Raw genomic sequence first — 72,089 nt, forward strand, 5'->3', positions numbered from 1 at the left:
CTGAGTCACATCCCCAGTCCTTTCATTTATTTTAATTTTTATTTTGCGACAGCGTCTCATTAAGTCCTTAGGGTCTCACTAAATTGCTGAGTATGGCTTTGAACTCACAATCCTCCTGTCTCAGCCTCCAGAACTACTGGAATTACAGGCTTGTGCCACTGCACCTGGCTCCACTCAAATTTTAATTTGCATTTTTCAATGACTAGTGGTATAGCACATGTTTTATTGTACATATTTACCATCCCATCAGTTTATCTTCAGTGGTGAAGTGTCATTAAAATGTTCAAATTAATTAAAATCTTTTGTCCATTATCATTCCACATATATAGAGAAAATAATTTCTTCTGTGTTTACCTTATCTCTATCTTTAACAGTATATTTCACTGAGCAAAGCTTTTGTGTTTTACCTCAATTGATAACATTTTCTTTTGTGAATTATTTTTTTGATGTTTTAACAAAATAAAGTTAGTTTAACCTGAGTTCAGGGAGCTTTTCTCTTATATTTTCTTTTTTAAAATAAGCTTTTCATTGATACTTAGGACTATTATTAGTTTTTAATTAATTTTATGTGAGGTATGAAGCATAGGTCAAAATTTTATCAATTGTGTGTTGATAAATGCTCATTAGAGAACCATTTGTTGCAAAGACTGCCTTTTCTCCATTGAATTACCTTTGTATCTTTGACAAAATCAATTGACTGTATTTGTTTGACTAAATTTCTGGACTCTATTTTTCAATGTGTCTACTTTTGACCATGATTATATAAGTTTGATTACTCTAGCTTAATATATTTCTACTGAGAAACAGATATTTTAAATCTTTCAACTTTGTTCTTTTTTCAAAATTCTTTTGAACATCCTGGTGATTATGTTCCTTAAACAATGTATAATCAACCTGCAGATACCTATAAAAATAATTCCTTACACTGGGTTGGGATTTCATTAAACCTACAGAACAATTTGAGAAAAATGCATTTTAATTGTATTAAGCCTTCAAATTCATGAACATGATATCTTTCAATTTATTTATGCCTTTATTTATTTCTTTTATCAGTTTTGTGTACATTTCAGCATACAAATCACACATAAAAACCAGAAATCTAATTTTGGGAGCAACTTAAAAGGGGTAGCTTTATTAATTTCAGATTTCAAAATAATTATTAGTATGTAGAATGACAATTAATGTTACATATTGCTATTATCTTAATTGATAAAAATTGTCTTTGTATTCATAAAAGCTTTTTAGTATATTTTTGTGTGTGTGAAAACAAGCACATGTTTATAAATATGCAGAGTTTTTTTCAAATGTACGTATTTCACTAACTTCTTTGTTATGTTGTGTTGAATGGAAATTCAGGTGAAATCTTAAATCATAAATAATGAGTGACTCTGGATATTCACACCTTGTTTTTGTTAATAAAAGGAAAGAATTTAGTCTCTGTAAGTTTGAGGTCAACTCTGCTTTTCATTGATTCTGTTTGCAGTTTAGAGATGTTGCTTTTTATTTTCAACTTGCTGAGAAATTTTGTGATTAATATTGAATTATGTCTAATGCTTTTATTCATCTACTAATATAATTATTTATGGTTTTCTTCTTTATGCTGGAAATATTCCAGATTATGTTGATTTTTATAAATAGCTTTGTGAGCTATCAGTTGCTATAAAATTTATCATTCATTTAAGTATACAATTCAGTGATTACAGGAAATTTTATAAAGGTGTGCAGTCACTACAATCCAATTTCAGAACATTAATGACACCCAGAGTTACCTTTGTCCACATTCACGGTTATTCTCTTCCCTCTTTTCCAGCTTTAGATAACCTTCCACGGAGTTAATCAATCTGCGTATTTAATATTGTTGGTGTTCTTCAAGTCTTCCTGTTGATTTAGTTTATGGCATGGTGTCATTTGCACTAAAGAACTTGTAAAGAATATCTGCAAGCTTCTCATTTATAAGGTATTGCTATTTGAATATGGAATTTTTAGAATAGACAGTTTTTTTTTTTTTCTTTCTCATCTTGGAATGTGTTCTTTCTGTGTCTTCTCTCTACCATTATTTCTGATGTAAAACCACCTTCAGTGAAATTGATGGTGGCCACACACCATTATACTTGCTCTTTGGTGACATTTCAGGTTTTCCATTTTTTTTCAAAAATTTGAATGCAAATTAATAAGTCTAGATACATTGTATATATTCTATTTGAATTGTGTTAAACTTCTTAATTATGTAGTCTATTTTTCATGAAATTTGGAAAACTTTTGTACATTAGTTGTCAGATACATTTCTGCTGTGTTTCTTTCCCCTGTCTTCGGAGATATTCACTTCCACATATGTTTTGTACTTCTTGTGTTCTTCCAAAGGTCAATGTAGTTCTATGCACCTATTGTTTAACATTTGTTTTTATTGACATTGAGGTAATTTATTGCTAATTAAAAGTATATATCATATAGCACAGTGTTGTTCTAGGCATAGAAAAATATGTCAACAAAATGAAACTGAGAATGCAGAAATACATTCTCACTGAATACATAATAAAGATTACATTGCTGATTGATGAAAAGAGAATATTTTAGCCAATAAATGTTTTGCAAAAACTAATTTACTGGATAAAGGCAATTTAAAATGAAATTCCACACTAAAATCAATACTAGGTATATTAGAAATTTAAATATAAAAGGTAACACTAAAATTTTTAAAGGTTTTCATAGAAAAATACCTTTGTGATATCAGAGGAGTAAGGGATTTTTTTTGCAAGAGCAAGAAAAGCATAAGCCATCATGCAAACTTACAAATTGAGTTGCTTCTGTCTACTAAAATCTTCTGTTCATCAAAATATATGGTGGAAAAACATGCTATAGATAGATACAACATATTTGAAAGCATATAACCCACAGGTAATATCTAGGCTATATGAAGATATTCTATATATCAATAATAAAATACAAGCACAATGAAAAGAAATATACGATCAAGTCATATGTAAGAATATTTCTATAGCATTTTTCTCAATTACACTCAGCAAAATTTCAAAATTATGTTATGATTTCTTTATGTATGAAGGTAAAAACATTAAAAAAACTGCAAATAAATAAAATTAAACAAAAACCACTGACAGTAATAAGTGCTAATATGGATCTACAATACTAGAATCCCTTCTCCACTAACATGAGAAATGTAAATTGTTACAACCACTTTGAAGAATTATTTAGCAGTATTAATAATGTTGAATGCTCAGGCCTTCAAAATTCTTCTGCCAAGGGCTCACCTTATTTCAATTCATAGGTGAGTGTAAGAAGATAGGCAGTCATGTCAGAGTGAGTGAAAGAGCCTGGAAGGAAGGAAACTAGATATACTGAGCATAAGCACATCTTCTAATTGGCAAAAAGAGAGATATATTTTAAAAATATATATTTTGGCAAAAATATATACATATTGGAAGAGGTAAATAATGTATGAGACCTATTATCACTCTATAAACCTGTGAAGAATTACATTTAAAGAGACTATGAGATGTCAAGATCATCAAGCTAAGAATACAAATGTGGGCATTGAGATTTCATCTCACTCCAGTCAGAATGGCAACAATCAAAGAATACAATTAACAATAAAGGCTGTCGAGGATGTGGGGAAAGCGTACACGCATACATTGCTGGTGGGACTGCAAAGCAACTATGGAAAGCAGTATGGAGATTCACCAGAAAACTTGGAATGGAACCACCATATCCTTAGTTGTGATGCATTTTATAAATTGCTTTTCCATTTTCTACTTCACCATAAGCATTTCCCAAAGTTTTCATGAATGCATTTTTTTTACAAAGTTTTCATGAATGCATTTGAAATGGTCAAATAGTATTTCATTGTGCATATTGATAATAATGTACTTAACTAGTAGAGGTTATTCCACTCCTCAGTATATACCTAAAAAACAGCATTCTACTGACTTGAATATTCAGTTTATTGACTATACTACTGGCCATCTGACATATGCATACCAATTCTTCAACTTGCTACAACGTCTCAAGTTTGCTCCCCATATCTTTTAATGAATATACTTTATAGTACATATTTTAAATCGTTTTAACTCTCTGATAACCAGTTTTAAGAATCTCCACTTTTGTTACATGCAATAGACTGCTTGACAATAAAAAAAATGTGTTTAGACAGAAGATTTTAATAGGTTCTATTATGATTCTTAATTCCTATATGACTTAATCATTCCAGTTATATGAGTTCAAGGCTTTTTCTCTGAAAATAATTTGTTAGATTTCTACCATTTTTAAAGAAACCAGAATAAAGTGATTCTCAATGAATGTTCAGTCAGTCACTCTTCCCTTTTCTCCCATTTTATTTATTGTTTCCTCAAATATGACATTAAGGGAATTCACAATACAATTTTTGCATGCCTTTCCACTCTTCCAAGGTGTGAAGTAGGAACTATGTTTTTAATTCTGTAGCTCTGATTTCACAGAGAGTATTCATTCCAAGAAATTTTGTAGGAAACTTGTAATATTTAAAAAAAATTGATTAAAAACAAATAAATAATAGTGACAAAAATTCTGGTGCTTTAGAAGAAGGAAAGTGCATTAATCCAAGGTTGATACTGTAATTTTCCCACTAGCCTAATATGAGGTAAAGTTGTCCAGAGGTGTTAAAAGTATTAAAATGTTTAATGGAGAGTCCAATGATTTTAGTAAATGTATATTAATCATATTGAGAAATGTGCATATGTGATTTCTTCATTCTAAATGAAAATTTCTTTGTGAATGTGAGATTTTAATTTTTGCATTTGTAATTAGTCTGAGTGACATATTAATTGTTAAATTGTCACAGCTTTATACCGATAATATTTTCCCAGTTTTTTCACAAACTATATTGTAAGTAGACCTATTTCAATCCTAATAAGATTTGCATCCATTAGTATTTATGATTATGACCATTCAATATTATCTTCTTCTTAACAAAAAGATGAGTTTCTTTAACATATTATTCATTTACTTCTGAGGTCTCCTAGTTTAAAGCCGAACAAAAAGAAAATGACTAGATGAGTAAAGTTCATCTTATATTTCTATTAAAAAAATTATTTCATGCCCTTAGAAGAAATACATTTCAACACAATTTCCTATTCAACAAAAGAGAGTCAAAATTTGTAGCTGCATATTAATAACCCCTATAAAGTACACATAAAATATGCAATTTAAATTTTAGATATCATCTTTCACTTCTCAGAAAATCAGCTTTATTTCTAAGAACTTACTTGAAAACTGATCTAATTTTAAAGACAGATCAAAGGGACTTATGTACTTAATACTTGGGATATAAACTCACTGAAATAAAATTCATTAAATTCACTAAAGAATTTTTCTGATCTTAACCTGGTTACTGCTTTTTAGTGTTAAGAATAGTATACTCATTCAACAGACTTTAAAGAGCCCTCTGGATTTTGTACCAAACAGCATGTTACTATTAAAAGTTTATTTTCTCTTATGAGTTGTTTTCCAGAAGAGAAAAATACATATTTTCAAACAAATTTTCAATTTAAAAAACATTCAATCAAATGTTATATTGAATGTTATTGAATGTTATTAAATTCTGCCATAGTAAAATATACTTTCTTTTTTATGCTTTTATTATGCATTATAGTTATAATATTAGGGTTTATTTGATGTAATCCTACATGCATGGCACATAATTTGCTTCACTTCTGTCCTCAGCTCTTCCCCTTTCCCTCCTCTCTTCTCTCCTTTGTTCCCCATCCTCTACTCTACTGACCTTCCATATATATATACATATATATTTAATTAGTGTTTTACAGGTATACATAAAGGTGAAATTCACTGTGCTAAGTTCATATATGTAGATAGCACAATTTGGTCAATTTCATTCTACCGTTCCTTCCTGTTCCTTTCCTCCTTCCTCCTACTCAATTCTCTTCATCTACTCCACTGATCTTCCTTTTATTTTCATGTGATTACCCCCAATATCACTATTTTTCCTTATTTTGGTTTATTTTCATGTGAGAGAGAAAACATTCAACATTGACTTTCTGCATCTGGCTTATTTGACTAAGTTTTCCAGATCTGCCCATTTACCAGCAAATGCCATGACTTCACTTTTCTTTATGTCTGAGTAAAATCTCATTTTGCATATCTTCTACATTTTATTTATTCACGTATCTGTTGATGAGCACCTGGACTGGTTCCATAACTTGATGTTTAGGTCAACTATTTCTCCACTTAATTAAAAGATCTGACCAGAACAACTGTAGAGAAGGGAAAGTTTATTTAAGGACTCACAGCTCAGGGTTTCAGAGGTCTCAATCCGTAGACAGCAGACTCCATTCCTCTGGGCTCTCCTAGAGGACATCATAGTGTAATAGTATTGCAGAGGGAACCAGCTCACATGATGATCAGGAAGCAGAGAGAAAGAGAGAGAGAGAGAGAGAGAGAGAGAGAGACTCTACTTGCCAGATATAAATATATATCCCAATTCCCACCTTCTCCAGCCATACCCTACTACTTCAGTTATCACTCAGTTAATCCCTAGGGGGATTAATTCACTGATTAGATTAAGGCTATAACCCAATCATTTCTCCTCCAAACCTTCTTGCATTGTCTCACATGTGAGCTTTTGGGGGACACTTCACATCTAAACCATAACACTTGGGTATTGTGAATTGTGCTGCTATAAATATTGATGTGTCTGTATTTTCTAATTAGTTACCGTGTAAATATTTAAAATTTTTTCCAATTAGATCTACCAACAACATTAGATGGAAATAATGCCCAAACTGTCAATATTTTACATGCACACATACACAACTATATGCAATATTTTACATATAAATAATATATATAATTTTATTATTTATTTTTTATAATATTTAATAAATATTTAATTTTTATAATTATTTAATATTTATAATTTTATTATTTATTTTTCTCAGTCAAATGTAAACATAAGAGAAAGACAAGAGTTACATTTATTTTTGATTTCACCACTGCTTCTATGGTATTTAGATCAGACATCTATATTCACATTCAGTCAAAATGTAAAAGTGTATTGATTATTATTGTATGCCTGCCAATATATGTGTTTTAGTCAGCATTTTCATTGCTGTGACTAAAAAACCTGAAAAGAATTACTTTAGAGGCAGAAAAGTTTGAGAGCTCACAATTTCAGATATCTCAGTCCATAGGCAGTGGGCTCCAATCCTCAGGGCTTGAGGGGAGGTTGAACATCCTGGCTGAAGAGTGTGGTGGAGAGAAGCAGCTCAGTTGATGATCAGAAGCAGGAAGAGAGATTCCACTAGCTGGATACAGAATATATACCCCAAAGGCATGTCTCTAGGGACCCACCTCCTCTAGCCATATCCTCCCCACCTTCAGTTACCACCGGGTTAATATCACCAGGAATTAATTCACTGACTGGGTTAAGGCTCTTATAACCCAATCTTTTCTCCTCCAAACCTTCTTGCATTGCCTCACACAAGAGCTTCTGGGAGACAGGTCACATCCTAACCATAACAATAGATGAGAAAAAGCAAGATAACCTTGGCTGAAAGGTACACGTTGCCCTTTTATACCCCTCTACTTTATAAAGCAATTTTTTGCCATGTGATATTAGGGGTGAGTTAAAATCCATGCTCATCTCCTCATGTCCTGAACTCCCTTTTAAGCTCAGATTAATCTAGAGAAAATAACATCTGATACTTAAAAAAAAAACTGAAGTATGAACATAGACGAGATGAGACTGCAAAATCTTTCAGATTTCCACAGGATTGAGGGTTCATTTAATGACTCTTCATTGAATGGCAGAAATTTGAAGGAAAAAAACAGGAACGTCACTCTAGAAGGCAAGAGAAGGAAAGGGAAAAGTATGCTGAAAACTTGGTTTCTTCTTTTTTCTGCAAACTGTGGGCTAGATTCTGGAATTTTGATAATGCAATGGAGCAGGGAAAAATAATTACTGCATTTTCCTCCATCAAATTATAGCTATATAGTTGCGCTCTCCCAACAAAAAAAAAGAAGAGAAAAAAATTATTTATCCATTTATGTTTCCCAAATAAATCTACCAATTTAGATATACTGCAATTTCTACTATTGCTTTGACTTACTAAGCAGAAATTCCTAGATATCTTCTTCTAAACATTTGAAAATAAATTTTTTCATTGCATTATTGCAGATTATTATATCCTTGGTGTCTAAAAAGAAAAATATAAATGTAAACCAATGACCCCCCCAAAAGCAGTAGATACAATATAATGACTCAGGAACATATATAGGGCAAACCCATTTTCACAAACTTAACCAAGAAAATTGACCTTACTGTGGGAACAGGAGAGAGAAAGAACACATTAGAACTAACAACTGATAGTTTTTATATGAAATAGGTCTTAGATAATTTCATTTTTCTGTTAAATGAAATAGTTACCACAGGATGCTGGGGGACCTCGAGCCATCTATTTCATAGATTTTTGAATTAAATATGGCTCCTGGTACAATAAAAATCCCTTATTAGTTTTATCACTCACTTTCTTTTAACATCTGTTTAGTGTGAGTCATTTCCTGTGCCTTGTGTGAAAACTTAAGCAATTATGTGACTTTGGTAGTCATAGACATGTGTCATCCAAATCTCTTGCTGAGACAACAGCTTAATTTTCTAATGTCAGTAGTCATAATACTTTCGGATCCATCACTAAAGCCCATGGGCTGCTCATAATGAATGGATGACCACAGAAGCAGAACTGAGTCATTTTTGAAAGTATGGAACTCTGACATTTAATTCTGACTCAAAGAAAGCAACGTGTCCAGGGAAGTTTGTTTTTTGTTTGTTCGTTTGTCTGTTTGTTTTGTACTTGGGATTGAAAACAGAGTTGCTTAACCAATGAACCACATCCCTAGCCCAGTTTTAATTTTTTAAATTTTCAGACAGAGTCTCAAAGTTGCTTAGGGCCTCACTAAGTTGTTGAGACTGGTCTTGAACTGGCACTCCTGCCTCAGCCTCCTGAACCACTGGAATTACAGGGTGCACCACAGTGTCTGGCTAAGGGAACACTTTGTTCAAGATCTTTATAATTTCTACACTTCTCCCATTCTTTCTTATCCACCCTGTCTCCTTCAGGGAGACAGGCATAAGACCTGGTTTTGTGGCCAAAGTTTCTCCCTACACTCTCCCTACCCTCTCTAGTTCTTTCTCCCTCTCATTTTAAAAAGCAGGATTTGTTTTAATAAATAGGGTGCATAACTAAGCCCATTTTGATATCTGTATCCTTGAGGATTCAAATCAACATAATGACATTTTAAAAAGTACATACCTGATACTAATGAAGAAATTGGGATATTAAGTACCAAGTATGAATCAAAATTCATAATTTAAGCCCAAATTCTAAACTGAACTGACTTCATGGCAAACTTCCTCACTACCATCTCACTATCAGGAATAGAAACTTTTATTATTTATGATTATTATTATTTTTTTAAATATCTTTATTTATTTATTTATTGTGTGGTGCTGAGAATTGAACCCAGTGCCTAACACATGCTAGGCAAGTGCTGTTCCACCGAACCACAACTCCAGCCCCTATTAATTATTATTAAGGAATGCAGCTTGGAACATTCTCTTTCTTCCTCTGTCTCCCCACTCAGTAAACTCGTTAGGTAGTGGAGGGAATGTAGAGAAGGAATGAAAGGGAAAAGTTATTAAGAAGAAAAGAATTCAGTAAGGAAACGATTTTTATGGATTTCTATTCCATTTCCAACACAGGTCCAATTTTTCACAGCCCTGAAGAATCTTGCATCATCTGTTCCTTATTATTTTTTTCACACTTTTATTATTTGTTTTACCAGTAGAATTCATTTTACATAATCAAAAAATTATAGAATATTATTTGTTCTAATTCAGACCCCAGCGTTTCCCTTTTCCCTCCCCTTTTCACTCTGCCTGTTCCCTTCCTTCCACTCTACTGATCTTTCTTATATTTATATATTGTTTAATTAGCATCTTATGGATATAGATGGTGGTAATATTCAAAAGTCAACTAAAAGTGGATCAAAGACCTAGGAATTAGACCAGAATCCCTGAAACTTGCTAGAAGAAAAAGTAGACCCAATAGGCCAACCTGCAAGCTCAGGAACTGACTTCCTTCACAAGACTCCTAAAGCTCAAGAAATAAAACAAAGAATAAATAAAACAAAACAATCAATCACTGGGAGAGCATCACATTAAAACACTCCTTCAGAGCAAAGAACATAAAAGTGTGAAGATAGAGCTTAGAAAATGGGAGAAAATCTTTGTCACTTGGTCTTCAGATAGAGCATTAATAGCCAGGATATACAAAGAACTGAAAAAAAAAATTAACGCTAAAAAGAACAAATAACCTAATCAATAAATGGATGAAGGAACTAAACAGACACTTCTCAAATGAAGAAATACAAATGGTCAACAAATATATGAAAAAATGTTCAACATCAATAGTAATTAGAGAAATGCATATTAAGACTACACTGATATTTCATCTCAGTAGCAATAAATATTGGCAAGGATGTGCAGAAAAAGGTACACTCATACATTGTTCGTGGGACTGCAAATTAATACGACCACTCTGGAAAGCAGTGTGGATTCCTCAAAAGGCTAGGGATGAAATCACCATATGATTCAGGTATCCCACTCCTTGGTGTATATCCACCTTGTTCCTTTAAGTTGGGATTTTTCCATCCTCCTAATTAACTTTGGTGGTCAACACACATTTCACCTCTCAGGTGGTTTCTAATCACATTAGCTTTTGCTAGCTAGCTCTAGACAGACATTTAAAAAAAAAATCTTTTCTCTGTAGAGAATTCTCGGGAAATTACTTCAATTCCCTTCTAGATTTGAGGTGAATGGACAGCATATCCCATCTCTGAGTGATTATCACAGATGGCAAAAGCTCTTATCAAAGAGTTCTTGTCAGTAAATTGTAGCTCATTGCAAATTCTGCCTATTTTATACCTTCATTGCATTTAAGGTTCTAAAAGTTATAAAGAGAATTCTCCAATTGTTCCTATGAAAATTTTCAAGAGATGATTATTCCCTCATTTCCAAATTTAGCATTTATCATATTATAATTCTCTATATCTTTTTAGATTTCTGCTCAACTTGATCTTTTCATCTAGAGTTTAACTCATTCTTTGGTAGTTCTATTCCAAAGCAAGTTATTGGCTTGCTTAATAACCTTTATTTTGGAGACTGTCTTCTCTCTAAAATATGCATCTTTTATGCCCATGAATTATATAAATTCCTACTGAACAATTTTTATAGTCCTACTTTAAGGAAACATGGGTTAAAGTCATAATTTTCCTTAGACTTTTAGCTAATCAGTGCAGGACATTGTTTAATATATCATTAATATAAAGTGATATAAATATTTTAACAGAGAGAGGTCTCAGTCCTTGGAGGAGACCTGAGAGAAACAGGGAGCCTCTTCCACTGCTGCACATAAGCCATATCTATGAAGAAGTGTTGGTGTTGAGAGGTGCTTAAAAATCTGCTGACAATTTCCCCTTAGATGCATCATCTGGTAAGTGAGATGTAGGTAAGATGTTGATTTGTGAGTTAACTTGAAGATTTATGCTCTTACGTAAATTTAGAAAAATCATTTGTTTCAAAATATACCTTGACTATAATGAAAATAACTTGTGATTTAAATAATATCAGTTAATAAAAAGACAATAAGATTGAAATATTAATTTAAATAAAAAAAGGAAATAAGTTCATCGGGAATGGTAATAAACAATATACAAGAAAAAAAAAACACCAGAAAAGTGAAAGGAATATAACAATCATAATGTCAAGAGTCACTGAAAGAGGTGGCACAAAATAGTGTTCAAATGATCAGGCTTTGAAGACATGTTCTGTGGCTTCAAATAGGGTCCATATAGTTTACTTGATTTGTAATTCTAGAGAATTATTTTACATACCTGTTCTTTTGTTTCCTTTTCCATAAAATGTAGAAAATAGTAGATAGATCCACATGAAATTGTTACCTTTAACTATATTATTTTTACAGCTTCTTTGAGGTATAATTGACTTAAAGTAAAATGCACATATTTAAGGTGCAAAATTTGATGAGTTTTTATAAGCACATATATTCCTAAGAAACTTACCATAATCCAAAGGTGAACATAGTTGCCAATTTTCCTATGCTTTTTTGAACCCATTCTCCCTTCCTCCCAGTTCCAGGAAACTGTTCATTTATTACAACACTACAAATTAATTTGCTTTTTCCATATTTTTTCAAAGAACAAAATTATGACAATATATAATCTTTGTGTGGTTTTTTTCATTTAGCATAGTACTAAGGATTCAGATATACTTTTAGAGTGTCAAGGTTTTTACTGACGAGTATCACACAGTATTTCAAAATTATTTTATTCATTAAATTGTTAATGGAAATTTAGGTTGTTTTCTGTTTTAGGTGATTATGAACACAGATGACATAAACGTTTTATACAGAAAACAATAGAGAAAATTAATGAAGCAAATGATTATTTTTTAATATGACCTATAAACTTAGAAAAAAGATAACACTAATTTCCAGAATCAGGAGTGGAATTGACATACTACAGATCTCTCTCTCTCTCTCTCTCTCTCTCACACACACACACACACACAAACACACACATGCACACACACACTTCACAAGAATAATTAGGGAGTATTTTTAATGTCTAAACACCAAGAATTCTAGCTAATTAAATAGGATGAAAACATTCTTGAAAGACAAAACTGTTGAAGGTCATTCAAGAAAATGTGAACATAACAAATAGTCTGGAATTGTTCTTGTAATAATAAAACTATCCAAATAAAATTTTAAACCTAGATGACATTAGGGATTTAACAAATAAACAATATCAATTCTACATGAAAATATCTAGAAAACTGAAAAGAATACTAGATGGTGTATTTTATGAGAGCAATAGTACTGTGACGACTAAACTAGATGAAGATATTACAAAGATATTACATCATAAGAACAATGAACAATATATTCTCTGGAATTATTTAGCAAAAGTTAGTATGCCAAATCCTATAGTATATATTAAAGATTAATTCATCATGATCACATGGGAATTATCCCAGCATCATAAGATTGATTTGATATTAAAAATTAATGTAATTAATATAATTCACTATATTCACAGACTAAAGAAGAAAATACCACATGAATACACATAAAAAGCACTTACAAAAATTCAACCTTTTTTGTAATAAAATTTCTTGACCTGACGAAGTTCATTTCTGTAAAATATAAGCTCACATCAAACATAAGAGTGACAGAATGAATTCTTCCCCTGATATTGAGAATGGAGCACAGATTTCCACTTTTACTATTGAACTCATTCTGCTGAAGGTCTAAACCAATATGATGCACACAGAAATTAAGTAAAAAGAACAAATTGGAAAAGTAGAACTAAAACTTATTTGCAGTAAACATGATTTTCTAAATAGTTAGTACTAAGGAATCTACAAAAAGGCACACTTGGACAGTTTTAGACTCATAAAAAATCAATTTATATGTTTTATCCTAATAGTACTCTCCTTCAAAGAGTTTTGATGACTAATTGACTGATTGGGTATGTTGATATGCAGACAGTATTTTTCACAGTGTTTTTCCAGGAAGGAATCTGCAACTACTAACTAATGCATTTTTGAAGTAAATTAAATTTTTATATTGTTGCAAAAACTGGAAATAATAATGCATAATTAAAAAAAAAACACATGATAGGATTATATAAGAGAAAAACAAATATAAAAAATGTAATACTGTAGCAGGCTGAATGTTAGTTTAAAAAATATGATCTGTGAGTGATGAGTAAAAGCTTTGGCTCTGCATTTCCTGTAATTAAAGGTTGGAAGGAAACGTTACTCTCTTCGAGTGTCCATCACTATCCAAAGCATTTAGAACCATGCTTGTCTTCAAAGAAGCAGAGAGAAGATGCGGATTACAGGAAACTTGACGAGGAGGGTATTGGAATAGAGGGAAGGAGAGGACTGTTCCAAAGGCACCAAGTTTTATAAAAACAGAATTAATAGGCTTTGAGCTCAAAATAATGCATACTTCAGTAATGTCACCATAGTGACATTAGGATCTTTATAGTCAATAATAATATACTATATGTTTCAAAAACACTGGGAATCAATTTCAAATGTCTCACCATGAAAAATGAAAGATAAAGAAGGATATATTTTAATTATCTTGATGTATTATTTCACATTTTGTACATATATCAAAAGATTACATTTTACAACATTGCTTACAAATGTGATTTTTAATCAAAATTATATTAGTAATAAAAAGAAAAAAATTGAAAGACAAAAATGTGAATGAGAAGCACAAACAGTTTTTGTTATTGTTACCAAATGAAATATTTCTAGGTTTCATACTGAAGACAATATTATTTAATGACTGCAACCCAGACAATTTCATTATGACTCAAACAATGAGTATTTAAGGGTATTATAGGAGACTTATATAGTGTTTCCATTTCACAAAGATGATGTCTGTAAGCTATTTGTAGGTTAATGAATAATGAGTAGTAATGAGTAATAATTATACTTCATGCTACAACCAGGCACTGTTATATACAATTATTTACATATATTAATTCCCTTAATATTTACAACAAACTATGTTGTAGGTGCTATCATTGAATCATCTTGCAAATGAGGAAATTGGTGTACAGGGAGTTTGAATGATTTGTTGAGATCACAGAGCATATCAGTAGCAGAAAGAGAATTCAAAGATCAGCCTGTCTAGTTCCAAAGACCTCTCTCTATCCTAACAACTATACCTCACCTTTCCTTTTAATTCACAGTTTAGTAGTACAATATATTTTTAATGTAGATGTGAACGCATGACTCTAATACTTTAATATAGACTTATTTACTTAATTGGTTTATTCAGAAAGAATAAACTTACTCTTTTTAAAATTCCTTAGAAAACTTGGAATAGAACCACCCTTTGACCCAGTTGTCCCACTCCTTGGTATAAATCCAAAGGACTTAAAATTAGCATGCTATAGTGACACAGCCACATCAATGCTTATAACAGCTTGATTCACAATAACTAAGCTATGGAACCAAACTAGGTGCCCTTCAATAGATGAATGGATAAAGAAAATGTGGCATATATACATAATGGAATATTACTCAGTTATAAAGAAGAATGAAATTATGGCATTTGCCAGAAAATCAATGGAACTGGAGACTATCATGGTAATTGAAATAAGTCAATCCCAAAAAACTGAAAGCCAAATGTTCTCTCTGATATGTGGATGCTAACACAAAATGGGAGAATACAAATAGAAGTTCATTGGATTAGACAAAGGAGAATGAAGGGAAGGGAAGGGGTATGGGAATAGGAAATAGAGTACAATGAATCAGACACAACCTTCCTATGTTCATATATGAATGCATGACCAGTAACTCCACATTATGTACAACAACAAGAATGGAAAGTTATACTTCATGTATACAAAATATGTCAAAATATACTCTACTGTTGTGTGTATATAAAAAGAACAAAAGAATTTTAGAAAATGCTGCTCCTTTTAATTTTCTATTTTAAATCTAAGTAGATGAAGTTGATGATCCTGATGATATGATGACAAGATACTGCAATATTTAATGCAAAAGGTCTTTTGATAAATCTGCTAATAAATGTTTAAGTTTTATATATCCTTATTCATGCACTTACTAGCTTGGTAACATTAGATAAGACATATGACCTTTCAATTTTTTTTATTTTGTGGTTTTTGACACATAACAGTAACAAAAGAAAGTCATAAAATTTAAATGAGTCAAGATTCAATAAAAATAATAATAATTAGGATCTTGTCATTAGCAGACAGACTATGTTTCCTATTTGTATCCATTTAATTTCCTTTCTTTTCTGATTGCTCTAGCTAGAGTGGCAAGAACTATGTCGAATAGGAGTGGTGAGACTAGACATCCCTTGGTTTTTCCTTAAGAGCAAATGCTTTTGGTTTTTCTCCATTCAGTATGATGTTTGTCATATGCCTTGGGTTTGTCATATGCAACTTTTACAATGTTGAGGTAAGTTCTTTCTGTTCCTATTTTCTCCAGTGTTTTAAACATGAACAGTTGCTAGATTATGTCAAAACTTTTGTCCATCTTTTGAGATCATTTCGAGATTCTTATCTTTAATTCTATGTGATGAATTATGTTTATAGGTTTGTGTATATTGAACCAACCTTGCATCTAGGATGCAACCCAATTGTTCATAGTATACTATCTTCTTAATGTGTTTTTGAACATGGCTTGCCAAAATTTTATTAAGGATTATTGAAACTATGTTCATTTGGGATATTGTTCCAGGCACATCCATATTTATAGCAGCTCAATTTATAATAGTCAAGTTATGGAGCCCAGATGTCCATTAATAGATGAATGGAAGGACAATGTGGTGTATATTCACAATGGAGTTACTCAGTCATAAAGAAGAATGAAACTCTGGCATTTGCTAGTAAATGGATGAATGTGGAGAACATCATATTAAGTGAAATAAGCCAGACTAAGAGGTGAAGGGTCAAATATTTTCTCTCATATTACAAACTAGACCTAAATACAGTGGGAGATGATACCATGAAAATAGAAGGGAGATCAGTGGGGTAGAGAACTGTGGGGATCAAAGGGGCTGGAGGAGGGACAGGAAAGAGAGGAAGGGTGTAATGAAATTGGCCAAATGATCCATGGATAAGTTTAGCACAATGAGTTCCTCCTGTGTGTATATCTATAAAGCACTAATTGAAAGTATCTCTAAATGGATAGAGGGAAGACCAGTAGAGCCAAGCAGGTATCAGAGGGAGAACGGAGGGGAGTGAAAGTGGAAGTGCTATGTATTGAAGTGGAACAAATTATATTCCACACTTACGTGATTGTGTCAAAGTGAACCCCAGTAATATGTCCAAAAATAAGACAGTAACAAACCATTAACAGCAATCAGTTAATTAATTGAGGTGGGTAGAGGGAGGGAGTTGCTAACTTTGATAGGGATAAATAGGAAAAAATAAAAATAATTTCTGCTGTTTTTCCCTTGCATTATTTTCCTTGGATTTCAGTAGCTAACATCTCATTATTGTTTAAAAACACCAGTATTTTGTTTTTCAATTCTTTCTTTTCTGGACCTAGTGATTTCTAAAATATGTGAAATAGATCATTTGTATATAAAAGTTTCAGTTTTACTAAAAATCTATAATTGCATAAAAGGACATGGCAAATATTCATGCATAACTCTGAACACGTCCTATTTTATCTATTGCAGGTGATGGTGTTTGCCCATCACTTTAATAAGAACAAATGGTTGTTAGAAACATATACAGTTTTTCATGTAAAGAATTTAGAACTTTGTTTGGCACATCTAAGTGTTAGCAAGGAATAATTGGCAGTAGAAAAAGGAGAAAAAGCAGTAGCATTGGGTGCCCCATTAGCCTGCAGGGATTTAAAGAGAGTATAACAATGTGGTTCACCTTTGGGTCTATAGCATTGAGTTTCTCCTTAACGAGGTTTGGTGTCTAAATGGATAATTTAATTTGTAAGTGGACAAAATATTTCAATACATATGACATGGTTGAGTACATCCTTTTGCACCTCCTTCTATGTAATACTTCAATTGTAAGAGGAGTAGAAACATGTCAGGTTTAATTTTCTTATGAACTTCAAGAATATAAACATTTTCATTCCAAAAAACTGCAAGCAATATGGATAACAGCATGCATATCAATATATTCTAAAAATGCCAAAAAAGATACAAACATTTTCATAGCAGAAAGGCCCAGAACTAAGAAATATATGTAAAGCTTTAAGGTTGCAAAAGAAATAAGTTCTGATTTAGCTAGTCTATAGTATCAGGACTCAAAAAACTAAGAAAAAGATCATGGTTGATTTAAAGTAAAACTCTATGTCTAAAAATTCTTAATTTTTTTCTTATTCTATATTAGAAATGACCCTTACTATTTTTATGAAGATAGTGTTGTGTGACTATTATTTGATTAAGTTTATCATTGGCATTTGATCGAGTCAGATTTTTATGGTGGCTGCATTTGTATTTTATTTGAATAGGTGCAGTAAATAATGCATTCTTTTCTATTTTCTTTCTGGTCATAGATATATTATTCAAAGAACAAAATGCATTTAATAATATGCTTTCCGAATGCTTTGTTTAGTGAAAAAGTATAATGTCATAAAAAGCAAATAGAACTAGTTCTTCTGAGGTATAATTGAGGTTTGTTCTGATCAAGAAAGTGCTTCAGGTACAGTTTTTATAATACCAACAATGCAATAATCAAATATTAAATTTAACCTAAAACCTTCAACAGTTTCCTTTACAAAACTTACTTCCAAATAATCTTACAAAATTCTTGCACAGGTAGTAAAATCTGGAGGGATTTGCCAATGAGTAAAATTTTACAAGGATAGTAATTTGTTATATTGCTGAGATAATCATAACAGGCATCTATTGTTCGTATGAGGAGCAAATCTCTTTCAGGGTCAAAACATGTCAGGTAATGGACTCTGTATAAGGAAAAATCAATGAATAATATACTTAGTACTTACAGATGGGTCAAAAACAGCAGTTTAGTAGAAATCACTAATCCTGTAACAATATCTGTACAAGTTTTTAATAAGGGCATTAAAAGAGGCCAAAAGAGACACATTGAAGGGCCTAACAAATGTAACTGCTTATCATATAGATCACTGTTTTTCTTTTCTTGCAGCTTCTTTTAGTTAAAAGGTAATATCAAAGAAATCATCAATATTTTAGGAAGCTGATCAATTTTATGTGGAGTTACTAAATATACTTAAGAAGGCAGATATGAAGATTTATATTCTTAAAATATTGTGTTCTTCTCTTGTGTGAAAACTGTGAAGTTGATCTCATAGAAGACAGTAGAATAGTGATCACAGTGGCTAGGAAAGGCAGGGGAAGGGAAGGGTGGATAGAGAAAGACTGGATAACAGGTATTACAATAAGTTAGATAGAAGAGTAGGCTTTGGTGTTCTACAATACAGTAAGGCAGTTCACACTTGATTATTTATTTTATAAATAACTGTAAGAGAGGAGTTTGAAGTTTCCAAACACAAAGAAATGACAAATCATTAGAGGCAGAAATGATAACTATCCTGATTTGATCATTACACACTGTGTAAATGTGTTGAATCGCCACACTCTACACCACAAATAGGTACAAATATTATGTCAATTAAAAAATGTGTGTTTCCATGACCTAAATGTTTCTTTTAAATTTAATAAAGGAAAAAGCAGAGCAAAATGAAACAATTGATCACCCATTTCATGCTAAGAATTGTGCTAGATGTATAGATACTTATGGTTTTATCTAATCCTGATGAATCTCATTTAATAGTTATTGCATTTCACTTAGGAAACATTTGAATATTTGAGAACAAAAGTAAACAAAACAACAACATCCAAAGAAGCTGGAGTTTTTTTGAAAAAGAAAAACAAGAATAAGATTTGAAGAGAACATGGAGATCAGTGAAGAAAGGATTCTGATTGTAATTGTAAGTACTGGAGGAAGTCCTCGGAGTACTGTATTTTAAGGACTTAGATGTTTTTTCACATAATTATTATAACCTTTGAGCTGAGAAAAGATTGAAGCATTGAAACCTGCTAATTCATAAATCTGTGTTAGAAACGATGGTAGTTCACACCAGACAAACAGTAAGGGACATGATAAGAACAGATTGGTATTTTATTTTTCATAAAGAGGCAAACATGTGCTGACTCAGCATAAGTAAGTCATAAGACAGACTGTGGCTGAGCATATTGCTAAGGTTTTATTTGGAGATAAGGATTTTATAAACCTAGAAGGAAAAATCTAGGAAAGAGGCAGGTTTAGGATGGAGAAAAGCAGTAGTTCAGGTTTGGACATGTTGAGTTTATGTCAAATAGAAATCAGGTAAGTTTGGAAATGTCTAACACATTTTTTTTTAATTGACCTAATATTTGTACCTATTTGTGGTGTAGAGTGTGGTGATTTAACACATTTACACAGTGTGTAATGATCAAATCAGGGTAGTTAGCATTTCTGTCTCTAATATTTTGTCTTTTCTATGTGTTTGGAAACTTCGATTTGATAAATTAGTCTGCTCACAGCTCAGAAGAGAATTCTGACTAAAGATATAAATTTTAAATATGTAAAAAATGCATCAAGATAGCATATAAATAAAGACACGTGGCTGAGCTCACCAAATAAGTGTATATAAACATAATGACGTCAAGGGGCAGAGCCCCCAGAGAAGTTGCTATAAAATAAAGTAGATGGAGAGTAAGGCATATAAGATGAATAATCAAAAGTTAGATGTTCTGAAAACCAAGCAAAGAAGGTGTTTTAAAGAGAAAAGAGTGATCAACAATGAAGAATTAAATAAAATATTAAAATTTATTTATTTATTTATTTATTTTATTGTAAACAAATGGGATACATGTTGTTTCTCTGTTTGTACATGGAGTAAACGCATACCATCTGTGTAATCATAAATTTACATAGGGTAATGTTGGTTGATTCATTCTGTTATTTTTTCCCTTCCCCCCAACCCTCCCACCCCTCTTTTCCCTCTATACAGTCCTTCTTTCCCCCATTCTTGCCCCCCTCCCTAACCCTAACTCTACCCTAAAACTAACCCCTCCCACGCCCCATTATGTGTCATCATCCACTTATCAGCGAGATCATTCTTCCTTTGGTTTTTTGAGATTGGCTTATCTCACTTAGCATGATACTCTCCAATTTCATCCATTTGCCTGCAAATGCCATAATTTTATCATTCTTCATTGCAGAGTAATATTCCATTGTATACATATGCCACAGTTTCTTTATCCATTCATCAACTGAAGGGCATCTAGGTTGGTTCCACAATTTGGCTATGGTGAATTGAGCAGCAATGAACATTGATGTGGCTGTATCTCTGTAGTATGCTGAATTTAAGTCCTTTGGGTATAGACCAAGGAGTGAGATAGTTGGGTCAAATGGTACTTCCATTCCAAGTTTTCTAAGGAATCTCCATACTGCTTTCCAGAGTGGCTGCACTAATTTGCAACCCCACCAGCAATGTATGAGTGTACCTTTTTCCCCACATCCTCACCAACACATGTTGTTGCTTGTATTCTTGATAATCGCCATTCTAATTGGGGTGAGATGGAATCTTAGGGTAGTTTTAATTTGCATTTCTCTTATTACTAGAGATGTTGAACATTTTTCCGTATGTTTCTTGATTGTTTGTAGGTCTTCTTCTGTGAAGTGTCTGTTCATTTCCTTAGACCATTTGTCAGTTGGGTTATTTGTAGTCTTGGTGTTGAGTTTTTTGAGTTCTTTATAGATTCTGGAGATTAGTGCTCTATCTGAAGTATGATTGGCAAAGATTTTTCTCCCACTCTGTAGGCTCTTTCTTCGCATTGCTGATAGTTTCCTTTGCTGAGAGAAAGCTTTTTACTTTGAATCTATCCCAGTTGTTGATTCTTGCTTTTATTTCTTGTGCTATGGGAGTCCTATTGAGGAAGTCTGGTCCTAAGCCGACAAGTTGAAGATCTGGACCTACATTTCTTCTATAAGATGCAGGATCTCTGGTCTGATTCCGAGGTCCTTAATCCATTTTGAGTTTAGTTTCCTGCATGGTGAGAGATATGGGTTTAGTTTCATTCTGTTGCATATGGATTTCCAATTCTCTCAGCACCATTTGTTGAAGAGGCTATCTTTTCTCCATTGCATATTTTTGGCACCTTTGTCTAGTATGAGAAAATTATATTTATTTGGGTTTGTGTCCGTGTCCTCTATTCTGTACCATTGATCTACCTGTCTATTTTGGTATCAATACCATGCCGTTTTTGTTACTATTGCTTTGTAGTATAGTTGAAGTTGTGGTATTGCAATACCCCCTGCTTCGTTTTTCCTGCAAAGGATTGGTTTAGCTATTCTTGGTTTCTTATTCTTCCAGATGAATTTCATGATTGCTTGTTCTATTTCTGTAAGGTACGTCATTGGGATTTTAATTCGAATTGCATTGAATCTGTATAGCACTTTTGGTAGTATGGCCATTTTGATGATGTTAATTCTGCCTATCCAGGAACATGGGAGATCTTTCCATCTTCTAAGGTTTTCTTTAATTTCTTTCTTTAGTGTTCTGCAGTTCTCATTGTAGAGGTCTTTCACCTCTTTTGTGAGATTGATTCCCAAGTATTTCATTTTTTTCGATGCTATTGTGAATGGGGTAGTTTTCCTAACTTCTCTTTCTGAAGATTCATCACTTATGTATAAAAATGCATTAGATTTATGAGCATTGATCTTATATCCCACTACTTTACTGAATTCACTTATGAGTTCTAAAAGTTTTCTGGTGGAATTTCCTGGTTCCTCTAAGTATATAATCATATCATCAGCAAATAGGGATAGTTTGAGTTCTTCTTTTCCTATTCATATCCCTTTAATATCTTTGGTCTGTCTAATTGCTCTGGCTAGAGTTTCAAGGACGTTATTGAATAGGAGTGGTGAAAGAGGGTATCCCTGCCTTGTTCCAGATTTTAGGGGAAATGCTTTTAGCTTTTCACCATTTAGAATGATATTAGCCATGGGCTTAGCATAGATGGCCTTTACAATGTTAAGGAATGTTCCCACTATCCCTATTTTTTCTAGTGTTTTGAGCATGAAGGGGTGCTGTATTTTATCGAATGCTTTTTCTGCATCTATTGAAATAATCATGTGATTCTTGACTTTAAGTCTGTTGATGTGGTGAATTACATTTATTGATTTCCTGATGTTGAACCAACCTTGCATCCCTGAGATGAAACCCACTTGATCATGGTGCACTATATTTTTAATATGTTTTTGTATGCAATTTGCTAAAATTTTGTTGAGAATTTTTGCATTGATGTTCATTAAGGGTATTGGTCTGAAATTTTCTTTCCTCGATATGTCTCTGTCTGGTTTAGGTATCAGGGTGATATTGGCTTCATAGAATGAGTTTGGGAGAGTTCCCTCCTCTTCTATTTCATGGAATACTTTGAAAAGTATTGGAATGAGTTCTTCCTTAAAGGTTTTGTAGAACTCGGCTGAGAATCCATCTGGTCCTGGACTTTTCTTTGTTGGTAGGCTTTTGATGACTTCTTCTATTTCATTACTTGAAATTGGTCTATTTAAATTCTGTATGTCCTCCTCGTTTAGTTTAGGCAATTCATACGTCTCTAGAAACTTGTTGATATCTTCGAAATTTTCTATTTTGTTGGAGTATAGATTTTCAAAATAGCTTCTAATTATGTTTTGTATTTCAGTCGTGTCTGTTGTGATATTTCCTTGTTCATTCCGAATTTTGGTGATTTGGGTTTTCTCTCGTCTTCTCTTTGTTATTGTGGGTAAAGGTTTATCAATTTTGTTTATTTTTTCAAAGAACCAACTATTTATTTTGTCAATTTTTTGTATTGTTTCTTTTGTTTCAATTTCGTTGATTTCAGCTCTGAGTTTAACTATTTCCTGTCTTCTACTACTTTTTGTGTTGTTCTATTCTTCTTTTTCTAGGGCTTTGAGCTGTAGTGTTAGGTTGTTTATTTGTTGAGGTTTGATTCTTTTATTGAATGCACTCCATGAAATAAATTTTCCTCTAAGTACTGCTTTCCTAGTGTCCCAGAGATTTTGATATGATGTTTTTTTGTTCTCATTTACCTCTAAGAATTTTTTTAATTTCCTTCCTAATATCTTCTGTTATCCATTCATCATATAATAGCATATTGTTTAATCTCCAGGTGTTGGAGTAGTTTCTGTTTTTTACTCTGTCATTTATTTCTAATTTCAATCTATTATGATCTGATAGAATACAAGGAAGTGTCTCTATCTTCTTATATTTGCTATCATTAGCTTTGTGGCATAAAGCCTTCCAGCTTTTAAGGTCTGGATTGAAAAATCTGCTGATATCCATATTGGTTTCCCCCTGAATGTAATTTGGTTCTTTTCTCTCACAGCCTTTAAAATTCTGTCTTTATTTTGTATGTTAGTTATTTTCATTATAATTTGCCTTGGTGTGGGTCTGTTGTAATTTTGTGTATTTGGAGTCCTATAAGCCTCTTGAACTTGATTTTCCTTTTCATTCTTCAGATTTGGGAATTTTTCTGATATTATTTCATTGAATAGATTGTTCATTCCTTTGGATTGTTTCTCTAAGCCTTCCTCAATCCCAATAATTCTCAAATTTGGCCTTTTCATGATATCCCATAGTTCTTGCAGATTCTGTTCATGATTTCTTACCATCTTCTCTGTTTGTTCAACTTCGTTTTCAAGGTTAAATATTTTGTCTTCAATATCTGAGGTTCTGTCTTCCAGGTGTTCTATCCTATTGGTTGTGCTTTCTATGGAGTTCTTAATTTGGTTTATTGTTTCCTTCATTTCAAGGATTTCTGTTTGTTTTTTTTTCAATATCTCTAACTCTTTATTGAAATGATGTTTTGCTTCCTGTATTTGCTCTTTTAACTGTCGATTGGTGCTATGATTCAATGCCTGCATTTGCTCTTTCATTTTATCGTTTGCTTCCCTTATCATGTTAATTATGTACATTCTGAACTCCCTTTCTGACATTTCTTCTGCCATGCTGTCATTGGTTTTTATTGATGTAACATCTAGATTTGTTTGAGGCATTTTCTTCCCTTGTTTTCTCATGTCGTTCAGGTACCAGTGGACTGCTGAGATGTTGCAGATTTCCTCTATTGACTTATAATGTCCCTGAAGATTGCTAGTGTATCCCCTCTTATCCTTCTGTAGCCTGAAGTCTTAGAGGAAGTTGATAATGCGGTGCTCCCCAAGGAAGCTGCCTCTCTAGGGGTGGTGGCCTACAGGTGGGGTATATTCCCTGCTAGTGGGCAGAAGTGCCTCCACTTGTTGACCAATGGTCATCCAAAGGGGAACTAGGCTGCAGGCTGAGGCAAGGCCTATTTGGGCCTGTGTCTCTGATTTTACCGTCCTTGTGGGAAAACCTCACCCGGCGGGTAAGACTCACCCTGTGGGGAGGTCTTTTTGGTCCGTTCCCCTCCTAGAGGTTCCCCTCAGTCCACAACTACCACCTGGGCAGGGCAACGTTCCCAGGCAAAGTTTCCAGGGGCCCGGACCTACCTCCTGGGCCTGGGAGCTTCACCCTTTGCAGACGAGTCTCCTTAGGTTGCCCCTCCTTAGAGAAGCTGCCCACAGTCCTGGAACCTTCGCTCCGCCCCTCAGCTTGTCTCTGTGTAGCTCTTTCACCAGAAGGCGCCTAGGTCCCCGGTGGTCCGTGCTTTGCACCTATGCGACCCCTCCTCTGAGCAGCCACCTGGAGCCTCGTACAGATGCTCCGAGCCCCAGTGACCCGCCTTTCGCCTCTTCCTCCAGGCAGCCACCTGGTGTTCTGTGTGGTCGCTTGGAGACCAAGCAACTCACTGCGCACCTCCACCTCTTCAGGACAGCCCCGCCCCGTTGTTCAGGAGGTTGCTCTGAGTCCAAACAGCTGGCCGCCCAGCTCTTCCTCTGGCAGCCGCCGGAGCACCGGCGGGTTGCTCCGAAACCATGCGTTGTGCTGCGCGGACTCCTCTGCAAAGTTCCCAGCTGTCCGTGTTCACTGCTCCAGCGGGGAGAAGGGTATCTTGCCGCCTGGGCAGGACAGCCTTCCCAGGCAATGTTCCCAGGGGCCCGGACCTAGCTCCTGGGCCTGGGAGCCTCACCCTTCGCAGACGAGTCTCCTTAGGCTGCTCTCCTCAGAGAATCTGCCTGCAGTTCTGGAACCTTCACTCCGCCCCTCAGCTTGTCTCTGCAGCTCTTCCACCGAAAAACCACCTAGGTCCTGGGACCCTGCTCTGCACCTAATCACCTGCCTATGCAGCCCCTCCTCTGGGCAGCCGCCGAAGCCCAGCGGGTTACTCTGAAACCAAGCACTGTGCTGAGCAGCTTCCTCTGCAAAGTTCCCAGTGGTCCATGTTTACGTCTTCAGCGGGGGGAGGGGTGTCTCGCCAAGCAACTCTACTTCACAAAGTTCCCTGCCTTCCGGGGCTACCGCCCCATCCGGGACGCCTCCCCAACGGGAGAGACTCACCCGGCGGCTTTGAGTTGGTCCCAAGTCCCTCACTATCTCCTCTTTTGAATCCTGAGTCCTGGAGCAACATGAAATGCAGCCGCCTTCTAGTCTGCCATCTTGAAAACCCCTAAAATGTATTTTTATCTTTATCCAAAAATATTAGAATATAACCATTTTCTCAAGTGATAAAGGACTTCTTTGGAGAATCAAGAGCAGTATACAGGTTTTGAGTCATAACATTCTATGTAACTTAAACCTAACTTCTAGGTATTGCTTAAAAGGTAACAAATAGCTGACAGGATAGTGGAGAAATAAAGGCCAGATCTGAAAAAGATAAAAATCCAATGACATAAGACCAGGATTTGATGACCCTTTGGCTTTAAATGTAAATTTAAAAGTAAAATTTAAAATTAAATTATTGGAAGAAAATAAGCTGTGTTGAACTTTTAAGTCACTTGTTGGATGAAGATAGGAGGGACTGATGTCCAAGATACAAGAGACAATGCTTGTGAACCTCATTTTCTTTGTACTGGGAGATCAAATAATGTCAAATCCTGAAACTGGATTATGTGATTTCAGATTTATGTGCCTGGATACCTGCCACAAGCAAAGATAAAATCAGCAAGGATTAATATGATATCTTAAACTTCAAATTATTTCTAAAATTTTTGTGAATAATATTAGATGTTCAATCAAAATTAACTATGTAGGATAATAGGAAGAAAAACATGACGAAAAGAAAAAGAAAATTTCAGACAATGATAACAGATTATGTGTTAGTCAGCTTTCCTTAGCTGTGTCCAAAATACCTGACAAGAACAATTTAGGGGAAGAAAAGTTCTTTTTGACTTATGGTTTCAGAGATTCAGTCCATGGTTTTCAGATTCCAGCACCATGGGAATAAGGGAGGGGGAGCTATGTAGGAAAACTCAGAGCAGACAGGAAGCACGGGGTGGTGAGGGGCATCTCAGAGGAGATAAGCTCTTTGAGGTATGCCCCCCAGTGACCACCTCCTCTACCCATGCCCCACCTGCATTTCACCTCTGAAAGTGTCTACATTAACACAGGAGCTTTTGGGTTGATGTCTCATACCCAAACTCTAACAGATTAATAGAAATCTAGATAATAAAATTGTAAGACTCAGATATAAACTATTTTGAAAATTTTATAAATTTAAAAATTAAAGATTTGACAGAAAACTAGGAACTTTGATGCCTGAAATACTAAAAACTCAATGGATATATTAAAAATCTACTACATACAAAGAGGCAAAGATGTATGTGGAAGGGGACAGAGAGAGAGAGAGCAGCAGCACGCAGGAGAGGAAACCAGAACCTAAAAAAATGTATAGAAGAGAGGCAAACTCAACCCACAGACCATAGGGAATTGAGGAAGTAAGAAAAGAAATAGATACTGGTAAAGAATAGTACAACAACGGAAATAAAAATAAAATTTTAAAGATTTTTTTTGAAACTCTAATAAAATTGACACATCTCTGAAAAATTTTTTTAAAGAAAGAAAATAAACAACTAACCAATGTCAGACAAAAAATATGGATGTCATTAAATAATCACATAAATAGGCAAGGTTATTATAAAAATATAGAATTCTAGATTACAAAGATAAATTTCAAGAAAGCACAATTTACACAACCTTAAAAGTAAGCAAATTAAAAAGTTTAATAGCCTATAAATAATACATAAACTGAATATACAAGACATTTTTAAATCTCATTAAACTAAATTGAGGCCCACAAAATTTCATGAAGGCAATCTTCTGAACATTTAAGGAAAAATCAAAAGTAATTGTAATAAACCCTTCCATACATTTTTCAAGGGAAAACTACAACTTTATGAAACTACCCTAATTTTGACAATGAAAGGACAAGAATGGTAAGCAAATATAGAATTAAAAATGTTATCCAAAATATTAACAAACTAAATTAAGTATATTTGAAAAGCATTACACATTTTAATCAAGGTTGATTTTCTTCCAGGAATACACTATAATTTTCACACTTGGATATCAATCAATGTAATTCATCAGATTAGCAGAATGAGCAAATTTATGCAATTATATCAATAAAGCCAGGAAAGAATAGCTGAAATAGATTAGTTCTTGTTAAAACTTAGCAAATTAAGAATAGAAGAAAATAAAGGTGACAAATGTTATATAACTGCATTGAAAATCAAAGCAGATGGTGAAATGTTGAAAGTTTTTTCTTTATGACCAGAAATAATGCAGAATGCTTACAACCATTCTATTATAATACTGAAGGTTTTAGAGCAATAAAAAGAAAAATTAATAAAAATGTAAATATTGGAGAAAAAATTTTGATTATTTTCAGAAGACATGATTTTTAATTAGAAAATATACATATATATGGAATTAAATATGGATAATTTTTTTTAAATTTTAAAAAATAAATATTTAAGGATAGATTTCATATCAAATGTTGGTAGCTGTACAGAGAAAAATATAAAATATTTCAGTTAAATATTAACTTATAAGTATTTTAATTAGTTAAGAGCACACCCAAATAAATGTACAAATACATCTTGCCCAACAGGGTAATATACATATGGAGAGATTCACTTGAAGAAACTGAGTCACATGTTTGGGAGGGGGAACAACTCTGAACTCCATTTAACCTATTATACTAAATTTGAAAAAAAACGTATATTTCTTCTGATTGAAATTTGTCTTCTTTCCGTGTGTGAGGTTAAATAAGGAAGAATTAGACACAGTGAGAATTTTTCTTTGGAAAATTTACTCTTCTAGTTGTAAAGCAGATAGACATACTGATTTGGGATGAAACTGTAAAACGACTTATAAACACTCCATGTGCACTGATCCTTTATTTCCTGGAGTGAATTGAAATCACTGATTTAGCAGTATCAGTATCTTTTCTCTTAGAGTAAGAAGTAGAAATATTTATCTAAGTTTCTTTAATGGGTGCTTATTTAGCACTCATTGCACTTAAGGGACTAGATGTCAAGTCATTTGGAGGAATTAGGAGATGACAAGGGTGTTCTGATTTTTGGGTAAAAAGAAATAAAGGGCACATTTTTCCTATTCTGTTCCCAAAGTAAATAGTTTCTTCTGATTCATTTCAACTTTCAAATAAAGTATTGTATTATCACCTTGTAAATAATAAGGTCAATCAGTACATACCTCTGCAAAGTTTTTTTTTTTTTTTTTTTCTCAGCATCAAAGAAGACACTAGTGAAAGGTCTTGCTAGTCAACTTCATTCAGATTTAGGTTATCTAAATTATAAACACTCCACCTTAAGTCTATTCTCTGTACCGCTCAATTATATGACTTCTCTATCAATCTTCCAAATTTATATTACTTCATATGCATTTATATTAATTTATATGCATTTTTCTCAATATGTCTTTAGTAATCCTTCTCAACCATTGGCATTGAAATTGAAAACACAATAAAACCAATTTTTTATGAATTGTAAATTTTAAAATGGCAAGGTATAGTGCTTAAACTTTGAATTATTCGAAAAAGACATTTAAAATTTAAGATGGAATTATTAAACATTATTAAACAGATCTTAATTGAACAACTATTTGTGGTATGAAGGAAGTGAATTACTAATGTCATATTAAAAGACAAAAATGCATTTGTCTTCTTCTAAAAGTAGATTATTAAAAATTATATATTTCCATATTATTTAGTAGAAGCTAAACATGGCATGGAAGAAGTAACTGGCTTGCACAATAGTGCAAAGGAAAAGAGTCAAAGTTTACCCAGGCACATTATTTCTTCCGGCTATACCTGTTCCTTTCATAACCAGTTCTAGGTGTCCTTGTGGCAAATCCGTGGTACTGAATAAAAAAGAACAAAGACATGAGGAAAAAAGGGAGGAGGATCAGGAGAAGGAGAAGGAATAAGGAAGAAGCAAGAAGAAGCAGCAGCAGCAGCAGAGGAGAAAGAATAAGAGAGGTAGAAGTTTGCTCAGAAGTTATACTAATTCTCTGCCAACATCTTAAAATTAATATTTTAAAGATCTATTAAACACTTTCTGCCTTTTTTCTTGAATGCTATATGTAACATCTGAAGAAAGTACAAGAATTCACAAAAAGAAATAGGCAAATTATATCATGTAAAAATGAAAGAAAAATCCGATTTAATAATATTTAATAATAATTCAAATGATTTGATGAAAAATATTAGAATCCCTAAAAGTAACTTCAGTTAAAATGAAAAATGAATAATAAAACTTGCTCTAATAATGCTGTGTTGGGCCCTCTCAAACATCACTTCTTATTTAAACATTTAGAACTTGAGACAATGGTTACCTTTTAAGTTCTTAATTTCAATAGGTCACCAATCAGACCTCTTCTTTAGACGACTGGCCAGAGTACTTTCATAAAATGACAATTTTAATCTTTTTTTTTAACATCTAAGGGATCATTTATTTAAGTGATATTTTAACAGTTAGACTTAAAACATGCAATAAGGTGGAAGCAAGTATTCTAGCTTTATGACATTTGTAAAAGTTCCCTGTTATCTAACTTCTATGTACTTTTAATAATTACACTGGAGTGTAGGGAAAAGAGGATGTGTATTTGTTTTATACAAACTGGGTTTCAAATTTCTCTCTCTTCCACGTATTTAGTTATGTGACCTCTATTTATAAATCCTAATTATGTGTCCTATATTTTGCCATTATAATATACATAGGAACTTACTACCTGTGCTCCTCTTGCCTCAGCCTCCTGAGCCACTGGGATTACAGGTGTGCGCCACAGCGCCCAGCTGAATTTACAGATTCTTGTTGCAAAAAGATTATTTTAAATGTTTGTAATGACTTTTCTATATTCATTTAAACTGTTTAAGGCAGGTCATATTTTTTAATCATCTTCCCTTCTCTATTTCCTAATTCTGTTAGGAAAAAGTGTGTTCTTCTATGTGGAATCACTGTACCCTTTGTATTTCTCTTATGTGTTGGCCTCAGGCTAACAAACCTTGATCATGTTTATTTTTTAATAATTCTCTAATAATATTTTAATCTCTAAAACCTAATACACATTTTCCACCCACTAAATATTGTGGAGTATCAAATAAATTCAGGACCATTTAATAACTGTAGGTTTATAATTTTATGGAAGGCCTACATTATGTCCATCACTGTACTTTCTTCACTGTGCTAGGTACCAGTGGCATAGGAAAAGTACGTGTGTGTGTATGTATATGTAAATATATATATATATATCTTTATTGTATATATGTACAATACACAAATATATACATGCATATGTTTACCTGTACCTTTGCATAACATAGATGTATTTTCATAAAAAATACATAAAATATATTATGTGTATATAACATGTATGTGTTTAAAAATCAATGTGTATATAAACATGTATGTATATAAACATGTATGCATTTAAAAATCAGTAAGTTAAACAATCAGCAATAGGTGTTAAGTATATACATTAATACACTCAACACATGATTTGTTGCGAAAGCAGATCAAATGGAATATTTTTTTCTGTTTGTATGATGACAAAAGGGCCCGTGAGACCAAATCACTTGTAGTAAGGAATAGGTGAAAGGTAGGTGGGAACAGGGTTTGTGTAATAAAAAGGACAAAGACTTTTGGCTCTTAATTTAAATGTAATGAAGCTACTGTGAAATTTTGAACCGTGTATGACCTGATTTGCATGTTGATGTCATTGGCAGTGGGAATGTCAATGTGGAAATTTGGGGACTAAGATATTGCAAGTATCTAGATGATGACAAATGGAGAAATAATAGTGGCATTGACCAGGATAATACTATGAGGATAGTGATAAAATTATATGCATTTTATTATATATTGGAAATGATATTTATATATGATACATACAGTATTACATGTTGAAAATACATATTTATATAAATTTTATACATTACATAGCATAAATTAAATACTAATATTAAGAAATATGTAATATATGTGATATAAAACAATATAAATTACATGAAAATATATTTTCTATCAATATCTGTATTGATGTATTTGTATGATTTTTATAAAAATCATCAACTGCATCCTTTGGTCTTATTAATAAGTTGTAATTTCATTTTATAAATGAATTACTAATTAGTACTTATCAAGCAACAATTGTTTGGTTTAGATAAGAGAAAAATTCATGATTATAGGACTGTATTTGAAGCACTAGTAGAGATATTATTTTCAATCTAACATGTATAGCTACAATTATTCATCAAAATTCAGGAGAGTAAAGTGAACTGCAACATTAAAAAACTAAACACAACATTATCAAGAATATGCAGAGTAGGAGTTTATTTATTTTAAAATTATGTTTGGCTTGGTAAATACAATTTTTGTCAATACCAAATACATGTGAGGAAAAAATACATTACTTTTCTTATCTAGATAAAACAAAAGATAGGATAACATTTGATATAAAATTCTATAAACCATAATAATGAGATTTTCTATTGACCTACCAATAGAAATAAGGCACAATTTTCTTTATATTTCAGTAATGCCCTTTAAGGTTAAATATTTGATAATTACACATACCATGATTTTTATATAATATCAAAAATAGTTATGTATTTAAGAAAGATTTATTTATTTTGTTCCTAAAACAAAAGACCAAGCATTATTGGCAGAATAATTTCAGGAAAACTAAGTAATTCAATTCTTATTAACGTTCCAGAAGTCAATGTTATTTCAGTTCTAGAGAATAAAATCTAAGTTGACTATCAAACTGTACAGTTAATTGGCAAAAGATAAGAATTTAACTGATGACCCCTAGAATTTTAGGTGCCTTAATTCATTTTATCTCTATGGTAACTGTCTTATTAATGTTAGAAATGGTTGAAATGAAATAATACTCAAGCTTACAGAAAGAAACTTCATCTTCTACTTTTGGCTAAACTGAGATTTGGGTTTTTTTAAATTTCATTTCAGATTGACTATGCTATTAAAGCTGTACCTTTTGCTATTAAAGCCAACAAGATTTTATAATTTAGGGAAGCCTGAAACTGGAACTACATGAATCATAAATAACTGATATGAAGTTTGGACTGTGTTTAGAATATTTTCCTGGAGTTGTGCCATTAAAGGAAACTACTTGTAGTTTGGTAACATGGACTTGCCATCTCTACCAGACACCAGGTGTATGACCTGTGTCAACTCTACTCTGGGGACCTCAGTGTTCTCAAAATCACAGTAAGAAGACTGGACATAAAAATCTCTGTTCTACTCCCAGTTCTCAGAAAATGGTTAAATCTTTTATCAATTAAATCCTTTCACCACTTGCTCCAATTAATATTATGTATCTTTAGTGTAAGTTTGAAGGATTTAATTTCAATCAAGCATCTATTGAATTTGGATGACATTAAACTCAATTATAAAATAGAAAAAAGTGGGCTATCAATTTCTACTTTTGTTGTCTTCCATCTTTAAAAACTCTATTAAGTCTGCTCTATAAGCCAGTTTCTCATGAAATCCCATATGACTCCCAGGAGTCAGAAATTTGGCCTGCCACAATCAGAATATCTACAGTGAAATTTTTTGTTTCAAACAAGCTCTTTTCAGTACCAAACTATCTCATAATTAGATTCATTAATATAATTAGCATAATTAAACCAGAATTCTAAAAATGTCGGAGGAGTCTTTCTCAGTGTTTTTCTAGTAAAGTTGGGGTTTCATTTTAGAAACATTGACCTTACTCTTATTGCTAACATGATTTGGATCTGAAATGTTCCTCAAAGTTTCAAGTTGAAGTCTTCGTCCCCAGTGCAAGGATCTTGAGAGGTGGGACTTTGGGAAATATTCGTATCATGAGAGATCTGACCTCAGCAGTAGGTCAGATCCACTGACAGGTAGATAACTTGATGACATTTGGGGGAGGTAATGGAAATGGTACAGGGTGGGGCTGACTGGAGGAAGGAGAGTTCTGGAAGGGTGTTTCTTTTCCTGGCTGGTTTTGCTCACTCTCTCAACTTCCCATCAGCCACCAAATGAGTAAATTTCCTCTGCCATAATTTTCCACTATGATAATCTGCCTTGGCTCAAGTCTAAAGTAATGGAACCAACTAACCTTGGACTGAAACCTCTGAAACTGTGATCCAGAATAAACATTTCCTTCTTTAAGATATTTATGTTAGGTATTTAGGTCACAGTGACAAAAAGTTGACCAACACAGATAGTTAAACTGAAGAAATAACATGCATAACCCATAGTAATCAAATTGAGAGTAGTACAGTGTAACAGTGTTCTAGTGTACCTTGTACTAGTACTAAGTACAATAGCTTGCAATTCCTGAACGTGTACTAAACAACCAGATGTATTCTATGCTCTTGCATACATCATCTCCTTTTATTCTCACAACCTCCTTATTAAATGAATAACATTATCTCTATTTTAGGTTTGAAAAAGGCCCAAGGAGATAAGTTAACTTGCCCAGAGTTGGCAGATTTAATAAGTACCTGAGTTGCAAACAAGTACTCGCAACTGCACCATTGAAATTATATCATTAATTAAAATAAGGCAGAGAGAAAACAAAAACTTGGGTGCAAATTCTTTGGAATTCTAAGCACTATCAGATACCCTAAACTTCTGTAACCTGCATGAGTACCAAAATTGTTTGTGTACATGGGAATTTGATAACCTAAACTGGGTAGACATTTTTAGATCAATTACACTCAGTTTGGTCTGAATTTGTCTCCATAAAATTCATAAGCTATAAAATATATTTCATATCTATATCAAACACATTAAAATCTTATGTGAACCAATGTCACCATTTCTTTCAAATGTAAGGACAGAATGTAGACCAAAAATTGTATGCTTCTATTATCATCTGCTTTCCAATTTTATGTCCTAAGAATATAGTAGATTTTTAAAGTGTGGACTCACTTCCATCAGGAATTTTATTTAAGATTGCTTCCTGTTATACCATTTGTTTCTTGTCATGCTAAGAGTAAATGATTCTATATTTTAAGAAATATAAAAAAGGCATCTATATGTGTGTGTGTGTGTGTGTGTGTATATATATATATATATATATATATATATATATACACAATGAAAGGAGAATAGAGGTCTTACCTTGAAATTCAGATCAATGGAAAGAATCAACTCAGGATCTATCTGCTACAATCAGATGCATGCTCCAATAGTAAGTATATCTGTTCAGCTTCTTCAACAAGGAAGTTCTGCTACTTAATAAAAACAATTTGCAGGTTGTTCTTTTATTTCTGTTTTGAGATAAAGGTGGTTATTTAACATTTGGGAATATTTCTATGTCTTCTAACCTCCATTCAAAATTTTTATCATAACTATTAAACTGCTTAAACTGGTATTTTTCTACTATGATAAAAAAATTGGTCATTTCAAAATATTTTTAAAGCACATTCCAGCTTTGTTTGTGTTATCAAGAAAAGATATTGTGAAACTGGCAGTACACAGACTTGTTCATCTTATTTCTAAGGATGATCAAAGGACTGAAGGAAGGCTCAAAACTGAAAATTTTCACATGTACATCTTACTTCATTTTATTGAATCTCATCATTGTAACCCTAGAAAATTTTTACATATATTTTCATTTCCTAGATATTCAACTGAACTAATTAAAATAATTATCAGATTTGGAGGTAAGAATTAGATCATTATGAATTACTTTTGCCTATTTATCAAATGATTTTTATTAGAAATCTTACCTTTATTGCACTCTGCTTATTTAATTTATTAAACTAACTTTAATCTTCTTTTGAATTGTATACATTAATTCCACTAAAGTCAATTTATATTTCTATTCTGCATTTCATGTTTAAAAAGTTTATTTTTTACTGGTCTATATTTTGCCTGATATTTAATGATGCTATAAAACAACAGAGTGAAGGGCTGTTATCTGTATCTTATATACTTCAGTAGAACTAACACTACTTAGAAGTAAAGTCTACCTCTACTATAAGAAACTAATACATAATTTTATATCATAAGTTGCATATAGGGATAATAAATATGTAACTGTTTTCAAGTTTGTAATCAATTATGAATAAACTATAGAAGATTATATTAGAAATAACAATAAAAACTAAAATCCAATACTACTAAATACCCTTCTTTTAATGTTTACTGATTGTGTTAGTCAGTTTTTCATTAATATAAAGAAATACCTGAGGTAATTACTTACAAAGAAAAAAGGCTTGTTTTGGCTCACAGTTTTAGAGTTTCCATTCCAGTATCAAGATAACCCATTGCTTTGAGTCTCTGGTGGGCATGCAGGATGGTAAGAGTATGGAGTGTATTCTGGATCAAACTGCTCACCTCACAACCAGTAAGCCAAACAGATAAGGAGAAGAGACTGGGACCCACAGTCCTCTGTGGGCATACCTGCCATGACCTGTAGGTGTCTATTAGTACCCATCTCCTCAAATTTCTCATAGCGCCACAAATTTTTCATATAGCGCCACTCTGGGAACCAAGCCCTCAACACATAGACTTTTGAGAAACATTCAACATCCACATTATGGCACTAATAAATCCTTTTTGCTAATATTCATAGGACTAAGGAGTGTATTTTTTTAAATATACTGCTGTATCATTCAAGGAATACTAATAAGCATGTTCTTCTATTTGAGAAAATACACTACAAAAAAATCGCATTCCTTCCCTTTGTGAATGTTACCAAAAAGTCAATTAGAATGTGTAATAGTAATTACCACAGACTGGGAAAAGTGGGAGAAGAGGAATAGTGGAAGGTTGGATAACAAGGTACCCCAACATTTTGGATACCTTGTGGTATCCTACAGCACAGTGAGGGGACCATATTTCACAATAATCTGTGATATATATTATGAATAGAGAAGAGCAACTTGAAATCTCCAAGCACAAAACAATGAAAAGGAAATGGAAATGTTAATTATACTGATTATATAATTTATATAATTTACATATTTATTGACATATTACACTGTACCCTTAAACAAGTACAGTTAGTACAAATTCTTTAAAAATGTAAAAAAAAAAGTGTTTAAGATGGAAGTGTTAACTGCTCTGATTTCATCATTGCATACTATATACACATATGGAATTATTCACACTGTACCTCATAACTTTATAGAATTAAAATAATAATTTGTAAAGATAAAAATAAAAACCACACTATAATATAATTAACATAATATCTAGCTAAAATGTAACTAAATATTTCTGCTTCTAAAGATATATTGGAATCAGACTACCCTCCCATGGAAAATAAAAGCTGTAAAACATATAAAACAAAAGCCTACATGCATGGGAGAACCAAAAGCTCAAATACAAATTGAGGAGAAAATTCCTAAAGAAAAGAAAGATTCTTGTAGGCAAGCAGCATATTCATATATATCCACTTTTTCCCCTCAGGTCCTTTGCCAATTTGATATTGGCAAAATTAAGATTTCAAATGACAACTTATTTAGGACATGGAAGATATAATAGTGAATTCAAAGTCATTAGGTACCCAGAATAACAAAAGCAATCCTAAGCAGGAAGAGAGAAGCAGGGGGTATTGCAATACCAGAACTTCAACTATACTACAAAGCAATAGTAACAAAAACAGCATGGTACTGGTACCAAAATAGACAGGTAGATCAATGGTACAGAATAGAGGACACAGACACAAACCCAAGTAAATACGATTTTTTCATATTAGGCAAAGTTGCCAAAAATATGCAATGGAGAAAAGATAGCCTCTTCAACAAATAGTGCTGGGAAAACTGGAAAACTATATGCAACAGAATGAAACTAAACCCCTATCTCTCACCCTGCAAAAAACTCAACTCAAAATGGATCAAGGACCTTGGAATCAGACCAGAGATCCTGCATCTTATCGAAGAAAAAGTAGGTTCAAATCTTCAACATGTCAGCTTTGGATCAGACTTCCTCAACAGGACTCCCATAGCACAAGAAATAAAATCAAGAATCAATAACTGGGATAGAATCAAACTAAAAAGCTTTCTCTCAGCAAAGGATACTATCAGTAATGTGAAGAGAGAGCCTAAGAGTGGGAGAAAATCTTTGCCAATCATACTTCAGATAGAGCACTAATTTCCAGAATCTATAAAGAACTCAAAAAACTCTACACCAAGAATACAAATAACCCAATCGACAAATGGACTAAGGAAATGAACAGACACTTCACAGAAGAAGATGTACAAGCAATCAACAGATATATGAAAATATGTTCAACATCTCTAGTAATAAGAGAAATGCAAATCAAAACTACCCTAAGATTTCATCTCACCCCAATTAGAATGGCGATTATCAAGAATACAAGCAACAATAGGTGTTGGCAAGGATGTGGGGAAAAAGGTACACTCATACGTTGCTGGTGGGGCTGCAAATTAGTGCAGCCACTCTGGAAAGCAGTGTGGAGATTCCTTAGAAAACTTGGAATGGAACCACCATTTGACGCAGCTATCCCACTCCTTGGCCTATACCCAAAGGACTTAAAATCAGCATACTACAGAGATACAGCCACATCCATGTTTATAGCAGCTCAATTCACAATAGCTAGATTGCGGAAAAAAACATAGATGTCCTTCAATCAATGAACAGATAAAGACACTGTATATATATATATATATATATATATATATATATATATATACACACACACACACACACATACACACACACACACACACACACACAATGGAATATTACTCAGTCATAAAGAATAATAAAATTATGGCATTTGCAGGCAAATGGATGAAATCGGAGAATATCATGCTAAGTGAGATAAGCCAATCTCAAAAAACAAAAGGACAAATGATCTCACTGATAAGTGAATGATGACCCATAATGGGAGATGGTAGGGAGGCAAGAATGGAGGAAGGAAGGACTGTATAGAGGGAAAAGAGGAGTGGGAGGGTTGGAGGGAAGGAAAAAATAACAGATTGAATCAAACACCATTACTCTATGTAAATGTGTAATTACACAAAAGGTATGCCTCTACTTCATGTACAGAGAAACAAGATGTATCCCATTTGTTTACAACAAAATAAATTTGGATGCCCTCTTTCACCACTTATATTCAACCTTGTCCTTGAGACTCTAGCCAGAGCAATTAGACAAACCAAAGAAATTAAAGGGATACGAATAGGAAAAGAACTCAAACTATCTCTGTTCGCTGATGACATGATTATATATTTAGAGGAACCTGGAAATTCCACCAGAAAACTTTTAGAACTCATAAGTGAATTCAGTAAAGTAGCAGGTTGCAAGATCAATGCTCATAAATCCAATGCATTTTTATACATAAGTGATGAATCTTCAGAAAGAGAAGTTAGGAAAACTACCCCATTCACAGTAGCCTTGAAAAAAATAAAATACTTGGGAATCAATCTCACAAAAGAGGTGAAAGACCTCTACAATGAGAACTACAGAACACAAAAGAAAGAAATTCAAGAAAACCTTAGAAGATGGAAAGATCTCCCATGTTCTTGGATAGGCAGAATTAATATCGCCAAAATGGTCATACTACCAAAAGTGCTATACAGATTCAATGCAATTCCAATTAAAATCCCAATGATGTACCTTACAGAAATAGAGCAAGCAATTATGAAATTCATCTGGAAGAATAAAAAACCCAAAATAGCTAAAGCAATCCTTGGCAGAAAGAGTGAAGCAGGGGGTATCGCAATACCAGATCTTCAACTCTACTACAAAGCAATAGTAACAAAAATGGCATGGTATTGGTACCAAAATAGACAGGTAGATCAATGGTACAGAATAGAGGACATGGACACAAACCCAAATAAATACAATTTTCTCATACTAGACAAAGGTGCCAAAAAGTATGCAATGGAGAAAAGATAGCCTCTTCATCAAATGGTGCTGGGAAAACTGGAAAACCATATGCAACAGAATGAAATTAAACCCCTATCTCTCACCCTACATAAAACTCAACTCAAAATGGATCAAGGACCTCAGAATCAGACCAGAGACCCTGCATCTTAAAGAAGAAAAAGTGGGTCTAAACCTTCAACTTGTTGGCTTAGGATCAGACTTCCTTAACAGGACTCCCATAGCACAAGAAATAAAAACAAGAATCAACAACTGGGATAGAATCAAACTAAAAAGCTTTCTCTCAGCAAAGGAAACTATCAGTAATGTGAAGACAGAGCCTACAGAATGGGAGAAAATCTTTGCCAATCATACTTCAGATAGAGCACTAATTTCCAGAATCTATAAAGAACTCAAAAAACTCTACACCAAGAATACAAATAATCCAATCAACAAATGGGCTAAGGAAATGAACAGACACTTCACAGAAGAAGATGTACAAGTAATCAACAGATATATGAAAAAATGTTCAACATCTCTAGTAATAAGAGAAATGCAAATCAAAACTACCCTAAGATTTCATCTCACCCCAATTAGAATGGCGATTATCAAGAATACAAGCAACAACATGTGTTGGTGAGGATGTGGGGAAAAAGGTACACTCATACATTGCTGGTGGGGTTGCAAATTAGTGCAGCCACTCTGGAAAGCAGTATGGAGATTCCTCAGAAAGCTTGGAATGGAACCACCATTTGACCCAGCTATCCCACTCCTTGGCCTATACCCAAAGGACTTAAAATCAGCATACTACAGAGATACAGTCACATCAGTGTTCATTGCTGCTCAATTCACCATAGCCAGATTGTGGAACCAACCTAGATGCCCTTCAGTTGGTGAATGGATAAAGAAACTGTGGCATATATATACAATGGAATATTACTCCGCAATGAAGAATGATAAAATTATGGCATTTGCAGGCAAATGGATGAAATTGGAGAATATCATTGTAAGTGAGATAAGCCAATCTCAAAAAAGTAAAGGATGAATGATCTCGCTGATAAGCGGATGAGGACATATAATGGGGGGTGGGAGGGGTTAGCGTTAGGCTTAAGGTTAGGTTTAGGTTTAGGGATAAGGAGGGTGGTAAGAATGGAGGAAGGAAGGACTGTATAGAGGGAAAACAGGGGTAGGAGAGGTGGGGGGGAAGGGAAAAAAATAACAGAATGAATCAAACAACATTGCCCTATGTAAATTTATGATTACACAAATGGTATGCCTTGACTCCATGTACAAATATAGAAACAACATGTATCCCATTTGTATACAATAATAAAAAAAATTAACACCAATTTATACAATTAAAAAAGTTTTATAAATAAAAATATCTCTAAACAAAAAGGGTAAATTTTTGGTGAATATTTAGCAGAGAAGAGATATATTCTTTTTCAGTGTTTAAACATACAATTAAAAAGAATAATTGCCAATTATATCACAACATTTTTAGTTTAATCGTCCCAGACAATAAAAGAGAATTAATTCTTAAAATGAGTCTGCAAGATTTGTTTGCATTTCTTGTGCAAAGAAAGCAAGGCACATTCAATAGATTGTTTTTTTGTTAAGTGGTTAATGCCGTTAATGTGAGGATATGTCTTAAGAATTTGCAAGAAAATACCCCATTCTCATTTTTAAAAATAAAACAGATGAAATAATCTCCAAATTCAATTACATTCTAAAAAAATTTAAAAAGTCATTAGGTATGATATATCCAAATGAAGAACAATAAAATGAAGCAAAATTTAGAGAAGACATAAAGAGATGTGTGCAATAAACTCAAGAGATCAGAAATACATGGTCTGGAACTGTCAAGGGGAAGAAGAGAGGAGAGAAATAATATTTGAAAAAATACTCTTGGAACATTTTCCAAACTGACAAACATGTCAAGTTACAAATTCAAAAGGTTTGTTCTTCCCAAGTAAAAACTACATAAATGATACTTTACATAGGTTCCTCATAGTGAAATTACTGAAAATCACTCAGACATAATTAACATATTCAGAAAAGAGAGAGACTTTAACTTCAAAGTGTGTCACACTACTAATTCACTTTTCAGAATGAATGGTGAAATTCAAACAATAGACTGAAAATGATGTCTAACTTTCAAGGAGTTCGTAGAATGACAAAGGTAAAATATGTAAGTAAATGTAAATTAAAATACTTCAACACATCAACAACTATGTATTTTGAGTTTTAACATAAAGGTGGAATTAAAATATATAAAAAAAGTTAATAAACCTAAAAGAGGATTAAGCGTACTTAAAGTATGCTATGGCCCATTTGTTTTGGGGATTACAATTAAAAATAACAATTTAAATTATACTCTAGTAAGAAAGAAATGCATGCTATAAGTTATATTATTTAATGAAAATGAATACTAAAATGTTAATATATGGAAATGAAAAAATAAAGGAAAATTGACTGATTTACATAGAAGAAAGGAAGAAAAACATGAAATCGTATCTCTAAAGCAAAATGTGTGAGCAATAACACTAAATATATAAAAACACTGATTAAAGAATAGGATTTTTCCTTTTAATAATAAATAGAAATAATGATATAGTTATTTTTAAAGTCTCATATTTAATATTGGAAAACAGAAATTTTAAAATTAAAAGATAGGAAAAATTATTTCATACAAAATGTCAAAATAATATAGCTAAATTTGCAACCCCACCATCATATATGTAGTTTCAGGCAATAATCATGGCTAGGGAGACAAACATTTCATAGTAATAAAAAGGTAAGTTAAACTTGCTTATATAACAATACTAAATTTATATGCAAGTAATATTATGCTATAACATATACAAGACAAACACTGACAGAAAGAAAAAAAGAGACAAATTCACAAACATATTTAGAACTTCTCTTAGAAACTGAAAGACCATGCAGACAAAAGTATTAAAAATTTAAGGAAGAAGGAAGACTAAGTGAACAAGTTGAAAAATAAACTTTAACATGTTGAGATATGTCAACTCCATGTGTTACAACTTCACAGTGAAAATTATTTCCAAATGCACTTGGAAAACTTACCAAAGTGAATCATTATGAGGAATTATACTCCAAGAAATTGGATAACCTGAACCAAGCAAATAGATTCCTGGACACAAACAACTTACCAAGATGGAATTATAAAGAAACATTATCTGGAGAGTCTGCCATTCTATGGTTCTGTTTCTAGGTTCCCTCTCCTATCCTCAGCAACCTCATGCTTCTGTGCTGCTCAGGTGTTGAAAGAACCATAGGGATATTCTGGGCATCCTGAAAGCCAGAAAATGATACCCCATTGTTCCAGCAGCTTCCATTAGAAAGGATACCATTTTTCTACTTCTCAGCAGTGGAAACTCTCATTTTTCATTAGCTAATTATACCCATTTAAATTTCTTTGGCTCACCCACATGGAACTCCAGCACCAGTCTGCCAGGCCCAGCCTGCCCTCACAGAGCTCCAGCACCAATGTGCCCAACCATGAATCTCCAGCACACAGACTCAGCCACATGGACTCGGCACCCACTGGGGCTCCCCATCTACCAGTGCATGGAGATGCCTCTACCACCATCATGGATTATTCCCAACTGGTTGCCACCATCTTTAGTTGGAGCAGCCCCTATCCTGGGACACCTGCTGGAGACTAGAAGCCCATTATCAAGTACCCTTCATGCATCAGGCTACTGAAGATTGGGAAGTTTGAATAGTATATTATAGTTTTGCTGTTGATTTGTTAAAATTATTATTTTTATTTTTAAATTTTTTAAAAAAAATTATCACTCTATTTTCTTTTTATATACCTGTTTCCTTGGAGTTTCTTTCTCCCTTTTCTCCTGCTAATAACCAGCTTCTTTTGATTCTGCTTTCACTCTTCCTATGATCTAGTACCTCTATATACTCACTTCTTATCTCATTAACATTACATCCTACATCCATCCCCATCCTCTTTGTCCACCATTAGAAATTGTTGACTTTATTGCAAACCTAATGTTTATGCTGTAGATAATAATTGAACTCATCACCTCTATTTTTTAGGACAGTATTGTTAACATCTCAATAGGGGCTATTTTGTTTAAGGCTTTATAATGTTTGTATTGGGTGCTGCTCATATTGATCTCCCCCTTAAAGGTGAGATTTTAAAAACCTGCAGGGACACTATAAATCTATGGGGGAGGGGGGACTTTAATACCTTGGATCCACACTGCTAGAGGGGAAGATGCATGAACAACATGAAGAAGCAAGGGAAGAAAGTGCCCCAAATAAACCAAGATGCCATATTAACGGAATCCATTGGCAGCACAGTAGAAGAAATGTCAGAAAAGGAGTTCAGAATGGACATAATTAAAATGATCCTCTAAGTAAAGAATGATATGAGAGCAAAGGCAGGCAATGAATGATTGCTCCAATAAACAATTAAAAGAGGAAATGCAGGAAGCAAAAAAATTATATCAATAAAGGGAGAGTCTTAAAAAAAAAAACCAAACAGAAATCCTTGAAATGAAGGAAACAATAATTCAAGTTAAAACCTCAATAAAGCATCACCAACAGAATAGACCACTGGGAAGACAGAACCACAGGCAAAATATTTAATCTTGAAAATAAAGTTGACCACACAGAGAAGATGGTAAAAAAAAAATCATGAAAAGAAACTGCAGGAATTATGTGATAACATGAAAATACCAAATTTAAGAATTATTGGGATTGAGGAAGGCACAGAGATATAAAACAGAGGAATGAACAGTCTATACAATGAAATAATGTCAGAAAATTTCCCAAACCTGAAGAACGAAAGGGAAAATCAAATACAAGAGACTTACAGGGCACCAAATGTATGAAATTATAACAGATGTACACCAAGGTATATTACAATGAAAATGCCCAAGATACAAAATATACAATTTTAAAGGCCGTGAGAGAAAAGTATCAGTTTATGTATAGGGGTAAACAATACAGATTTCAGCAGATTTCTCAGTCCAGACCCTAAAAGGTAGGAGGGCCTGAAACAACATATTTCAAGCTCTGAAAGAACATAGATGCCAACCAAGCATCGTATACCCAGCAAAACTAACCTTCACATTTGATGACACTAAAATTCTTCTGATTAAAAAAAAAAGTTAAAAGAATTTACAAATGGAAAGACTGTACTACAGAACATTCTCAGCAAAATATTCCACGAGGAAGAAATTAAGAACAACAATGAAAGACAGCAAAGGGAAGAACTACACTAAAGGAAAAGTCAATGTAAAAACCAATTCAAGTTAAAAACCAAAAATAAGCCAAAATGACCAGAAATGCAATATCTCAACAGTAATCCTGAATATTGATGGCCTAAACTCATTACTCAAAAGACATAGGCTATCATATTGAATTTAAAAAAAAAGACCCAACAATATGCTGCCTTCAAGAGACTCATATCGTAAGAAAAGACATTCACAGACTAAAGGTGAAAGGATGGGAAAAAAACATACCATGCACAAGGACTCAGTAAAAAAGCAGAGGTTTCCAACTTGTATCAGATAAAATGGACTTCAAGTCAAAGTTAGTTAGAAGGGAAGGACATTTCATACTGCTGAAGGGAATCATAAATCAACAAGACATACAAGTTGTAAATATTCATGCCCCAAACAATAGAGCATCTATTTACCTCAAATGAATCCTTCTCAATTTCAGGAATCAAATAGACCACAATACAATAATACTGGGTGACTTCAACACACCCCTTTCACCACTGGATAGACTTCCAAACAAAAACTGAATGAAGAAACCATAGAACTCAATAACACAATCAATAACTTAGGCTTAACAGACATATATAGAATATTCCATCCATCCACAAGTGAATAAACTTTCTTCTCAGCAAGTGTATCCTTTTCTAAAATAGATTGTATGTTATACTACAAAGCAACCTTAGCAAATACAAAAAAATTTAAACACTATCTTTCATTCTATCAGATCATACTGGAATGAAATTAGAAATCAATGATAAAATAAAAAATAAAATCTACTCCAACACCTGGAGATTAAATAATATGCTATTGAATGGTACATGAACAGCAGAAGATACCAGGGAGGAGATAAAAATAATTCTCAGAGGTAAATGACAAAAACAATACGATATATCAAAATTTCTGGGACACTGTGAAAGCAATACTAAGAGGAAAATTCATTGCATAGAGCTCATTCAATAAAAGAAGAAAAAGTCAACAAACAAGTGACCTAACATTATATTCCAAAGTCCTAGAAAAAGAACAGATCAACATCAAATGTAGTAGAAGACAGAAAATAATTAAAATCAGAGTTGAAATCAATGAAACTGAAACAAAAGAAACAATTGTAAAGAATTGACAAAACAAAGAGTTGGTTCTTTGAAAAAATAAATACAATTGATAAACCCTTAGCCACACTAATGAAGAGGAGAGAGAAAACTCAAATTACTGAAATTCATGATGAAAAAGGAAATGTCATGACAGACACTATTATAACATAATTAGAATTAAAAATCTATACTCCAACAAAATAAAAAATCTCAAAGACATTGACAAATTTCTAGAGACATATGATTAACACAAACTAAATCAGGAGGACATACACAATTTAAATAGATCAATTTCAAGCAATGTAATAGAAGAGGCCATCAAATGCCTACCAACCAAGAAAAACCCAGGACCAAACTGATTCTCAGCCAAGTTCTATAAGACCTTCAAAGAAGAACTAATTCCAATACTCCTCAAAGTATTCCATGAAATAAAAAAGGAGGATACCCCTTTCAAACTCATTCTATGAAGCTAGTATTACCCTGACACAAAAGCAAACAAAGACACATCAAGGAAGGAAAACTTCAGACCAATATTTCTGGGGAACATAGATGCAAAAATCCTTAACAAAATTCTGTAAATCACATACAAAAACATATTAAAAAGATGGTGCACCATGATCAAGTGGGGTCCATCCCTGGGATGCAAGCCTGGTTCAACATCTAGAAATCAATAAATGTAATTCACCACTTCAACAGACATAAAGCTAAAAATCATATGATTATTTTAACAGTTGTAGAAAAAGCATTGATAAAATATAGCACCTTTTCATAGTCAAAAAACTACAAAAAAATAGGGATAGTAGAAATATACCCCGACATTTTGAAGGTTATCTATGCCAAGCCCACGACCAACATCATTCTGAATGGAGATTAAATGAAAGCATTCACTCTGAAAACTAGAACAAGACATGGATGCCCTCTTTCATCACTTCTATTCAACATGGTCCTTGAAACACTAGCCAAAGCAATTAGATAGACCAAATAATTAAGGGGATATGAGTAGGAAAATAAGAACTCAAACTATCACTATTTGCTGATGACATGATTCTATATTTAGAGCATCCAGAAAACTTCTAGAACTAATAAATGAATTCAGAAAAGTACCAGGACATAAAATCAACACTCATAGTTCTATTTCTACTCACTAGGGACAAATCCTCTGAAAGAGAAATTAGGAGAACAACCCCATTCAAAATAACCTAAAAAAAAAAAAAAAAATACTTGGGAATCAATCTAATAAAACAGGTGAAAGACCTCTACAATGAAAACTACAGAACAAATTATTAAAAAATTATAAAAAAACCTTAGAAGATGGAAAGATTTCCCATGTTCTCGGATAGGCAGAATTAATATTGTCAAAATGGCCATACTACCAAAAGCACTATATAGATTCAATGCAATTCCCTTAAAATCCCAGTGACGTACCTCATAGAAATAGAGAAAGCAACCATGAAATTCATTTGGAAGAATTAGAGACCCAGAAGAGCCAAAGCAGTTCTTAGCTGGGAGAGTGAAGCAGGAGGTATCATCACAATGTCAGACTTTCAACTATACTACAGAGCAATAGTAAAAAAAAAAAAAAAACAGCATTATATTGGCACCAAAATAGATAGGTAGACCAATGGTACAGAATAGAGGATACAGAGACAAACCCACATAACTGCAGCTATCTCATAGTAGACAAAGGTGCCAAAAACATACAATGGAGAAAAGATAACCTCTTTAATAAATGGTGCTGGGAAAACTGGAAATCCATATGCAGTAAAATAAAATTAAACCCCTCTCAGTCTGCATAAAACTCAACTCAAAAAGGATCAAGACCTAGGAATTAGACCAGAGACCCTGCACCAAATAGAAGAAAAAGTAGGCCCAAATCTTCATCATGTTGGCTTAGGACCAGACTTCCTTAACAAGACTCTAAAAGCATGAGAAATAAAAGCAAAAATCAATAAATGGATGGGCTCAAACTAAAAAGTTTTTTCTCAGCAAAGGAAACAATCAACAGTGTGAAAAGGGAGCCTACAGAGTGGGAGAAATTCTTTCCCTCGTGCACTTATATAGAGCACTGATCTCCAGAATTTATAAAGAACTGAAAAAAACTTGACACCAAAAATATAAATAACCCAATCAATAACTAGACTAAGGAAATGAACAGACACTTCCCAGAAGAAGATATACAGGCAATCAAGATATATAAGAAAAAATGTTCACCTCTCTAGTAATTAGAGAAATGCAAATCAAAACTACCCTAAGATTTTATCTCACCCCAGTTAGAATGGCTATTATCAAGAACACAAGCAACAATAGGTGTTGGTGAGGATGTGGGGAAAAATGTAGACTCCTACATTGCTGGTTAGATTGCAAATGATGTAGCCACTCTGGAAAGCAGTATGGAGATGTCACAGAAAATGCGACATTGACTCAACACTTGACACAGCTATCCACTCCTTGGTTTATAACCAAAGATATTAATATGAATATACTACAGTGACACAGCCACATGAATGTTCCTAGCAGCTCAAATCACAAAAGCTACTTTTTGTGGAACCAAACTAGAAGCCCTTCTATAAATAAATGGATAAAGAAACTGTGGTATATATACACAATGGAATATTATTCATCCATAAAGAAGAATAGAATTTTGACATTTGCAGGTAAATGAATGGAGTTGTAGAATATCATGCTGTTAAATGAGCCAATCCCCCCAAAAACCAAACTCTGAATGTTTTCCCTGATAAGTGAATGCTGACTCATAATGGAGGGAAGGGGGTTAAAAATGGAGTAACATTGGATTGGATAGAGGGAAATGAGAATGGTGGGGATTGGGAAAGTTAATTGAATGAGACAAACATCATTACCCTATGTATATGTATGATTACACAAATGATGTGACTCTACATTGTGTACAACCAAAGAAATGAAAAGTGGTACCCCATTTGTGTACAATGAATCAAAAAAAATAAATAAAAAATACAAGGAATCATTATCTGTACAGGCTGAAAACAAGTAAGGAGATTAAATCCATAATAACAAGTCTCTCATCAAAGAGATGCCCAGAAGCAGATGACGTCCCTAAGAAAGCTCTACCACAAATTTCAATAATAACTGTTATAATTACTCTGAAATGATTTCAAAAAACTAAAGAGGAGGGAGTTCTTTCAAATTCATTCTACAAGGCCAGCATGACCCTGCTCACAAAAGTAGACACAACAACAATTCACCTGCAGATTAAACTTGTAGTAAGCTGTCACTCTTTAACGAATATTGCCCTCCAAAGAATAAAGAAATCATTTCCTCATTGGGGTCAGTTAGAACAGTCTTTACAAATTGGTATTGTGACTTTTCTGAACTCTACCTATTTAAGTGTGGGAGACAATTCTGAGCCACTAGTGCCACTCAAGTGTGTGGTATTCATGATAAGAAGATTCTTTATGAGACAAGTGGAGGAGAGAGTATCTGTTTCAAACATCCCTGCCGCTTCTTATATACGAATAATTGTAGGAGCAAAGGTATTTTCAAAAGAAGTGACATTTGTGGCAAACGAATAGGCACTACTTTAACCAAATGCTCAAATGTAACCTCAAAAATAAGGGGTCAAACAAGCATTATGTCTTTGAAAATATGTTGCAAGAGCAAATAAATAACATCATCAGTGTGATGTCATTGGTAAAATCTTCAACCTGAATCATCTAATCATGAGCAAAGATCAAGAAATACGTGACGCCCTGAAAGAAAACTGACCTTCAATCTTGTAAAATGTGAAAGTCATGAAAGACAAAACCCATCAGAAGAGATTAAAGAAACATGATAACAAAATGTAATCCAGGAATGTAACTGGGTCCTAGGAAAAAATATAATAATAATCATAAATAGCCACAAATGACATTGAGGAAAACTGGAGAAATTTGAACTGTTGAATAATAGGTATTAGTAGTATATTAACATAAAATCTCTTCATTGCAATAACATATTGTAGTCATATTTTAAAAATGCTAAAATATTTAGTGTGATTGTAATGACTAACTTATTTTCCTACATTTTAGCAAACAATAATAACACTCTGTGTGTGTGTGTGTGTGTGTGTGTGTGTGTGTATGTGGTGTATCACTAATGTCTGATCATTGTCTCTCAAATCTAACCTCTTGTCAGTATCATGTTAGCACACCTGGTTCATACTTGAGTCTCTCCCATATGTGGCGAGAAGTATTAACTCAGTATCACATAGTATTTTTAAAAATCTTGACATGATTAATGAGACACTACACTAGGTACCTTAGACTTGTTACCTATGACAAGTTCAAAGCTGGATGTGAGGAGACCCTTTTGCTTAAAGTAAATCTGAGGACAGAAACCTTTTTTTTAAGCTATAAGTTTAACAACTTTCTTTTTCTTTTTCTAATTTTTTTTAATTTTTATTTTTTTATTTAGATTATTGCATACAAATGGGGTACAACTTTCATTTCTCTGGTTATACACAAAGTAGAGTTGCACCATTTGTGTAATCATACATATATATAGGGTAATGATGTTTATCTCATTATATTATCTTTTTTCCCCATTCCCCCTGTTCATCCCTCATTTCCCTCTACAAAATCCATCCTTTCTCCATTCTCGCCTACCCCTGTCTCCCAGTTATATATCATCTTGCACTTATCAGAGAAATCATCCGGCCTTTGGTTTTTCGGGATTGGCTTATTTCACTTAGCATGATATTCATCAATTCCATTCATTTACCTGCAGATGCCATAATTTTGTTCTTCTTTATGGATGAATACTATTCCATTGTGTATATATACCACAGTTTCTTTATCCATTCATCTATTGAAGGACATCTAGGTTGGTTCCACCATCAAGCTATTGTGAATTGAGCTGCTATAAACATTGATGTGGCTGTATCTCTGTAGTATGCTGATTTTAAGTCCTTTGGGTATAGGCCTAGGAGTGGTGTAGCTGGGTCAAATGGTGAGTCCATTCCAAGTTTTCTAAGGTATCTCCACACTGCTTTCCAGAGTGGCTGCACTAATTTGCAACCCCACCAGCAATAGATGAGTATACCTTTTTCCCCACATCCTCATCAACACTTAATGTTGCTTGTATTCTTGATAATAGACATTCTAGTTGGGGTGAGATGAAGTCTTAGGGTAGTTTTGATTTGCATTCCTCTTACTAGTAGAGTTGTTGAATTTTTTTTGTATATCTGTTGATTTCTTGCAGATCTTCTTCTGTGAAGTGTCTGCTCATTTCCTTAGCCCATTTGTTGATTAAGCTATTTGTAATCTTGGTGTAATGTTTTATGAATTCTTTATAATTTCTGGAGATTAATGCTTTGATTTTACCCTGTTTCTGTGTGCAGTTCAAGTTCTGCTTCTCTTTCATGAGCACAAACGTCTCAATTTTTATTCTTCCTATTAACCTGAGAGAGGCAAAATTAGTTTTTTTTTTTTAATTAGAAGAAAGAAATAAAGTGAAGGACACTAATGAAATGACACTCTCGTCAGTCTATAGGAATAAAAATAGCATGGAGGAAATATCTACAGATCCAGTTGTTGACTATTATCTATCATCAGTCTTACAAATAATGAAATAATTCCAGAAATGTTTCTTACTTCCCATTACAGACTTGTACTTTCTCATCATTACTCTTATTGTTGATTTTGAAAATAATGTGCCACTAAAAGTTTTAACTTTTGCTAAGTGTAAGCTACTTTTAAAATTGGGTTCAAGTCTAATAATACATAATTGAGTACACTGCAGTTGTCTATTATGTGGTTATATGTTCCATAGTATAATTCGACATTACTTAAAAAAAATATTAAGTGTCTAACATTTCTTGTTAGAGGGAAAACTGTGTGCTTTGTGAGAGTATATATCTATTTACAAACCAAATTAGATATGTTCAACCTAAAATTGGTTTATAAATGGATGTTAATACTGTAGGCTAAATATTTTTCTAACAGCATCATATCATATTAAATGTAACAAGCTGTTTTTCAGGTTTTATTTTTATGAAATTTGCATTTAAATCAAATACTTTTTCTTCATGTCAGAAAGGTCTTTGTTTAATTGTTATTATAAAAAATACATACAGGACTTCATTCCCCTTGAAGATTCTTCACACACTTAAAGATTGGGTCAGAATATTTTGGAAAGCATGAATACATAAAGGTGTTTCCTGTCTGTATACACTGAATTCGGACCACTCAAAAAGATGACAGGGATCTAAAGGAATCAAGAGATATTTTTAGATACAAGTAAATATTTCTGTAACAAGACTTTCATAAAATATATTCAGTGGCACCACCCCCAGTGTGCCTGCACACACACACACACACACACACACACACACACACATGCACCTTCATTGATTTGGAACAAATTTTGTGTTTTGGAGAAATAATCTGAGGGCGATAATACTTAAAAGATTAATACTGTACTGGAAAAAACTGAATTGAATTTAAGTTAACTTATCTTTTCAATTACGTACACCAGACATTTTAGCCTGTGTATATTAATGTACTGGAAACATAGATCTGTAAAAATGTGAAATGTTAAAATTATTTTGACTGTTGTAAGATGTTTTAATTCTTCATGGCTTGTGAAATTGATATCATTATGCTAATAATCACAAATACTATTATCCTAAATCACAATATTTGAGTCCTTTGTATAGATGTATAATTAATGAATTGAAACCAATTTTTAAACTGGGAGAGTTTTATTGAGTGTGTTATAGAGGGTGATATTATGATCAGATTATTTGGGGAAATGTACAAACATTCATGCACAATCATATGTATGTATGTTTCCTTATATATGTATTTAATGATATGTGTTAAGTATATTAGTCCCCATTAGTCAAAATCCCCTGAATATTACCCCCTGATGTATGTATGATTTACAAGTGTGAGTATACATATTTTTTCATTATTTGCAAACATAATGACATGTATGAGATGCTAAAGGACTTCAGCAAGCTATTATTTTCTGCCTATAAAACTCATTTTATTTAAAATCACATTATGATTAAATCCATGGATATGCAAGATCTTTTCTCCCATACAGGAAAGCAGGATAGAAATTGAATTTCTTATCATGCTGAATCTTGTCATTTTACAGAGTGTGATTTCTTTCCAAGTGCACAATATCCATTATTCTTTCCTTTATATAGAATACATACACTACAGTGACATCCTGTTAAAGTCAGATGCACAATATGGCAAATGTGGCTGAAATGCCCATTTAATCTAACATATTTTAATGCAGTAAATAAATTGGTGTGGTGAATGAATAAACTGTTGTAGTGCGAGATCACTTGGTAAAGTAGTCTATATTAAAAGCAACATCACTTTAAACTAACTCTTCACCATCTGTTGTATACTCTAATTTAAAAAGACCGTAATTTACAATTGCAAAAGTAGGTAAGAGACAAATGATTGAATTGCATATTTATGTGCTATATTCAGCCAAACATGCATCTGTTCTGTTTATCTCTGGAATATCAGATGCTAATTGGCAAGCATTTTTCTGTCTTCATATATGAGAATGAAATTGGGAAAAGAGAAAATTAAGAATAATTCTTAAAGTGATTAACTTTTACAAAATTTTGAGTCCAATACAACTGAACTGTGATTACCAAAACATTAAATATTTGTTACTTATACTGTAATATTTTATATAAAATGCTAATTTATGAAGTTTGTCAAAATTGCTCATCAATAAAGACGTTATTTTGACTAAAATGAAGTCTCTAATATTGATCTAATTTTTTTCTACCTAAAACGCAATTCCTATGGTTCAATCTAATAAACATCAGGAAATTGAAACAACCTTGAATTTTGTAAATGTCCAAAGCCTTTAACATTATTAGATAATGAGACAAATGGGATATTTACATAATTTATTTTGGATTGTTTAATATCATTTATATTTTTACATATTGTACTGAAAAAGATTCTGTAAAAATGTGTAGTGTTTCACTGTGTATTCATATACAGTATATAATTTTCTACTTACAGTAGAAATATGTACAGTCCTATAACTACTTACAGTCTTATAACTACTATTAAAGGAAAATTTATTCATGATACTTGTTAAAGACAGTGATGGGGCAAAGGGAAATTTTTCCCTCTACCCTCTGGAGTTTACTGACATAGATTAAGTCTGGAATAAACTGACATAGATTAAGTAGGAAAAAGGCACTTAGATTTATTATTTACACAGAAAAATCACATCATGTAATTACCAACTAGCCCCAAATGATTCAAAAGCCTGTATATCCTATTTCTATAGGAAAGCTGGAAAATAGGCAATTTTGATAGGCTGTAAATAATTTTTTACAGGAACACAAGAGAACCATAGAATATACAATGGACTGGGACAAAATCTGTTTGGCCTCAAAAACAGAAAATGATTTGCAAATGATTCTCATGGAAGATTGAGAGGGACCAGAATAGAAGAGAGGTGTGCAACAGAAGCCTGTCAAGGTGTGTTGGTGAATTTCAGTTTCTCCTCCTGTGATATGAGTTTATTTAATGGAAAATCACATAAGAAAGGGACCAGATTGCTTCTTTGGTGGGTCCAGACTTTAGGAAGATAAGGAAATTGCAGAATGCTTCGTCTTGTACTAGAAAGGGAAGACACAAGGGAAAGTCTATGGGAACTTGATTCTAGGCCGGCTGTTAAGGCCTTTAAATACTCTTTTCAAATTGCATAGCATGCGAAAAATATTTCATATTATTTAAGTATCATTCTTTCAGCCACAACAATGAGAGGAAAGACTTTATTTAAGGAGGCTATCAATTTGGGTGTAGGGACCATTGCAATAGAAGCTTTTAGTAGGGAGAGAATCTGAGCTCAAGTCTTAACTACTATAAGAGAAAAAGTGGAGGGTAGAATTTATAACCAAAGAGCAAAGGAGTAGTCAGTGGATGGAAAAATGTAAAGAGGAAATACCAGAGAGAACAAGAGAGTCTGGCTAAACTAACTTGACAGGATTCTTGCTAAAGTCATGCCTGGATGAACAAATATCAGATTGGGGATGGTGGAGGATGACGTTTATAGATACTGAGGATGGGCCGCTCTGGCTAAACTTAATTAGAATGATTCTTTATTTTTATTATGATAAAATATACATAAATGAAATTTACCACTAAGCTCTTATTAAATTCAGTAGGATTATGCAGTTGCATTTTTGTGTAAAAACATCCACTATCCATCTCCAGAACTTTTTCATTATCCCAAATGGTAAAATCTGTACTCCTGAAATGATAACTCCCATTGCTTAGTGGGATTCTTGCTAAAATTGGACAATAAAGACATGAAACATGGAAACCCAAAAGTTGAAGCCTAGTTGAGAAAGAGTTCAGAACCTGAGTAGCATTTGATCAACGAGAGAATCTCTGTCAATAACTCTCCTGTATATATACTGCAGACCATGAAAATCTCATTATTTTCTCAAATGTTATTGTTGTTCCATTGTTATCCTCTCCCTCCTTCTCCATTCCCCTTTCTTTCCCTTTTTCTCTACATGTGTGAGCACTGGCAACAGGAAAGTTAGAGCTCAGTCTGACCTCACTCTAACAGAGGTAGGAGGATTGTTAATCACTGGGTGAGAGGGAAAGCATATGTCCTCTGTGTTTGTTATTTGACTTTACTGAAAGAAAAATCAACATTATCTTTAGAACAGAAGATGAAACTGTAATTTGGAGCAAGGCATCGCTTAAGTAAGAATCCTTCTAAGACTTGGAGAAAGATGCCTGCTATATTTTGGATATGAAGCATCCCCCAAAAGGTCATTTGCTAAAAGCTTGTTTTCCAATACAGTAATGTTCAGGACTGGGGCTTTGGGGAATTGATGGCATCATGAAAGCTCAGATATCAGTGATGGGTTAATTCGCTGATGATTTCATAATCAAAAGGACTATTGGGCAGTGATAGAAAATGTAGGAGGTGCGTGGGGACTAGTTTGAGGAAATAAGTCACTGGAGATTTATCCTGAAAGGCTACATCCTCTCTCTCTCTCTCTCTCTCTCTCTCTCTCTCTCTCTCTCTCTCTCTCTCTCTTTTCTTTCTCTCTGGAAATCAGAATCCCTCTTCTCCCAGGTGGGTCATAAAAACTAGAACAGAATTCCTCTTCCCAAAGAAAGTTATAAAATTGAGAAAGGTTACTCTTCTCCTTCTTCCTTGAACACCCTAATTCCAGAGGGCCCTGCCATGTACCTGGGGGAAGCATGCTATACAGACCAAGAATTTGGCAGATAGGCCTTGCCACCTTTCCCTCCCTCAGTCTATTACCATTGCATACAACTCTTCTTTCAAATCACATTTCCACACAGCTGCCCATTCTCATTCAACCTAAACATAAAAATGGATAATTCTCTGAGTCTTTGAGTCTCCATTTTTAAAGGTTCCTACATCATCTAAAATTTTATTGAATCTATAATACTTTTTTCTCATTAATTTGGCTTTCATTATAAGAGTGAGGGTCATGATCCTTATGATGAGTATGGAAAAGGTATCATGTCTACACCAGCAAGGGAAAAGACTTGAGGGAAAGGGAGTCACCCCACTCAAGCCTCTTCTGGCATTTCTGTCTCACCTAAGGGGAGATAATGCTGAGAAGTCCGTGTGAAGATCACAGCCTAGGTCCACAGACTGAAAGTTAAACAGGATATAAATGCTCCCTAGCCATATAACACATCATACCACTTTACTTACAGTTTCTGCAATATTTACTTGATTTGGCTAAAACTCATGTCTACACAACAACCTGCATATGAATGCTTTTAACAGCTTTATTCATAATTATTCAAAACTGGAAATAGCCAAGATGCCCTTCAATAGGCAAATGGTTAAATGAACTATATGATACATTCAAATAGAATATAAGTCATCGATACAAAAAAGACCTATAAAGTTTTAAAAACATGGAAGAATGTTAAATACATATTGCTAAGGGAAACAAACTAGACTAAAAAGACTATAAAATGTATGAATCCAATTATATCACATTATACAAAGGCAATAGAGACAGTACAAAGAGGAATGTACAATAGAGACAGTACAAAGAGGTTAAAATTCAGAGCTATACACCACAGAGTGGTACATAGTTTACATGAGGGAATAATAACAAGTATACCCACTAGTGCAAATGATTAATAATAGCGAACACTGCGCAGATTGAATTATAGTATAAGGAATCCCATGGACTACCTTCTCAATTAGTACACAAACCTAAAACTAAGCCAAAATATAAAACATGCATGCACATTTGAACATAAACATTCTTCCTTCAGAAAATATTATAATTTATCTTGAGCATGCATAACAGCTGGTTTTGAACATGTCTTGATAATCATTTTTGACTGTAAAAATCTAAGGCCTAGAGGGTATGGCTTTGTTCAAGAGAGCAGTGAAAAAAAGAGATGGTTGAAATGTTTGCTACAAAAAGTGAAGAGAATTTGGAATATAACAGAAAAATCACAGATGAATTTGAGAGATAAAACTGTGGGTGAATCTGCAAAATGGCAGCAGAAGATGAGTAGGACCAGCAGGGAAGATGGAGAGTGAGAGAGATTTGCAAAGTTATGTATAGATGAAAGAATCATAAAAACAGAGATGGTCAAATTATTCGCTCCATGGTGCTATAAAAGAACATCCTTCCATTCTGACAAAAGTTTTAACCAAATTGAAACAGAAAAATGTAAGCACCATCTGAGCTATGCTTGGGAGTTATTTATCTATATTAGGCTATAATTCATTTTATTCTGCTCTAACAAATCAATTCCAATCTATTTACTGTACCAACACTACAGAGAAACTATTTTTCTCTAAAATGGTTATATGTATATTGAAATATCTAATATGACAATTAAAGTTTTTAGATATTGTAAATTTAACATTTTATAAGTAATAGCTTTTTTTTACATAAGGTGGCTTATATTTCCAGACACTGAACACAGCTTACTTTTTAAAAAAAATATGCACGTCATTCTTGTCCAACTTACTAACAATATTACTATGCTTTATTATGGATGAAAGTCTAAATCTACTTTCTTGAAATGACAAGTGCTAAATTTTTCCAGAACTTAATGATAGATGCTGAAGTTATTCCAGAAATCATTGATTTAAAATAAGCAATTATAGGTGGTTTATTTTCTATTCAGGTAAACTAGAATATTTTGCTTCACTTGTCACCTTCCAGCATTACACATGGTTAAATGAAACTCGTGAGTGCAACATGAGAAAGTTGCATTAGAAACATTGTTTATTCACTCAACTCTTCAGGATCATTTTTCCCAAAAAGGACTTAATTTTTTGTGTTTTCATCTGTCACTTACATTGCATTTTCTTCTTATTTCATATACTGTTGTAATTAAAACCAAGTAGGAAATGAAACTGAAGGTTTTAGGATTTAAAAAGAATAAGATTTCCTTTTATTTCATATGGATTTTTCAATTCAAAGTGAAGCTTCCTAAAACATTTTCAGGTTCTATAACATCTGACTGGTGAGGCATCCAATACCAATTAGAAGATAAATCTTTCATAAGGAAACAATTATAATACATCTTATAATTTCCAATAGGCTTTGCTATACTTATCTCCAGAAAGTGAAAAACAATTTTGTTTTCAATTCAATTCGATATTTTTAGGATATAAGGAAGCCTCCTTCCCTGATTATGCTTGAATTATCAAAGTTATATATATAATACTTAAAATTATATGTTTATCATGCAATTAATAATTATATACATATCGATATACACACATATGTATACATGTGCTTATTATTTCATTTTTCATTTAAAGACATATGCTATATGGCTAAGAGTTTTATTATCACAAAGCAACCACGGTGTGGCCTCTGTCTTGTAGATATAATGAGTAGGGAGAGAACTTTCTTTTTCCTTCTGTTCATCTCAGTTTCATTGACTGGGTTCCTATATCGAAAAACATATTAACAAAGGAAAAGCACAAAACATTATGTGTGTTTCATGTGACACAGACCCTTAGGGAATGAAGAGTCAAAGAAATTGTTAAGCCCAATTTTACTTTTTATGGTGGGTTTAATGAATAATAGAAGATCATAGAGAAATGTGACAAGCAAAGAGTGTGTTTGCAGGAGGGAACTGAGCACGTCCAATGTGTTCAGATGCCTCACCATGTTCTTCCTCCTCAAGGATGACAACGTTCATTTCATCTGGTATAGGGAGGACACCTCTACTCAAGGAAGTAATGACCATCTGAGGAAGATCAGAAAATTCTTTCCGTGCTTGTCATTTCTCAAATTCCTTCTGCTCAAAACGTTCAATATACCAAAGTGTGGTATTTGGGGGATAGAGTATCCTAACCCTTATGTATGTGTAAAGTATAAATTATTTGCCCATTCTTTCCTAAAAACAATTGCAATTCCCTTTGTGACTTTAGGTAAGTGACTTTGGGAAGCAGGAGCAAAAGTCAATGCGTCCACACAACAGAAAGAGAGAAGCAGCAGAGTGGTGCAAATATGACCGGAGAAAACCTGAACCTTGAGATCATCGGGTTAGGGGTTTAATTTTCTAAAATAAGTATTATTATTTTCTAAAGTAAAATGAGAGTTTTACATGTTTTATGCTTGAACTTGAAAGGATTTTGGAGTTTTCCTTGCAATGACATTTGATGAGAAAATGAATCTGAGGGGATGATGCACTGGAAGGGTCATTTGGCAAGAGGGGGTATATTTGAGGCCGGGGGGGGTAACTAAAAAATGCACAAAAAGCAGCGTTAAAAGAAATGATACCCATCAACTCCTCAACTGAATTTGACTTTGTCTTTATTTTTTAAACACCAGTGGAATGCCTATAGATATCTATATATTAATCTTTTTAATTTTTAAATTGCTCTTTAGCTCAGAGCCCTAGAGGTCCCAGAGCAGTCTCTGTATAGGAGTTGTCCTGTGTTTATTAATAGTTTATATAATTTCCTCTGCCTTTCTTCCAAATAATTACAATTTACACTGGGGGACTTTATACTCAAATTATGATGGAAAAAAAATAACTTATAAAACAAAAAGAACCCAAACTCAGATGTCACAGAGAGCATAACAATAGGTCCATAACAAATGCTTCAACCTTTGCAAGTTAGATAACATGATTTAAAAGAAAAATAATAAGCAATTGCAGGCAGTTTGTCAGGTATTAATTTTTAAAGAGTATCATCTACCATGCAAATTCTTATAGACCAGAAAAGTTTATATTAGATGCAGTTCACATTAATCTTTTAAATTTCTTAAGACTGAGAGAATCTACTTTATTTACATTTTTGAATATTGGAATTAAGTTAAAAATGATGGACTTGAAAATACAGATAATAAATAATGTCTTATGCATTAAGAAAACTACTTAAAACAAATTAAGCATCAACTGACCAAAGAAGCAAGTCAGAGGTCAAAAAAGGATCTAAAAACAGTGTGAAGCAGCCTCTGAAAGGGCTGAGTATTTACTGCTTGGTTAACCCCCTTCTCTTGAATGTGGACTAATCTGGTGATTCACATCTAACAAATAAAATTCAGCAAAAATGATTAGGACATCACTTGTGAAATTAGATTACAAAATCTGTGACTTTTGTCCTGCCCTCTCACTGTCTTCTTTGCTTACTCTGAAAAGAAGGCAGTTGCTGTGTTGTGAACACTCTACAGAGAGGTAAAGAATCCATGAAGACCAAAGACTGACACACAGCCACGTGGTAGATTCAGGAAGTGAATCTTCCCCCAGTCAAGCCTTGAGGACTGCAACCCTTTATTGCAGCCCAGTAACAGAGGATACAGATAAGCTACTTCTGCCTTCCTGACAATAGAAAATGGGAGTTAATAAATTTGCTGTTTTAAGATCCTAAATTTTGTAGAATTTGTTATGTAACAAAATGTTAACTGACACAATAGGAAAAACCCAATTAAGTTTTAAAAATGCCCTTTAGTATTTATTAATAGTTGACTGATTTGAATACAATTAAGAAAGATGTGGGGCTATATAGAAAGACAAATGATACTACACCAAAATAGAATATGACACAACTTGGACAATCAGCCTTCAAACTTTTACTAGAAATCCTGCGAAGGCCACAGTGGACAAGACTTCAGAAAAGTAAAGAATCATGTCAGGGAAAATGTCATAAAGGATCAACTCTGTACTTACCAGTAGATACAATTTCATATTTTAAATAAAAAACAATTAGCAATGAAAAAAAATAAGAATGATTAAAGAATGATTTCACCTCTTGTATTTTTAAATGTAGCTGGCTACAGCTGAAGACAAAGATGTGGCTGTCTCCTTGGCCTCCTCTTTATATCATCCGTGATTGAAGCTAATGTTATTGTTTAGATGACAGGTGTCCCCCAAAAGTTCATGTGTAAGAATGCAAGAAAGTCTAGAGGTGAAATGATTGGCTTAATTGATTAGTCCCATTGATTAAGGGACTAATACTGGGTGGTAATTTTAGACAGGTGGGGAGTGGCCTTTGGGGTTTATATTTCATCCTGGGTGATCCAATCCTCTCCTCTCTCTTCACTTCCTGGTTGTCATTTCCCAAGCTGCTTTCCTCCTTTCCACCCTTCTGCCATAATGTTCTGTCTCACCTTGTGCCCAGAGCAATGGAGTCAACTACAGTAGGGACTGTTAGTGACAAAAAACTTTCCTCTAAAATTGTACTTGTCAGGTCTTTCAATCACAGCAATGAAAAAGTTGACTAAAACAGCTAGGTAAAGAGATAGAGATAAAAAAAAAAATCTAGAGATACAGTTATAATTTCCTACCCAACACACACACACACACACACACACACACACACACACACACACCTTGTGCTAGGTTCACTGGACTTTAGTGATTTGGTTTGTGTTCATCATGTTCACTAATGTATCAAGGCTATTGCAAGGCACCCAGACACCTCTAATGGTGTTGGTCAGTGGCCAGAGTTAAAGCAGAGCTCCATGGTTATTCTACAAGGAATGAATATTTTGACCCAGAGTTGTACACATCTGAAAATAGCTTATTGATTTGAAGTAGCACTAGTAATTTCACTCAACCAAAATAAGGACAGAATTTACAATTTTGTCTTAAAACAGAAGCAGATTAGAACTGAAAGTATTTAGTAACACTGTTATTGGCTTCCACATTGTGAAAAGTTGCTTAATATTTTCCCATCCAGATTTTATTCATTTTGCCTTTTTAATGTACATGAAGGACCTCTGCCAGGCCCATTTTTGAATACTGTTAAACACTGATTGAAATTAATTCAAAAACTATGGCATGTTGAGTGGAATTATTATTCTTCACGAAACTTCAGTGTTTTATACCAGTAAGAGTGATTAATCTTTAAAGAAAACAGCTTACCATGCCTGCTAGCATATACCATTTTTTGTCTTTATTTTTTTCTTAAGTGGTTACTAAATAAAATGTGTGGAAGGGTATTATCTAGGTAATCTATCTATTATAGTCTATCACACTTCAACTACATAGATTTCCTTAGTACTTATCACTGAATTTTATTGGCAATTTTTTAGTTCATCACACTTTTTTTGTACTTGAAAAGACACCTACGTATTTTTATGATTAATTAATTAATTAACTCAACAAATATGTATTGAGCTTTTCAAATTTAGTAGCATTTTTTAAGGGGTAAAAAACATAGCACTGAAAAACTTCCAAAGTTCCTTACCAGTGCACATGTTCCTGAGTGGGCAGATACTAAACTGATGGAAAAATAAAATGTGTGTTGTAAGGTGGTGATGAATCCTGTAAACTAAAAATGAATACAGAGGAGTATGGGCAGTGATGAAGGTATTATTTCAAATATATGCTAAAGAAGATTTTAATTATATGCTGACATTTAAGCAGATATCAGAAAAAGATGAGGAAATGGGTATAAGAGGAAAAAGCATTTCAAGCTGAGACGAAAGGAATTGCAAAGACTCTGGTAGGAAAATCTTCAAAGCATTATTGGCAATGTAAAGAAGTTTAGAGAGGAAATGAAGTCAAGCCTAGAGACCAAATCTCCTGCCTGACTCCTTATTTTACTTCACTTGACCCTTGTCTTCCACACTGATCAAATGAAGTATATTTTACTAATTAACATGAGTTTCATGATCAGCAAGAGCGTTTGGGAGCATTTCCACTGTGCAGTATGTCAGGAACTGCATGTGGGTAAACTATTCAGTGACAAGAATAGCCTGAGGAAATAATGGTCTTTGTTCTCAAGATTTGCAGAACTTAAAAACACCTAATGACTACGTATAGTGTCATGTGTCATTTGGTCAGAAACTCCATCTGAGAGATGGTGTTCACCATTCTGTGATCACCCATTTCCTACATATACCACCTCTAAATCAGCTTTCCAGGAAGATGGCCCTTTTTAGAATGACGGAACTCCATCTTCCAATCAGCCTGCTCATGTGATAAAGTTTTTCCTCTGTCACCACCCTACCTCTTTACTAAGTACTTTCATCACGTGGTGGGCACAGTGAAACTTCATGGTAACAGAAAGAGTCAGCCAGGTTGAGAATGGAAGTAATTAACATATGATAGATAGCCAGTGTCTGCTTACACAGTAAGTCATGTCTCATTGTGTTACCATTACATTACTATATAAAGAAACTCTGTAAAGGATATTAAGCAACTTGACATGCTTATATTTTTATTTTAAATGTAATCACATGACCATGGCATAAGAATAGATAATAAGGAGATGATGTTACCTCAAACACATGGGTGGAAACAATGGAAGTGGTGTGAAGTTGAAAGATTGGTCTTGGAGTGTGAGAAACTCAAGAAGGGTCCTGAAAGATTTCAACATTTTCCCCTAACTTGCTGCAAGGAATTGAAATCACTGTAAAGGAAGAGGCTATAAGAGTAGGTGTGAATAAAGAAGGAGAGATTGAATATAATTTAGGAGTCTAATATGACAGACAAGTGTGGACATGTAAAACAGTTGAAGAAATACACAGGAACAACTGAGAAGCACAGTTGAACACATATTGGAAGTTATCAGTAATTTTTTTTTTTAATTTTTGCAGTGCTGAGGATTGAACCCAGGGATATATGCTTGCAAGACAAGCATTCTACCAACTGAGTTATCTCCCCAGCCCTATCAGTAATTTTTAAGACACAAGAGTAGATATCTTGAAAGACTAAATGGGACTGGCTTCTTTCACATAGCATGATCGTCTCCAGTTCCATCCATTTGCCGGCAAATGCTAAGTGAAGTAAGCCAGTCTCCAAAAACCAAAGGCCAAATGTTTTCTCTAATATGTGGATGCGAACACACAGTAAGGGTGGGGAGGGAAGAATAGAAGTTCTTTGGATTAGGCAAAGGGAATGAAGGAAATGGAGGGGGGTGGGGATTGGGGGATATTAGGAAAGACAGTAGAAGGAATCAGACATAACTTTCCTAAGTTCATATATGAACACAGGACCAGTGAAACCCCCCATCATGTACAACCACAAGACTAGGATCCCAATTAGAATCAATTGTATTCTATGTATGTCAAAATATACTCTGTCATAATCTATATCTAAAAAAACAAATTTTTAAAAAGTTTTAAAAAGAGTAAATGGAAGAAAACAACATTGAGTTCTAGGAAAATTGAAATTTAAAGAATTACGTAAAATTAGCAAAAGGCCCTAAGGAGGAATGTTTAATGAAGTAAGAATAAAATAAGAGCAGTGGAATGTCTCTTAGTCTATTGAAAAAAAAAAATCTTCAAGTAATCAATTGTGTTAATTGCTGCTGACCAAGTAAGATGAAGACAGAGAATGGGCAATTAGATTTAACAGTGTTGAGATTATTGGTAACCTTGACCAGAACAGTTTCAGTGAAGGGTTACCAGTCTGGTCCAAATAGTTAATGAAAAAATATGAAGAGAGGAATTGGGAAGGAAATGGTATCGTAAGAGTTATTAAGTATTGGGTCCACAGAAAAAAGATGTAAGGTGAGAAAAATTATGTATTTTGTAGATTGACTGGACAGACTCTTCAATAAGGGAAAAAGGACAGTCTTTGTTGCAAAAATGCATATACTTTATGAAGTAGTGACGGGAGCCAGGCCCAGCAACTCTCAGATTCCCCGTAGGATGGGTGGAGTCAGCACAGAGGAACGACATGAACCCCTGGAGGAACTTGAAGCAAGTGCTGCTCAGATTTACTTTAGTTCTTCTTTTATAGTATTAAGTAAAGCAGGATTAAACAAGATCCGAGTTATAGAAAAATTACCACAAGATTTGTCATTAACCACACTTTCCAACAGGTGTCTAACAGAGCAGGTACATTGAGGTCAACTTTTTATATTTACAAGTTACTCACATAAGTATATTACAGTGAAAGATATTTTTCTCTTTTCATCCTACTAGCCTTTGTTTACCCTTTGGTGTCAGACCTATTTCAGCATAATGACTCTATTTTGTTTTAAGCTAATTTTACCGAACTACTAAGCAAAACATGCACTTAATCTTTAGCTCATATTATTATGTTTTTGATTTAACCTTAAAGGTCTACTCTATTAGCTAAACAAGCTCAGTTAAGACTAAGTTTATTTACTGCCAAACAATCAGTGTTGAGTGCTTAATTTTATCCTATTATTTTTTACATCATTGATTTATCCTCTACCTATTGTAATACATATGTGAGACTTAAGCCAGCATAAACTACTCATAACCAATTAACATGCAATGAGGGCATTTGATCTTAAGATAATATTTTTCTAGTTGTTTGTGTATGCTGTTTCTTTATTCTTTAGTCCTATATTTCCAGGGTGGCCCTTGACATCCAAGTCTTTGAAGAAAGGCCAAATATTGGACATTTCTCCATTTACCATAAATATTAATTATTTATTCACCATTTTTATTGTACACTCCTGCATAGGGAAGAAGTGGATCTGTGGGAGGTGGGTCCTTATACTTATTTGCTTGTTTCCCTCTAAGAGGATACCACAAATATTCCCCAATCTTATAGGTTAAGTAGAGCAGTCAGTCCTAGTACTATGAGGACAATAAGTTTGTTAGGTTATTTGCTGGTAAAGCATTAACTGGGCAGGTGTGGTCAGCATAGGAGCAAGCAGTTCCTGTAACTGTGTTTTTTTGAAGAACTCCTCAAACTCTGTGCTTTCAAACTTATGTGTGATATAGTACATTTTTTAAAGCATTCTTCATCCTCCCCCAAGCTCTGCAGACTCATTGTTCTTATCACAACAGGGAATGTGATTTGCAGTTGCATAGTTATAATTACAAGAAAACACCCAATTCCTACGAGAGATGGCAGTGGCAGTTTCCTGGAATGGTGCCCCTGCCAAGCCCTTCCTCATGCTCGGACCTTATCAAGCAGCATGGTGGAAACGATCCCTGCCAAAGTAGTAATAGGAGAGGAGGAGGAAAATATTGGGAGATAAGCAACTGCAGAATAGAGTGACATTGTGAACACAGAGTTGTAAGGTCAACAACTGAAAATCAAGAAAAATTTAAAGTCTAAATACAGATAAGAAGGTATAAAACATTCATGTGAATTGGTGGACTGGGAAAATACAAAATGGTTACTAGGCATCACTTAGCACAACTTGAAATAATCATTGATAAATTTTAGGTGAGGGTAATAGCATGTCTGTGAGCATGATTTTGTTTAGTTTTGCTTTTGGTTTTATTCATCTCACCTCAGTCACACTATGCAATAAGGATATATGTGTAGGTGTCAAGTAGGAAGGTTTAAGGTTAAATTAAGTAGGTTTAAGGTTTTACCAGTAATGTGTGATAAAATTAGACCATGTCAAAGGAGTTGAGAATATATTAAATATATTGAAGGGAGTGACTTAGCCATAGACTGTGAGATTTCAGCTGGATGAAACAATAATGGTGATAAAAATTGGTTAAGCAATAGTGAAGAGTTTCTTTAATAAATGCATTTTTTAGCTTCAGGCAGCTAAGTAAACACCAGAGGCAGAATTCTAACAGGAGTAAATTGTAGAGTTAGGAAGATGTGGTTAGAGAATTGGAGGCTTGCAGTGAAGATGGTGGAGTGACTCATGTGTCCTATATGTACTACCTAGCAAGTGGCTGAGAGAGAACAGAGGACAAGACATACCATGATAGATGTTATTTCCAAATGTGGTAATGAGGACAATGAGGAAATCCTGATATATAATTTCTTCCCTTATTTGAAGATTTAGTTTAAAGGTTTCATTATGACTTAATGACCTTTGAGTAGACTGTAAAGTCTGGGACATGGACCTGAGTGACATGGCATATCCACTAAGTCTCTCTCTACGTGACTTTTCTCAATGGTAAAATAGAGTTAAGGAAATACCTAACTCAGAGGTTTAGGGTGAGAAGTAAAACAGAAATTGTCATTGTTCAGTAGTTATGAAGCTCCCAGTAAATATTAATTTTTTAACATCCTTGTGATTTCTAAGTTCAGGATCATACAGCATATACTCTGGAAAAACAAGATATCTCTACCATGATATGAAGACTATTGGGGATATTTTAAGTTCTCAAATTCAAGGCCTTTCTAACAATCTTTGATTTGGATAAGTAACTATATAATAATTTCAAAATATTTCAATGTTCTTTGCATTGGCTAATGTTAAACAAATTAATACTTTAGAGTTTTTAGAATTTCTCCGTAGGCTGTAGGAAATTCTAGGAAAAACTCAGTAACAAAAATAAGAAAAGTTGATTTTAGGAGTTAAAAATGTTAGCTACAAAGCAGAGTAAAGTCCTTGGTGGGGAGGGAGATAACACAAATGACAATCAATTTATAAGGACACCTTTGCTGTTCTAGTGATAAGAAATGACAAGCCAGAGCCACTAAGACCATTTCTGCATGGATTTCTATGCTCCTTAATATAATCACATATCAAAGTTTGATAACAAATAATTAAATATTATTCTTTCCCTAGCAAAAGCTTAATTCTTCTAAAATAAATATTCTGTTGTCTTTATAAACATCAAACTTCTGTTACATTAAAGATTAGCACTAGATTTAACATGTTTCAGTATCCTAAATAGTATATTATCAAGCAAGGTCTCCCACTTCCAAAAATTTATTGGAGCATTTGAATTTGGGTAAACAATTATTTACATTTTTATATAGTAAATTTAAATATATATTACGTTGATATATAAATTAACTGCATGCAAGAAATTTCCTTCTGTATTTGCTTTCATGCCCCAGAACTTAAGCCCATGATTGACACCAAACACATGTAGAGTTTACTATTGCCCTTTCTATTAATTGAAAAGTTTGAGTTGTCCCTTAAAATATATTCTATCTTCCCAAAGGGAAAGAATTGTAATAATGAGAACTTCCCTCAGAGGGAATTCCAAGCCTCTAGCATATTTTATATTTAATGAAAAGGTAGAATCTGATTAATTTTAATTATTGTGAGCAGCAAAATTATGGATGATTCCTAAGGCAAATGGTGTTCTAATCAAACTGGAATCATCGAATTAAATCTAATACCCAGGAAACCAGGGAGCTTTCAACACAGTTTGAGGAGTATTAAGTGGCTTATGACAGTAACTCCAGGTATGATTTAATAAAGCATACAAATAAATCAAGTCCTAAACTCTTTCCATGGAAAAACATAGTTATTTGAACTTGTTGGCAAAGGTAAATATCAAAAGACTGAATTGTTTAAAACATCTAAGGAAAACAGGAGCATGGACATCTCTAAAGGTGTTCACTTATTACCACTGATATGAGTGCATACATATATGTGTGTGCATGTAATTTGGGAACCCTTTTCATTCTGTTAATAGATGAGGTGACACTATTATTTTCATTTCTTAGAGAATAAAATATACCCCTCTCTTCAACTACATGGTATGTTTGCTTGCTAAAGACAAATTTCAAAGTTTAACTCAAAGGGTTTTAGCTAGAATGAACAAATGGATGTCATTTCCACAGTAATAATGTTGTTATTCATATCACCATCTTTCTAATAATTGGTAGCCAGACAATTACCTGGTCTCCTTCTTTTCCCATGTTATACTCATTATGTTTTATTCATGTTAATTTACCACAATTCCATAGTTTTAAATTCTTTTTTATATTACTTTGCTTTCATTTTTAATTATTTCAACCATTATCTTATACATATATTTAAAAGTTAAATGATGCTGAAAGGCACGTGATAATGAGAAAAGACTCCTTGGGTCGCCCAACTTCATCCATAATTCTGTTCCCGGAAGCAACAGCTGTCCACTACTAGCATTCAACATGTATGTTTAAATAATTTGTATTATACTCAAGCTGTCATTGCCATTTGGGGGCATATTTTATATCCTGGCATGATAGTTCATGAGGTATTCATACTACTACTATCACCTTCCTCTATCATTCCCTAGTATATTTGAGTCATAATATTTGATTAAATCAGTGGCATTTACATTTTGTAATTAAGAATATGTGTTTATTATTGAGTCAACTGGTGCACTGAGCTAATGAATTGCTTCTTTTCTGTGTACTTAAAATTATTAGTATATATTTCCATACACTCCAGTTAGCAATTCATTCCCAAACTGCCTTCTGGTCTCTTCTAGTTTATCTTTCATATTTAACAAATTTTTCATAGTCTGATGCAGATGTTGTTCCTTAAATCTTTCTGAGTTGGATTAACTCTTTTCAAAAGTTATTGATCTTGGCTCTCATTTTACCTGTTTTTTTTTTTTTTTCTTAATTACTTCCTTAAAAGGATTTATGCTGTAGATAGATTTGGAGATCACATGTGTCTGGAAATATATTTATTTGACCCTCATCCTTGATTGACAGTTTGGATGTTGTATAGTAGTTTCCTAGAATATAATAGTGATGCAGATAAATGATGCTAATGTCTTTTTTATACTTTTAGAAGATTTCTCTTTTGAAGTTTTAGATATTATTTCATTCTGTTTTATATTTGGAATTTCATGTTGATATACTGTAGTATGATATATTTTTGTTTAGTGTGCAAAAACAATTTTTTGGAATTTTGAATAATTTATATTTTCATTTCTTTAGAAAGTATTTGTTGGATGTGGAACCATCTCAGTTTTTCCATTATATTATCTGACTTTTTCTTTCATGAAAACATGAGGCTTAATCTTGTGTGAAGACAACTTAGAGTCCACAGGTAAAGTCTCATTGCAAATACAGAAGCAGGGGGAAAAAATGCTGTGTTTTAGTGAAAAATAGGAAAAGGTTTCTGGTCTGGATTATGTACCAGTACCAATATAGAGGTCGCTAATGGAGCAAGACTTAAAAAACTTTCTCCTGACTAATCCCACTAAGAAAAGTGAAGTATTGCTGTCCCTAAAACTCTGCTGAAAATGCTGATAAACGTGCACTCCTGAGGGCCTGGTACACAAATCCTGATTCATAGCGAGTCTGACAGGGAAAAATAGAGGACATTCCAACAAATCTAAAAAATACACAATAAAAAACAATGACCTTGTTCCACTGAGGAAGGCAAGATCATAGAGAGAGAATCCCTTCCCCTCTCTGATTTAGGGATTGAGAAGGCTTATATTTTTGAGTAGATATTAGTAATGAAAATCCAATCAACCAAACAAATTTTACCCCACCCCTGGGATTACACCCTAAGCATAAGGCAATGTTAGTCCACCACTACAGGAATTTGAAGTAATAACTCAACCTAAATACAGATCAACTACTACTGAGTAGGTTGACTAAATTGACTCAACCCCACAGTATTAATTGCTTGAGAGATGAGTGCATGTACATATTTTAAATGTAAATTCTGTTCACCAGAGTGTATTTTTCTATAGATCACTTCTTAAAAAGGATTATGAGATACCAAAATGTAATGAAAAAGAGCAACCCATTTGTCGAGAGACAGAATACCAAAATATCAACTTGGAAAAGGTTTTATTACACACACACACACACACACACACACACACACACATATATATGTGTATCATACATAAACACACACATACATTACATATATACACACATACTGATGATATTGTTATAGAAAAAAAATCTTCGATCAAACATAAAACCATGAGTCATAAAGAAAAATCATTTTTCACAAAATTGGAACTTTTGTTTTAACTGGCAGAAGACAATAATGGTACATAAAATCTTCTCTACATCTAGGCAAGGACCAGAAATATGTATTACACTAGAACTATAACTGTGGGATGAGCAGGAACACTGTAAGGCAGGAATCCAAGATTCAGGGGACTGTCTATGACTGGGAATTTAAACAGAACCATGAAGAATGTTCTCACATACCACCACCAAACCAACCCCATTGAATACCAAGATTCAAAGTACAAAGCTTTTCTGAGGGACAGCACAAAAGACTGAATGCTTAGAAAGGAGTAGCCATTGCAAACAGACTCTCAGTCAAGTCAGACTCAACCTAAACACAAGTTGTTCTTGGAGAAATCTGAAGCACAAATCCCCAACCAAGCACAATTCCTAACTATAGTAATTAAAGCGCAACACTAAAGGCCTACTACACAGACTAGTATACAAGCATGTCGGTTTCATGGTGTGAAATCTGTTTTCCTTCAGTCCCCACTGTGTAACATATCATGGTCTTTCATAAAAATGAGTGAAGCAAACAAAAAAACCAAGAAGAAAACATGTTCCCAAGGGACCCAGCCAACTTCAGAAGTTCATTCAGCCATGATAGAGATACTAGAACTCTCAGGAAATTTAAAACAATATGATTAATAGGTTAAAGTGTACAATAAAAAGATGGAAAACATGAATATCAGCTATTAAGTTCAGGAGAGAGAGGGAAACTAGGAGAAAGATTCAAGCAAAAATACTAGAGATAAAAAATA

Source organism: Sciurus carolinensis, chromosome 4, assembly GCF_902686445.1.
Source record: "Sciurus carolinensis chromosome 4, mSciCar1.2, whole genome shotgun sequence".
Classification (NCBI taxonomy): Eukaryota; Metazoa; Chordata; class Mammalia; order Rodentia; family Sciuridae; genus Sciurus; species Sciurus carolinensis.